The 66302-nt window shown below is 42.6% G+C and overlaps 5 protein-coding genes across 10 annotated transcripts; 4 read left to right on the top strand and 1 right to left on the bottom strand.

Annotated features, from left to right (window-relative positions):
• Nucleotides 1-1997: 1997 nt before the first annotated feature.
• On the top strand, nucleotides 1998-35049 carry akt1 (v-akt murine thymoma viral oncogene homolog 1). Of its 3 annotated transcripts, none has more exons than XM_044017394.1 (14): nucleotides 1998-2172; nucleotides 6810-6995; nucleotides 21041-21169; nucleotides 23647-23758; nucleotides 24049-24175; nucleotides 24947-25078; nucleotides 25209-25274; nucleotides 25616-25684; nucleotides 25854-25979; nucleotides 27430-27558; nucleotides 30616-30830; nucleotides 31160-31247; nucleotides 31476-31578; nucleotides 32924-35049. In XM_044017394.1, the coding sequence occupies exons 2-14, from the start codon at nucleotides 6950-6952 to the stop codon at nucleotides 33001-33003; spliced, it is 1422 nt and encodes a 473-aa protein (XP_043873329.1). In that variant the 5' UTR covers nucleotides 1998-2172; nucleotides 6810-6949; the 3' UTR covers nucleotides 33004-35049. The 3 variants fall into 3 exon arrangements, with proteins under 3 accessions (XP_043873329.1, XP_043873328.1, XP_043873327.1); XM_044017393.1 differs by having other exon boundaries at nucleotides 1998-2230; XM_044017392.1 differs by lacking the exons at nucleotides 1998-2172; nucleotides 6810-6995 and adding an exon at nucleotides 19883-20016.
• A 2225-nt stretch (nucleotides 35050-37274) lies between these two features.
• cep170ba (centrosomal protein 170Ba) lies at nucleotides 37275-56521 on the top strand. 3 transcript variants are annotated; one of them, XM_044017388.1, is made up of 19 exons: nucleotides 37275-37492; nucleotides 39536-39673; nucleotides 41038-41127; nucleotides 41905-41983; nucleotides 43008-43066; nucleotides 43686-43842; nucleotides 46118-46246; nucleotides 47235-47726; nucleotides 47819-48747; nucleotides 48909-49028; nucleotides 49905-50043; nucleotides 50164-51756; nucleotides 52568-52709; nucleotides 53185-53317; nucleotides 53851-53985; nucleotides 54074-54162; nucleotides 54291-54384; nucleotides 54484-54535; nucleotides 54607-56521. In XM_044017388.1, exons 2-19 carry the CDS (start codon nucleotides 39569-39571, stop codon nucleotides 54828-54830), a joined length of 4761 nt encoding a protein of 1586 aa, XP_043873323.1. In that variant the 5' UTR covers nucleotides 37275-37492; nucleotides 39536-39568; the 3' UTR covers nucleotides 54831-56521. The 3 variants fall into 3 exon arrangements, with proteins under 3 accessions (XP_043873323.1, XP_043873322.1, XP_043873324.1); XM_044017387.1 differs by having other exon boundaries at nucleotides 52463-52709; XM_044017389.1 differs by lacking the exon at nucleotides 48909-49028 and having other exon boundaries at nucleotides 52463-52709.
• Nucleotides 56522-56531: 10 nt separating this feature from the next.
• Nucleotides 56532-60922, top strand: LOC122762189 (5'-3' exonuclease PLD4). Of its 2 annotated transcripts, none has more exons than XM_044017390.1 (11): nucleotides 56532-56737; nucleotides 56914-56977; nucleotides 57070-57230; nucleotides 57656-57839; nucleotides 57921-58041; nucleotides 58140-58267; nucleotides 58356-58556; nucleotides 59145-59284; nucleotides 59370-59535; nucleotides 59630-59726; nucleotides 60270-60922. In XM_044017390.1, the coding sequence occupies exons 2-11, from the start codon at nucleotides 56927-56929 to the stop codon at nucleotides 60470-60472; spliced, it is 1452 nt and encodes a 483-aa protein (XP_043873325.1). In that variant the 5' UTR covers nucleotides 56532-56737; nucleotides 56914-56926; the 3' UTR covers nucleotides 60473-60922. The 2 variants fall into 2 exon arrangements, with proteins under 2 accessions (XP_043873325.1, XP_043873326.1); XM_044017391.1 differs by having other exon boundaries at nucleotides 56903-56977.
• A 532-nt stretch (nucleotides 60923-61454) lies between these two features.
• Nucleotides 61455-64226, top strand: srp14 (signal recognition particle 14). Its single transcript, XM_044017383.1, has 5 exons — nucleotides 61455-61568; nucleotides 62667-62739; nucleotides 62827-62939; nucleotides 63029-63061; nucleotides 63192-64226. Exons 1-5 carry the CDS (start codon nucleotides 61545-61547, stop codon nucleotides 63279-63281), a joined length of 333 nt encoding a protein of 110 aa, XP_043873318.1. The 5' UTR covers nucleotides 61455-61544; the 3' UTR covers nucleotides 63282-64226.
• On the bottom strand, nucleotides 63783-65653 carry xgb (x globin). The gene is made up of 3 exons (XM_044017384.1): nucleotides 65339-65653; nucleotides 64981-65061; nucleotides 63783-64505 (listed from the first exon to the last, which is right to left on the bottom strand). The coding sequence occupies exons 1-3, from the start codon at nucleotides 65453-65455 to the stop codon at nucleotides 64386-64388; spliced, it is 318 nt and encodes a 105-aa protein (XP_043873319.1). The 5' UTR covers nucleotides 65456-65653; the 3' UTR covers nucleotides 63783-64385.
• Between the last annotated feature and the right edge of the window lie 649 nt (nucleotides 65654-66302).

Here is a 66302-nt window from a genome sequence, read left to right as displayed (position 1 = left end):
AACTCCTACTTCCCTGGCAACGAGTCTTTGTGGTCGGAGACGACTGTTTATCTAAACACAGCCTGGTAAAACAAGCAGGTTCCCTAATCTGATAGAGTCTAATATAAAGTGTAATGCTTTTACTTTATTTCTCTTGTGTTGCTTAAGCAACCCAGTGATGAGTCAGTTGAGAGTAGTTGTAGTGATTTCCTCTGATAGTTACAAAGGTATATTTAGAAAGATTTAGCTTGCATTACAAAGAAACTAATCTTAAGTTTATATGTGTCTTTTATTGGGAATGTAAATGGAAACACAGAGAGAAAGCCTAAATAAAGCACTTGACAAGCAGCACCGTGCCTTTTATTGACATTTTTTAGGTCAATGTTATGCTATATTAATTTTTAAAAGTGCTCTATCTATAAATAAAGTTTATATTGCCTATAGATAAGGCTATGTAGCAACTCAACTGCCACGTCCTGTGTGAACATTGCTAATTTTAGTTTAGCCAAGACTTTTGCACAGTCCTTTTTTCTTTTACATTAAATTGCACTTTTATCTATAAATGACAAACAGTTTGCTGTCACTTCGTTGTCATACAGTCGATTAGTTGATATAAAGTTAATTTTGACAACAATTCAAGTAAATAGTTCTGGTTTCCTTGGTGGCTATTTGTTATTTTGTTTCTATAATACATTTATTATGAAAATCAAAACAAGTTGCAGTGCCATACTAGTGTCAGAATAACATCACCAACTGTCAGCCAAGGCTGCGTGGACACACATCCAATCATCAACTGCACTTTTTAAATGACACTGTGTCATTTTGGTATGTGGTCCTACATTAGATGTACTGTATGTCCAATACATGGATATATTATGTGACATGAGTGAGTATGGTCATATCAGAATCCACACAAACGTTGTGCCTACACATACTGTGCTGTATGTTCTATGAGTGTTGCACCAGCAGTGGCAAAGTCAAACAACACTGGAGGAGAGCAGTGATAGCAGTCAGTGAGAGAGAGAGAGATGTCGAAATCCAAGATTATAAAATACAAATACAAATGTCACATGTATAAAGCTATGAGTGCGCACGTTCATGCCGTTTCAGAGGAGAAACGGTCACTTTATTATTTCACTCATTCACCTTTTTCGTTTATGATAGACTCTGGGCTCTATGTCTTTTCTTTTTCTTCCATCTGCTCAATTTTTGAAACCGATAATAATGAAATATTCACAAATTGGCTTACTTATGGCGCGTCTCGCCAATCGACGTACATGAGACAGGTAATAGACCTGATACACTACAAATACTACAGTATATGAGGCATTTTCTATCCTCCACATTCACATTTAGAATTGAACTCTGACTTTCTGGTTTAAAGACAACTCACTCTACCACCCCCACCCCACATCCAACTAATAATAATAATCATTATTATTATTATTATTTTAGAAATATTACAAAGCCTCCTACACCTCAGATGCTACAGTAATGTAACGTAAAAGTTTTCATATAATAACCACTGTTATTTGGCTGAGGGGCCCATTTCAGATATCAGGGGTGAATAAAACACAAACAAATTGAGGGGCCCTATGAAGACATATCACATCACATAGTCAGTTTTCTTAAATTTGGCTTCAAGGCACCATTCAAATATTAAAATAGTAGCCCCCGGAGCACTTGGGCCCCTGGGCCTGGGGCCCATTCAGTAATCCATCCCTGCTACCACTGAATCACAGCTGCTTTTTTAGTTTTAGTGCCATTGAATGAGTACATCTAATAAATTGGACAATTATTATTATGATTACTTTTATTTTGAAAGAAACAGAACATTGTGATTGCAACTTAATCCAGTTGTGATAGAATGTAGGTAATGTGTGAACACAGAGTTCAACGAGGCCACGTTTTTGTTTTTTTGGGTTTTTTTTTTTTAATGGGACTACGGCTCATATGAAAGAGTGAGACACACACACACACACACATTAACCGGCTAGGCACTAGGACCCGGGAGAGCAGGCTGCCACAGAGGCATTGCAGACTGCGCGTTTGGGAGGTGTAGTGGAAGAAAGGCAAGAGAAACGGAGTAAATGAGAGCACTTTTGTCCAGATTGTTGAAGGACTTATCAACTTAATATACGGCCGAAACTGCTCCTTGTAATGAGACGGACACAGTGTTGAATTCCTGCCCAGGTAAAATGTCCGCGCTTCCTTCGCATGGTTAACTACAAGAGGTCGACAGCTAGACTGGGTAGGTCCCCATTGTACTTACATGGGATGCGGTTATTCTCACCCAAGCTGCCCTGCTAGGCCCCATATCCTTTTTATCGCTAAATGCAAACGTGAAATGAGCTGCTCTGCGCACTCTTCCTCGCGGAGGAAGTTTTCTCTTTAGTCACTGGCGTATAAAAATGTCCTGTAATGAATTACAACGCGCTGCTGTGTGTTTTTCTTCCCTCTTCCTTCAAACAACAGCACGTCTCTCTCTCCCGCTCCCCCTCTCTCTCTCTCTCTCTCTCTCTCTCCCTCTCTGTGTAGATGTTAACCATTCATTTTTTGACAATGACCACTTTTAAGACACAGCCCTGAGGCCAAAATATCTGCAGCCCCGTTCACTTTACACGACGAGAAAGTTGTTTTCGCTTGTACTTCGTGGCTCAGGAGGTGAAATGAAAACAAATGAGCTCAGCGAGGGAGTAGTTCATTCATTGTTGTGACCTACCACTGCGTTTGTTTACTTGTTTGAGTAGGAAATAAATTAGCAGACACTCGTTTTACGCTAGCTTTCCTAGCTTGTTGTTGCTGTGGTGCATTCACTCACACACACACACACACACACAGACATACATACTGTATTTGTTGTTGTTGCTCTCCTAATGGGCTCCTGTGATCATTTTCATGCACAGTTCAGAGATCATAGGATGGTAGTTTCTTCTTTTTCCTCTCCTGTAATCAATGTGGGTCACTGTTTTGCGTCAAGGTTTCACTGTCCTCACTGTTCCCATCCCAACTGCACTGATGTCAGTTGTGCATGTGTGTTCACTAAATCATATTAACTACAGTGGTTCTTCAAAAGTGGCTTCATTTTCCTAGAAATCCTCCATCTGTGACGCAAAGTGCGCTCATGTGGTGGGAGTCCAGATGAGAAAGTTTGTCAGCTGGTCATCTCATCCAGCACCGGGCTTCATGGATGTGCAGGATTTAGTGTCGTCTCCACCAGTGTGAAGCCTTGTTATTGTTTGACTGCTTCCAACTCCCTGAAGTTACATCCACGCGCGTGCACACACACACACGCAGACACGGTATGGAGAGAGAACTTTGTCCCCAGGCATGTTGTACTGGTTCCACCTTTAGTTTCAAAGTGATTGTATTGGTCATAAGACTACATCTGTCCTGTGTGTGTGTGTGTGTAAATAAGCAGGGGGACTTGGCATGTAACCCAGAGAAGACGCAACAAACTGATGTAGTGATGCAGTCAGTGACTGCTTGGCTGTCCCCGCTCTATTTAAAAAAATACCAGCCACCTCCTACCCAATCCACTTGAAGCTCCATTGACGCAAATGTGCCACCAGTTGCATGCAGAATCTGAGGAATGTTTGAAATTTGTACGCAGGCTTATGGCGACTGCCCTCCGTCTATCTGCCAGCCAGTGCCACAGTCGTTTACATATATTGTCCACAAAAAAAGGGGGGGATATAACCTCTGATGACGATGTCAACGTCACGTCGCGGTCCTGCTGTCATGCGCCTCACAAAAGAGAGAAGACGTTCATTCGTCTGAGCTGCTCAACATTTAATAGCCATGTGATGTCATTATAGGCAGTGACTTTAATGTCTTTGTTGTTTTTTTAAAAAGGACAAAACAGTCTTTGTGATGCATCTTCAGCCTTGTTCCCCGGCTGAAAACAAACACATTTACACAAGGATTCATATTCTGGTTGTGCTTCATGCCGCCACAGGATTAAAAGCCGAGCGCTTTCTTGTCTTTCAAGGTTACAATAGCTGCGGTCTTGTGTATTCACGTACCCACTGATGTGTTTTCATAGAACGTGAAAGAGGAACTTGGCACTGTGTGTGTAGTAGAGAGCATAGAAGCATTGGTTCCGTCGTTTCATTAAAAACACAAACTTAAAAGTCACTTTAGGGACTGGTTTCAAGTAACAGGTGAAAGTGTGTTGTTCTGTTTTCTCTTTCTTTTAATATTTGATTGTCATGTTCCAGCTTTGTAGCCACAGCGCAGCTGCTGACTTAGTTGTTTACCCACATGACGGCACAAAATAGAGCAAAAACAGTCTTGTATCTATTGATCTGTGATGAAGGAAGTGCGGGGATGTTGACCTGATTTTCTACTTCCTGCCATAAACTCAACGGGACTGTCTTCTCTGGCCCGGTGACAGGCTCGGTGTGTGGCATCTTTGCTGCATGACACTGATTTGCATTGAATGGTGTGGCCCCTGGAGCAGGAGCCAGAAAGATGAATGATTGAAAGCTGCACTGACAGCAGGGCAGGCAGGCAGGCAGGCGGGCGGGCAGGCAGGCGGTGGCCCAGAGGCCTGAGGACCATGTGACCCGCTGTCAGGGTACTGGGTTCATTCAGTGGCTGCTGGCTGCAGAGCTGGCAGCAGCCCAGCTTTTCCACACAGGCCGCAGTTGCAACAGGTCGCTCCCATTAAAAACAGCAGCGCTCTGTTGTGGCTCCAGAGCTGGTCTTGTGCATGTGTTGCTTTTTTTCGCTGTGGTGTGCGCGCTTAGGTTTGTTTGTGTGATGTATACTGATGTGTATATAAAGCGTGCATGCCTGTGTCGCAGAGTACACACCAAGATGCCAAACGGATCCAACGGTTTGTGTGATCCCGACTTTGAATTGCACTCTGTGTTTTTTTTTTTCAAACCCTTCTTTCCAAGATCCTTCCAGCAGAAACTGTGTGACACAAGCACCACAACCCCAGTGCAATAAACAAAAACACTGAGCAAAAATAAACTCCACTTTTGCTCATTGATGCCAGAGAGGCAGTAAAATACACGTTGATTCATATTCATGGGCCGTTGTGCTAAAGCCTGGAGCCGCGCTGATATGACTCGCAGTCTTGTCAATAATAGTCACATGCACTTCCTGTCCCCATCAGTAAGCTGGATGGGGTCACTCAAACAGAGCTCTCTTTTGATGACTTAACTCTGACGGCACAGCAGCAGGCAAATTGATTTCCGTCAATGGTCAGCGATTGCCTGCTGCAGTATGTGACATTTATGTGAACAAGCGTGGTAATTGATCATTCTTTTGCCTCTTGCCCCTGCATCCAGAGCTGTATTTATATCGTAAAGAAGAAGTACGGAATTAATGAAAAGGTTGTGTTTTGGTTAGGACAGCCTGCAGGTTTGTGCTGCTTCTGCTGCTGGTTTATCAGTTGCCTCAGTCCAGTTTTATCTTGTGTGTCAGACTGTTTAAGATGAGTTTGAACAGGTAAGACAATCTCTGATTTGATCTTTTAGTTTTCGAGCAGCACTATCTCAGTGTATCTCTCCGAGGACACTTTCACACATTAACTCTCTGAATGTGTCGGCAGTTGTTTTCGAGCTTTTTGTTGCTGTACGTTAGGAGAGCTTTCAGAGTTGTTCTTCTGGACAAACATCTCTGTACCACTTCCACTTTGGGTCAGGTGTGAACACAAACAGCCACACTTGCAATTGCAGCGCGCAAAGAAGGGGAAGAGGAAGAGTAAACAAGAGCCTTTTCTTCACAACTGTTTTATTTTTGGACACACAAATCTCACATTAAGCCTAATTTAGTTTCTGCTATGCTTTTCATCCTATCATGTGCTTGTCATCAGCAGATGAAGTTTTTCCCCCCACTGTCATTGAAATGCCAGTGTATATTTCCTCAGGTGATAAATAAACACTATTATTTGTGGTTGTATGCACTTTTTTTTTTTTACTGCACCATAGAAATCAGGTTTAGTGACCAAATAAGAAACAAATTATTACAGAAGTGAAGTCCATGTCTTTACTACACTTAGTCTCAGAAGCATGGGACCAAACATGGATGGATTTGTATGCTTAAGATTGAAAATGGTCTTCAAAGTAGATATAAGGATAGTTATAAATGTTTGCTGGTTAAATACTCAGGGTCATGTTGTTTTCAGGCCGTCTAAGTTTACATACTTGCCAAACCAAAAATCTGTGGGATACTGATCCCTTCAGCCTCCTCAGAAAGTAATTTACCTAGCACAGACATCACATTCATCAAACCTTTCCCAATCCCTCACATTTCAAACTTATCTTGCCACCTACTTACAGGATAAACAGGATAAAAACACAGCCAAAAAGGATTCAGTTACAGACTCCATGTGATTTAGTATTTTTTCAAATATCAATTTAAATAGGATCCAAAACAAATCTGTGGCCAAACCATAAGCAGTGCAACTGCAAATAAGTTAGAACCTATCATTTAGGTATTGTGTTTGAGAATTATTTTCTTTCTCACTGCTGTTCCCATCATGAAAAAAGGGTCTATGAGGAATGTTTGTGACGTGTGTGAACAGCATGGAATTTTTCAAATATGCACTTTATTTGAAAAACACTTATAACACTTTATTATAAATGCTAAAAGAAACGTTGCTGTACACAGCTTATTTCAACATTGCGTTAGTGCATGTTCTGCTGCACTGTGTTTTTTTTTTTGCATATTCTCTACTAACTGGGCCATAAAGCACAGGGATCCTCTCTATTCCACCACCTCCGCTCTACTGTGTTGACCTGAGGGTTAATATTCAGACAAGTGGAAAGGAAATCACCGCAATGCGAGGCTAATTTTTACTCCTCTCCAACTAATAGGTAACCACCATTGAGAAGGCAGCTGCAAAGCCCAGGACCTTGTCTCCAGGCTCCTGCACAGGGCTGCGTGAAGGACACTTGGGAAACAAAGCTGCGTCTCCTCCAGTGGGAAACCTGGATCCTCAACCCTGCCCACCAACATGACCAATGTGGTGATCGTCAAGGAGGGATGGCTGCATAAAAGAGGTACGTAGACGCGTTAGCTGCACCGTTTCAGTTTTTGTCTGCAACTGTGTCTCAGTTGCACTTCTGCTTTGCTCTGCTGGCCACTGATAGGTCAGAGTGCCGTCACAGGAAGCGACATCCGACACAAGAATCAAGCCGATCAGTTAAAAAGACTTAACAATCCTAAAAAAAACGTGGGTTAATCTCCGACAATTACCAGGGAAACAGAGGAGTCTGGTGTATTTAGTGACAGCTCTGCTGATCGCGAGCGCCATCACAAACCCTACCGCCGTATTTCAGTCTGAGGAAGTACTGAACAAATATTTTTAATAAACTGATTCTAGGATTAAGTTACACTGAAAACAACTGCTTAACAAGTCACTAGTCACTCGTTTGTGTGTGTGTGTCGCATGTAAAACTAAGTCACGGCAGTTTAATGCAGCCGTGCAGTGATGACTCCGCCCACGTTGAGTAGGTACTATCTTCGTAGTGGAAAACCAACCTAAACTGTAGTGGAAAAGTGCCATTAGAAACCTCAACTCATAAAATCTGCTATGGAACCCAGCTATCACTCAACACAACAAACGCTATGTAACATGTTATTGCTTCAAAGATATTCAGATTCGGTTGTTAATCGAAGCACAGTATAACAAAATCAAATATTTAACCTTCATTGCTGAGGAATTTGGATTAGTTAGCATTTATTATACACATGTACATTAGTGAACCAAATGCCACAGAAATGTTTGTGCCTAGTAACATACAGAATGTCGTAGTTGATAGATCACCAGTTAGTCTTATGCGAACATGCATAGATCTAATGTAAGGAGCCATCCAGCTTCAGAGTCCCCAGTGGGCCCCATTTAGCTGCTCTGTCAGTGCAGTGTGGTGTGGCGTGGCTCTGTGTCGGGCGTGAGTCCTGTTGTTTGGACGAAGAGGCATTCCTCACATACCTGCTGGCTTTGAGCAGCTTTATGTGTTCATACTAACTCTGCCTTCAAACTGCGGCTGTCTCACGGAGCCCACTCCACCACCACCACCACCACCACCATCGGCGGTAAAATAGGATAAGGAATTTCTCCGAAACCACCGAAGGAGCCCAGGCTCAATGCCAGAGAACGAGGCTTTTACTGGAAGAGTCTGGGGGATGAGGTGATGGGAGAAGGTCACCAGGAGAGTTCCTGGGACTTGAAGGGGGAACAGAGTACTGCTGTTGTGTGTTAGCCATCGACCCCCCCTCCCCTCCTCCTCAAGGTCTGGGCTAAGAGTATAACAGACGGCTGTGTTAGAGAATGATCAGCCTGGTTCGGCTCAAGTTGGTTCTATGCAGACACACCCTGGTCATTCCAGTGAGTGTATGATGGATAGAAATTTGGTTTCCATTTGTGACTTATCATCAAACGTTCTTTTATAGACTAGTATGTAAAAATCGCAAGCGTCCAAAAATGATATTTTTGTAGTTAGCTTTTAAAGTTCAGCTGTGATTGGCGCCAGTGCCCCGCGCAACCTTTATGTGGAAATAGTAGATGAGTGAGTGATTGAGTGACTTTTTAAAGTTTGGGTAGTACGATGGAGTATTAGGGCCAAACTGAGAAGAAACAATTTTTTAATCTTTGGAGAATAAAGTCATAATATTATGACAATAAAGTTGTGATATTTAAAAAGTCATAATATTACCAGAATAAAGTTGTAATATTATAAGAATAAAGTCATCATTAAGCAAGCAAAGACGATCACCTGCAACAATATGAGAAATTCAATTTTAAAATTTAATTAAATAATGATACAAAATCTCGTAATGTCACAACTTTATTCTCATGATACTAAGACTTTTTTCTCATAATATCACAACTTTATTCTCATAATACTATGACTTTTTTCTCGTTATATTACGACTTTATTCTCGAAAGATTCCCTTTCATTCCCTTTGTTTTTCCTTTTGAGAAAGAAGAAAATTATATCATTATTTTGATGCGTGTTCTTAACATCTCTGCCACAAAGATGACATGTTTGCCCCCCCCCCCACACACACACACACACACCTTCGGACAGGAACTGAAAGTTGCGATAGAAAGCCTGTGTAAAATGTAACTGTAACAGTAGTCAAAGAGTGACTGATTGAAAAACAATAGGGATGTGTGGTGGAACACACACACACACACACACACACAGTGATACCCTTCTAGTTGTGACAAACACACACATACTAAACAAACAACCCTTCAGGAATAGTGAGTTGGCATGCTGTTGCAGCTCAGCAGCTGTGCCCTGTGAAATGTCACCCAGAGCCTCTCTGTTATGATTGGAGGACGTCCGCCTGCCTCCTTGACAGGAAGACTTTTAGTGTCGCGTCACTGTCACGCAGTCTTTGCCCCAGAGTCGGTGCACAGAAGGTGAACCTGCGGTCCCCTTGTCTCTGTGTCCATCACCTCACCCCTGGCAGCAGCCCCCACTCAAGGGCTATCATCCTATGTTGCACCTTCTAGAGTAGAGTTGTGTATAATGTGTGTGTGTGTGTGTGTGTGTGTGTGTGTGTGGTGGCAGCAGCGGCGCCACCCAAGTGACTCACAGCACCATGTGGGCGTAATAATAAACGGCTTATACCGCTTCCAAGTGTGTTCAGCGTGCTCATTACTCCCATGTGTGCACTCAAAACACTAATTTAGCATTTTAAAAAAGAGCAGCCCTCCATGTTTCCGTGGACATCGACGTCTTGCGTTTTAAACCATGACTTGACAAAAGTGGGTGCAGTTGCCTCATCCTCTTGTGATGCCTACTTAATGGTTTCTTCGTGGCGAGCTGGAGTCGCGGCGCTTTTGCAGCTCTGCACTTTCAGCTGAACTTGCACTCGTTTATGCGATTCCTTGTTGGATTAATAAAGTTCAGCGCAAGAAACCAGAGCAAGCATTGTTGTGCCTGTTGCCCTGTAAGCCCCCGCCCTCCACCCCCCAGTGGAGCTAATCTGTCATTAGAGCTGCAGATTCTTGGCCCCAGTGTGCGCTGTACGTTTGTTCCAGACAGACTACACTCAGTGGGATGATCTCATTGTGAAGGACACACCTTGATATTTTCCTCCTTAAGCCTTGTGCTGCAGTAATGTGTCTGGCGTGTGGACACTGTCTGGGATGTGTGATGTTGTTGTGACTGTTATCTTGGTTATCTGCTCTGGAAGGACAGTTTTGGAATGCAAGACAAAGCAGCTCGCTGGCATGGGAGTTCTGTGTTCTTGTATCTTGGTGAGGACCAAAAGTGAAGATATTTTGTCTGGTCCTCACAACTTTAAAGGGCTGTTTATATGTTAGGGTTAGTTTAGTTGTGATGATGACTATGAATGCTGCATAAAAATGTGTGTGAGTGTGTCTGGATGCGTTGCAAATGTGTGCATGTATTGACGGTGTGAATAATATTTACATATATAAGTACTGCCCTGCACAGACACTGTAGCTTTGCTGCTACTGTCACAACCAGTCGTTATGTATCCCCAAATGATACTTCCCTTTTAGGTCCTTCTCCGTGCACCCACACACTTGAAATGTGCCTACGGCCTCTAGTGGCCGTCGAGACCGAGCAGCATGTCATTGCTTTTTGCAAGTGTGTTTTTCCCAAAGTTTTCCGTCAAAGCCAGAGAGCATCATCAGACATCAAAGAGGCAGATTGTGGGTTCCCTAGTTTCCAGGGAAGCGCTGCAGCCAAGAACCCAGTGAAGCTCAACAGAGCAGCGCTCTCTTGTCCTCCCCTTTTTCCCTGGCCCTTGTTTGTTTGACTCATTTGCGCCCTGACAAGTATAAAGAGCCAGCCCCCTCGTTAGGCTAACGAAGGCCACAACAACTGTTGGATTTGGGTAGCACGCTCAGCTGGCTCTGACTCATGTGAGGAGGGGTAGGGCGGGAGAGGGAGAGAGGGAGGGAGGTCGCGGAGAACACAGCAAAAGAGATAGTGGGGGGAAGATAAAGGGGCAGCCGGAGAGACACAGAAGTTGAGCAGCGGCTTTGTGATGTTCCCAGAACATCGCAGCTCAGTGACCCACTTCGCTGCAGCCCCGAGTAGATGGATGCTGCGTGTGCGACGTGCGACATAAGACCCTCTCGTGGTTTGGTTTGGAGCGCATGAGCTGACTTGCTCCTTCGCTGGTCATGCAACCGAAGGACACCCATGTGCTGCTCCTCCAAGCGAGACCTTGTTGGTGGTCCAGGAAAAGTGCATGAGACACAGAGTGGGACTGAGAGAGAGAGGTGGAGGGGGGGAGGAGGAGGGACCTGTATGGTTTTTGTGGAACACCAGACACCGTAGTCAGGGTAGATGAAACATTTTTTTCATCGTTTGAATATCTGTGCCTTGTGCATCTGGTAAACAGGCCTCCAACATCTCAGCCAGCGCGTCTTCCATGTTTGTATTAGCTTTCTCTCAGGGTGTTTTGTGCTCTTTAAAGAAGCAGACCCACCTGATTAGAAATGTCTCATGATGCGGACGGTCTCAGCACTTTGACTTGATGCTAGCTCTGCTGCCGGGCTTGCCGAGGCTCCTACACATCCCTCATTATGGCAGTCATGGGCCACACACTGCTGCAGCACACAAAGACACACTCTCACATGCTGTAGAACTGGAGCAATAGCTCATCCCCAGTCACTGCAGTGTCTAGCATTTCACAAACAAGTCTCAAGTGCACATAAAATAACTAAATCCACTCACATGAATACCAAAAAAAAAAAACACCACCAAACAACCAAAAGTATGTTGCAGTAATTGGAAACAAACTTATCCAAAATTTGTTTTATATATTTCTTCATTTTTCAAAGTCTTCATAGACGATTCTCTGGACAGTAAAACTTGACAATGCCTCGAGGCAGTTATTCTGGGCTAACAAGAGTCGGCTCCCATCGAAGAAAGAGGAGAAAGCCACAACTGGCTCTGGACTGGACCATGCCTCAAAATAAAGTGTCAGAAAAAACACACTAAACAAACAAAGAAACCTTACAATTGTGTGTGTGTAGGGACATTTACATGACACACTTTTATGTTCAACATTGTTTGACCTCTTCTCTTTTTAAAACGCCGTCGCTGTTGGCGACATTTTCTGTTAAATAACAAGTTCATAATTCTGTCCCATGATACTGTGCTGCTGCAATTACTTTTGTCTTCCTAATCAAATCTAATGTATGGCCAACTTTTTCAAGTAGCAACAATACAAAATATGAAGGTGCACTGAGGTGATAATTCATCATTTTAAGATTATAATATTGGAAGATTTGGATTTATATAATTTAAAAAAAATGTTTAAGAACTGTGTTCTTTTATGTGGATATGCAATGAAACCTGATATTACTACAGTATTGTATATAATATTCATGTAGTTTACAGTCCTGAAAAGACAAAAGCTATAGAAAACACAGGGTGAAAATGTACAAAAGATAAAAGAGGCTTTTGTATTATGCAGTTTGGTGATTACTCGTAATTTAGTAGTTGGGCTGTGATGAACAGATGCATGCACCGACTTTTTGCACATAAGTTTACACCAGATAATCCCAAATTGTCAAACAGCAGTGGAAGTTGCGGTGCCTGACAGACGTGGCGGCGGATTCCCTGTCGGCAGCGTCCAGTAGCAGAGGGTGTCACACCGGGAAGCCAGCGCTCTGGCTGGGCGTCTGGCCGTCAGCGCAGACCCCCTGCTCTGGGTAATGGGAAGCAGTCTTCCTGCTAAATGTGCTGGAGAGAAGTAAATTACTGGGGTGCAGCTGTCGATAGGCAGGCTGGCTTGCAGTGTGGTGGGGACCAGGAGGCTGAGGGAGGTGGCACCTTCACCGCTCGCCTCCTCTCGGAGCAAACCCGCTGCGTGCTTACTTTGCTGTGCAGAGTCCGCCTGTTCGCCACAACTGTGGTGCTCGGCAGCACTCTCCGCCTCTGCTACTTTTTTCTCTTTGTTGTTTCCTTGTCATCTGCACCTCTGCCTCTACTCTCCATTTTTCCTCCTTGTCACTTTGACACCCCCTCTTTCCTTCACCAGCTCACCCTTGCTGGATCCTCCCTCACTTTCAGTGCACACTCCGCACACCCACCACCCTGTTGCTAGGATAATGACCCCGCTGACAACCCAGACCCATGGCGGAAGCGGCAATGGACCAGCGAAAAGCTCCCAGTCTCCGACATCAATCACATCACTGGCACCTCTTGCCAGTTTCGGGGGGGGGGAGACGGAGATGAAGGGGATGCTCAGCTGTCCGCAGACTGAGAGCTGACTGTATCCTCAGATATGCGAATCATCCTCCACGTCTCTGGTACTCAACATTTTTATTCACAGTCCCCGTAGAAAGTCCGATCATGCTTCTAGAACGGAATTGCTCTTGAGAACAGCTGGAGGTCAACTCGCTCTAGTAATTAAGTAAATAAATAGGATCTCTTGAGGGTTTTATCCCCCCTTTGCCTCTTGTAGGGTGTTGGATCTGACACTGGTTGTGAGAGTTTATTGGCACTAATGTGCTCTAAATAATGTGTGTTTATTTGTTTGCCATGCAGTAACCCAGTTTACTAATCCATGGACTGCTTGTTTGCCCAGGGAGAAGGGGCAAATCTCAGCCCTACTGTGGCAGGGGGGAACTTCCCACAGTGTCTCTATGGTAATCAGCAGGTGTCACTCACCACAGAGAAGAAGTGAGGGCTTTCTTATGAGCGTGAGAAAGAGGGGCAGCCTCCGTCGTGCCCCCCATCCCCCTTGCTTCTTTTTTTTTTCCCTGTTGGGGCAGCGGCGAGAACTACGGTGACAGAGAGGAAAAGAGGGATAAGGGCAAGATACAGACAGGGCTGCATTGGAGGCCAGGGTGGCCCTTCCACGCAACCTGTTGATGCTGCTGCCAAAGCCCTGGCGAAGTCTCCCCCATCCAGCTGCATGGCCGAGAGGGGCCAACAAAAAAGAAGGAGGGATTAGGAAGACATAAAGAGAAGAGGGGAAAAAAATAAAGGAGCCCGAAGTCCTGGGCATTTTTCAGATGGCATGTGAGTCTGATGCCGCCTTATATGGTCACAGCCAGATGGGGCAAATGGGTAGATGGTTGCCCCGGATGGCACAGAAAGCCTGGCTCTCAGAGCTCTGCGGCTCAGAGAAGGGGATGAGTGTGAGGCGGAGTTTGCGGTTGCCGGGGATCAGTGGTGACCCCTGCATCAGGGAGCCCCCTCTCCTCTGGAGCGGGTGGACTGCGGCTCATTGAGATGCAGGGCACAGGGTGGCAGGCCACAGCTGCAGCCTACAGGCAGAGCGCGGCAGAAAAGGGCCGATGAGACGGCGGGGGCGGCTGAGGAAAAATCAACAAAAGGCGCAACCCCCTTTCCCCCCTCCTCCCTCGCTTTGGAGTTCAGATTCCCTAATCCTCAACCTCCGTCTGCCCCCCCTTCTCATCCGATTCTCACCACTCAAACACACACATGCACAGTTCATGCAGTTACCACTGGCTCCCTTCCTCTCATCCCCGAGCTGATGAATGGCCAGACGGGGACAAAACCCAACAGCAGCCTCCACAGGAAGTCCAGCCACTGGGTGTGAGCTCTGAGAGCCGCGTTTTGTCTGACCCTCTCACTGTGTGTGTGCGTGTATTCACTCGGCATCTCTCTGTGTATGTGTGAGGTTCACATCCAGCCCGATGACTGAGGTTGAGGTGTCCGTTTCAGAGATTATTGTTGTGAAAGTGCTATTAAAAAAGACAGGGGAGGGCGGGGGGGAGGCAGAGGTGGACGCAAGGCAACAGAGCTGTTATTTGTCTGGGATGCTGCGGCCGCCTCTCTTTTGGGGGCCGCTGTGTGATGAATGCCGGATGATATATGATATTAAAAGCCAACAAACCACAGCAGCTGGGACCTCAACATTCCTGTTGCCGTCACATGGAGACGGACAGAACAGGATGCTCCTCTGAAGCAGCCACTAACCTCTGTCATTCTCCATCTTCTCTCTCTCTCTCTCTCTCTCTCTCTCTCTCTCTCTCTCTCTCTCTCTCTCTCTCTCCCCCCCTCTCCCTAACGTCCAAAGCATTCCACATTTCCCCTTTTATTTCATGATACCTTAATGAGTCTCCCTTGCCAGCTGTCAATGTTAAAAACATCTTAAACCAAGTTGGCTTGCAAATGGCTTCATGCAACTCTTGAGCCATTCAAATGTTGAAGCAGGGACTTTTTTTAATGAATGAAGTGTGTCCACCTCCGTTATACGAGATGGTGACATGTCGCCCTTTCAGCTTCTTAGTATTGGGTGTTTTGCCAGCTTGAGTTACATTGTGAATTTGATGAAGTAGAATTTCAGTCAGACTAAAAGTCCAGTTTTAGTCTGATTTAATTGAATTGTTCTAATTTTTTTAAAGGCCATGAAATCTTCCCTACATTTGTTTTTTCTAACGAAACCTGTGAAAACCTTTATATAAGGCTGGGCAATAACATTATACTGTATATTTTCTTCAATATCAATGTAAAAAAGTGTGTATGTATATATATATATATATACATATACATATGTGTATATGTGTGTGTGTGTGTGTGTGTGTATGTATATATATATATATATATATATATATATATATATATGTATATATGTATATATAATGTTTTTGCACAACGGGTACATAATTGCTTTGAAACCTGATACCTTGTTATACCAACTTTCACTCAGGAGCAAAAATCATTTATCGTGATATATATCAATATTGCCTGAGTTGTAAATGTTGTAATGTGATAAAGTTTTGGACTCCAGTCCCAACCTTTACTTTACTTTATGTTTGTAAAGTTCCCCACCCTCGGCTTCACTTGAATTAACTTTCAAAGAAAGACGTGTGGTTTCCATTTCAAATCTCATCGCCGAAGGCTCACCTGAAATTTGGTCATTATTCGTCCCTCTCTCTCTCTCTCAAACACATACATGCGGAAATGAGATGATTGCTCTGCTGGTGACAGCTGCGGTTGAACCTGTTTTCTCACCCCGTGCTTCTTTGTGTGTAAAGTGTTTAGGGTATAGAGGGCGTGTCTGCACTCGAGCTGTCCACACGCGGGGGCCGTGCAGCAGTTGGCAAATAAAGATGAATTCTGTTGTGTTTGGCAGCGGTTCGACGTTCATTATTTTCCACTTTGCCCAGTGCGCATCCCAGACCTCAGCAGCTGCTTGTCATGTAAAGACACTCTATCAGGCCCTGACAGCTCCTCACACACACACACACACACACACACACACACACATAGCATGCATGGCTCATAGACACTTCACTTGCACTCACACGCGCGCACACACTCGTGGTCCTACATATGTGGGGAACATATGTAGTGATCTGTCTCACTAGCACTCCACTCAGCACAACTCTTTGCACAGTGTGTCGCTTTCTTCTTCTTCTTCATCCTCTCATCTCTCATCTGGCGTCGAGTCGGCCTTCCTGCGCTGCTGTGCTTCGCCTTGTTTGGTTTGAGTCACACGTGCGGTGTCAGACTTTACATTTATTAAAAGGAGCTTGGATTCAGGGACCGCAGGGTCATCATGCCGTGGATCTCCGTCGTAGTCGGTCCTGACACTCGAAACAGGGTTTTTAATCTTATCTAGGCTGTGGTCAGTCTGTCTGTTGGCTGGTTTCCTGTTTTGGAGAACATGTTGACATCAAAAGGATTAGGTCTGCTAGAACACTGTGATGATGAAGTGACTTAAAAGCAGAAGGCTCTTCTGTGTTGTTATGTGGCCCATTGTCCTATGTCAGCAGTCTGTGCTTGTGTTTCTCACTGTACACAGGATGCATTCGGGGTTATATTCTCTCCCTACGTACAGTATAACCGCTGTAATATTATGTGCAGGTCTTCATTTAATGTTTGAAAAGTGCAGAATATGACGCCGCCTGTTTCACTTTCTCTTCCTTCCAATGTTCTTTCCACCATGTGGAAAATAGAACAGTAGAAAAGGAGGAATTGGTATAAATGGGAAGCTGACAAGGGTCATCTTTGTTGCTTACTCTCTGAAGCGTAGACGGTTAGTGGGAGGTTGCACTGCAGGACACACACACACACACACAGAGACAAACACAGACAAGCGGATATAGCTGCTTCCACTCTTGTCATGTGACCCGTTTTGTGGTCACAGACGAGGAAGTCGCAGAGTCCTCCCGTCTAAAAGGAGCATGCCCTAATTAAGGATGTACATCACAGATGTTGGGTAACATCTGTGTGAGACTTTTAATTGCAAAGACGTGTCTCAGTTCAATAAAGCCACATAAACAATGTATCCTTTTCTTTCCAACACAAGTGTGGAAAGTAAGTTTTTGTTGCCGCTACAATATCACATGAGTGCTTCACACACACACACACACAGCAGGAGAGTTTGAAACCCCTGTCACATTCCTTCCTGAGCCTGTCCAACTCTCTTTTTATGTGTCCCTATCTAACAACACGGCCCCCTCTACATAATGTATGAGAATGTTGAGCTGACCGCATCGTCTGCATGACTTCTATGCAACAGAGGCGGTCCAAGATTGATTACTTGCACGGCGCACGTCACACCATGTGCCGCTGCGTCACAATTGACCGCCCGCGCTAATTCTGACGAGAGCGATGCGTCAGCGGAGCCGGCGGGAGAAGCTTGCAGCCACATCCACACTGGATGTTGATTTAATCTGTTTTACACACAAATACCTTTTGTGTGCCTGACTCGGCAAAGCACACACACACACACACACAACACAAGCACATGTATGTGTACACCTGTCTCTGGGAGTCGGGATCTGCCCTGTAATGGTCTTTGCTTCGTCTGGAAGAGATTTTTTGGTCACAAACTTTAACTTAAACTGAAATTCAGACGAGACAGGCACGGTGTCAGGTAGGGGGCTCATTATGCTGTTCCTGCATTGTGCACATACTGTCCTTAGTGTGGCTGGCATGGACTATAGCTGGGGGATATGGGTCAGCCAAAACCTGACCACAGAGCTAGGCACCAGCTGGGGCCCAGCTGAGGAAAACGAGGCTCAGTGTTGAGAGCTCAGGAGACTTTCTGGCTGCACAGTGAAGAATTTGGGCAACCTATGATTGTGTTGAACAAGGTCTCTGTGTAATACCGCTGTCACACAGTCTGCGCGTGCTCTCAAATTAAATGAAACCCCTTTTTTATGCTTTGATCACTTTGAACATGACGGCGAGCGCCGTTGTGCTGAGGTACGGGAGTCTGGTTTTATTGAAAGCCTGTGATAAATAACACTCGGACAGTTGACGAGCACGCGTGGGTGGCTGATGTGGACGTAGATTGGCGAGGCTTGTCGTTTTAAAACGGGTGAACAACTCAGCCCGATAATTATATTACATCGAAACGGGCATGGGAGAGATCCACCAACCGCATACCTGCCCGTGTGTGTGTGTGTGTTTCAATTAGGAGAGCATATCCAGTGCTGCTGGTGTTGTGAGGTGACAAAATTTCACGACTGAGAAAGTTGAGCTACTTGCTAAATGGGCTCCGTTCGGTGTGAAAACACTTGCTCGGCAGAAAACAAGATGACAAATCCCCTTCACTGACATGATGAAAAATGTAATAATATATTGAACATCTGCTGTGCATTGAGGACTCAAGTATAATGTGCTCTGGGAGTGGCGTCGTAGATGTTTCGCAGCACCTCGCCAGCCATGGCAAATCAGGTTTTTATACAGTATATAAATAAATATATAGTTGACAACTTTGCTAGTGCAACTGTGCTGCTCTGTGTCTTCTTTATTAATTAAACGAATCATATGAAGCATTTCATGTTCACGTTGGCTGCTGGTAACACTTCTCTCTCAGAAAATGCAGATAAAACCATAAAATGTACATAACATTGAGGCCAATGGGGAAGTAAGAATATATTGAATAGCCACCAGTGGGCGACTTGGTTTGAATGGAAGTCTATGGTAAGATGAAGACAGTAGCTGACAGTAGCTCAGTGGTAGAGCCGAGTCGTCTTCCACCTCTAATCACGATCACCTCAGCCATCTTTTTCAGCGTTTTGCATTTTAACGTCTTGTATTTAATTCCAACCTCCAACTACTGTGTCAATCTTTCATTTTTTTATTTGTCTGTTTTATTTTATCTTAACGTCTGTGTGTTTTAGATGTTTGATGTTTTAGCTTTTTTCCAGAGAAGTTAATTGTCACTAGTTTCAGGTCTTCTTGAATAGAACACAGTTTGAGTGGAAACCAGTGTGATTGACAGCCGGTATAAACCAATAGGATCCTGGTTGCAGGTGATGTCTGTGAACGTCTGGTTGCAAAAACCTCAACTAGAGCTCAAACAATTACTCGATTAATTGATTATTAATCGGTTTGAAGCTTTTTTTCATGCTCTAAACAAGTTTCAGCTTCTTAAATGTGAAAATTTTCTTCATTTCTTTGCTCCACGTAACAAAGAAATTGTTAAAACTCAATAATTTTGTTTTGAGGACAAAACAAGACATTCAAGAACATCATCATTTCCAGGTTTGACATACACTGACATTTTCTGACATTTTATGGACCAAACGATTATGAGTTTAATCAGATTAATCGATTATGAAAATAATCGCTGCTGCTCTAACCTCAACATGGTGCCGGTCAAGTCAAAAAAGGCAGCAGTTGAGATTCTCATGTCACAAACACTTGCCGGCACTTGGTTATAAAGCAGGAAGGGGAAGTTGATCATTTTGATGCCGTCGTAAATGACAGATCTTGAAAAGGCTCCGCCAGTGTTCTCGAAATGTGTCAAATATTTTATAAGAGCATCCACTAAACAGTGAAAACATGTCCAGCTGTTGTTTTTGGTCTGCTCTGCCTCAAACTGATCTGCTATCACTTTCATCAGTCATAAGTGAGTTTATAAGGAGGGTAACAGAAGCTTGCAGTGACACCTCTCTCTCTCTCTCTCTCTCTCTCTCTCTCTCGCTCTCTCTCACACACTTCTGTGTTGGAGGAAATGGAGCAATTAAGGACAGCTTGCTACAGCGCTGCATGGGGTTAATCTGCAGCACCGTGATTAAAAATAAATTACACTTTTCCTGTATAAATATTCAAGTCCCTCTACGCTGTGTGCCACTGCCTTGTTATGGTATGTATGCTATTTTCTTTTTTTTTTGTCCCCGTCTGCACAACATCTGGCACGATGTTTCCTGAAGCGTCACCGGAATAAATTGAGTTTTGTCTGCCTGTGAGACTTTCATTTGTGTGATGCTTGTGTGTCTGACTGAATGGGATGGACATGCATGGCTTCAGGTTACGGGGTGTTGTCTAGAAAATTGGAATTTTGGAAAGTTTTATTTGGGGGGGAAAAAAAAGTAGTGATTGGTCGGAAACTGAGAAAAGTTGTTGCATTTAATACAACAGCACACAGCATTTACAGTTATAGCATCTCTATTATATATTGATATGACTGTTGTATACATGGGGAAGGTTGTATAAAGCTTTATGCAACACCAGAGGGAGCTGTGTGAAATTTGGCACATTGCCTCAGGTTTTGTTGGATGTCAACAGAACACTACTATGACAAAGTTTGAGAAGAATAATCGTAATAATAGCAAGAAAATACAGTGGATGGGCATTCGGAAATTAGCAAGTTTTCCAGACTTCACTAGTCTGCAACCGCTCTGTGCTTGAGGCGAACAGCTGCAGGCTACAGTCGCTGCTAAAAGAATAACGCACCTCAATAGAAGGTGGATCTGTCGATGATGAGTTGCATTGTGGGTAATGGAGGCAGTGGCGCCGCCACAAAATAATAAGTTGAGTATTTTCTGTCCTTCCCAACTAATTTACCAAGAAACGGCTCAAGAAAGGTGTCGGAGGCGGTTTTATGGACCGTTTTTGAATGTTCCCCGAGAGTCTAATCCCAAGACCGAGAGAGAGCGTGTAACTGCTGCTATGGGAACAGACTGGTCGAGAGTGTCCTGGCTGTCTCCCACTAAAACAACCATTTGTCCTGCAGCTGACCTATACTGAAAGAAAGACAGTGACAAGATGGGAGTGCAGTGAGCGGCACTGGACTAATGAATGCGTAATGTAAACAAAAAAAGGAGAAACACAAGAACATGCATGCTTGCTTCACAAGTAATTATATCTGTGTTCCGATGTCGTTTCAGGAGAATACATCAAGACCTGGAGGCCGAGGTATTTTCTCCTGAAGAGCGATGGTACATTCATTGGCTACAAAGAGCGACCACAAGATGTTGACCAGCTGGAAACTCCTCTAAATAACTTCTCCGTAGCACGTGAGTAGCTGCTTGAAACAGAGTTTTTTTTATACCCTTATTTGTTAGCAAATATGTTACGTACATTTTGTATGAATCTCACCTTTAAAAAAAAGTCATTATCAAGAGGAAAACAACTCTCATCCCAAGTGCCAAATGTTATAAACGTGTGTCTCTAATATTATGACCAATTGTTGTTTGATTTAATTTTAAATGATTGTGAATGGAAATAAAAGTAAATTGGCTGTAACATCATCTCAAAATGATCACTTTTTCTCTTTGTTTATTAGTAAACAAAAAAAGCAGTGCTTTAAAGTGTGTAACGTCTGTCACCAAGACACTGCTTAGCAGCCTAAACAGAAGTATTTTTTTTTAGCTTCTGCAGTGAGTGAAAGAGATGCTGCTGTGATGAAGACATGCCTTCTTCTCTGTGGAATTAGTTTTGTGTCAATATTTTCAACAATTTTCAAAAATATTGTATTTTATAGTTTGAGAATACAATATTTTTGTCAGTGGACCGGAAGTCGTCACAGGCTTGGAGTCGCTGTCCGTCTGGAACTCGTAAGTGTCTAACTTTTGTCAGATTATAAACGTTAGACACTTATTATTATTTATTATTATTATTATTTATTTTCAATTATTTTGTAACTTGATTTAGCTAACAAGTTCCAGACGGACAGCGACTCCAAGCCTGTGGCGACTTCCGGTCCGTTGAGCTGTCGCTTTAAAACTCAGTCGGCAATCAGCAGGTAGCTTCCTAAGGCCTGCCCATAAACAAAAAAACAGCGCAAAGAACAAGTGTATTTTAACAATGAAACACTATATTTTTTGAATGATTAAGTTGATATTTAATGAAAAGTGTTGACAGGAGTCAGGATTAGGAGAAAACTTTTCGTGGCTACTCTTCAGGTGAGCCTGCAGAGCTCTGTGAACGGACGACTCCTGCCGTCTCGTTTCACTAGTATAGCCGCTGTGTGTCCACCCTCCCTCTGTCAGTCGTAAAAAAATGGGAATATCGCCGGGGCGACGCGACAACGGAATTCCGCTCTACTGAGAAACACACATGGAGTCGTTGTGTGAATGTTTCAAATGTAATATTACAATTACAGCGTTTAAGGAAATGCCACCTAGTGCAAGAGCAAGTCTGCCTGAGTGTTCCCTTCCAAATCTCTGTGTCTTTATGTGATAAACGATCATCAGCAGCGGCAGAACTGCCCAGAGCAGCCTGCTCCATGTTCACATCACAGAAAGTTGCTGTGATAAGCTGTGCGAGATGACTGAACACAGCAATTAGACAGCACACTGTTTGTTTAACAAAACGCTTCCTCTCCGACACTCTTGAGTTATCGCGGTTATTAGCCGCCTGAGTTCAAGTGTTTATCTGGGCTGCGCTCCGCGGCGCTGTCTCCATCAGCGGTGGCGTTGGGTCCTCATCACCACTGCGACCCCACTGCAGGGGGGGGGGGACACATGGTGCGTCGCCGCTGATGGAGCTGCTGCAGCTGGATTACATTTTCACCCTGATGGAGCCATGTTGCATCTCAGTGGTGGTCCACTTCCCGGTCCTCCATCGATCAGAACAGAGGCCATTTTGTGTCCCGTTCTGACACATTTGCTGACATGTTTCATTTGGGAACAGATGTTAACACGATGGAGGTGCAGATGGAAATCTCTGCTTTCAAAATTCAGTTATTAAACTGTGTGGTGAATAATTGTTTTAGGAGATGCTTATTTGCAAAGAAAAGTGCAAGGATTGAAGAGAAAATTGTTTTCTTTTCTGTCTTTTTTTTGAATAATACGCCGATAATAAGAAGCAGTTTCATTTGTGGAAAAAATGTTTGGATTCAAGGTGATATTTATGATGTTAGTGCGTCGTTTTTTAATGTAAATACAGTAAATGCAATTTACATCCAAGCCATTGTCAGTTGAGTTCACACAATACTGAATAGGACTATCGGGTCCACGCGGTTGAGATCCTGTTTCACCTGGTGCACTGCACACAGGAAGTGATTTGTTTTCCGTGAGGAGAGACAGAGGTAGCGGCAGCGTTGCACTTGTAAAGTGAGAGGCTGCAAACAGGTTGGAGTATGCAAACACAAAAGAAGCGCTCACAAAACAACTTCTGAAGTCGGAAAAAATCTGTTCAAAATCTAAACACACAAATTTGCTGTTTTCAGACGAACGACACAGCAAACTTACATTATTAGAAGTTCTTGAAGATATCGGTAACAGCAGCAACTGTAGCTTTATCATTCAAATCTTACTGATACCCTTTTAGCAGATGTTTCAAAGGTGATGACTATGTGAGGACCTGAGTTGTTTTCCTCCCGCCAAAGTGCACCTGTTCTTTTTCCAAATTAGCCGACAGTGTCTGTTACGGTGGCGATAAAGACAAATGGCTTTAACTGTGCTTCTGTCTCTCCCCTGTGCTCTCCTGCACACTGGCCCTTCTCTTCCTTCTCCTTTTTTTTCCACCCTCCCTCCATGGCTGTGGTCAGAGTGCCAGCTGATGAAGACAGAACGGCCCAAGTCCAACACATTTATCATCCGCTGCCTGCAGTGGACCACTGTCATCGAGCGCACCTTCCACGTGGAGACCCCTGAGGAGAGGCAAGCAAGGAGCGCACACCTCTCAGCTTTCAGAGCAGCGGAAAAACACAAATCATTTACACGCATTTGCCCCGCCTGTTTAGCAGTTTAAGAGATTCTCTGCTTTTTAAACACGTGCGCAACGTACACATTCAATCATTGTTACGCTCAAGGCCCACTGGCTGTTGGCAGGACTCAAACTTGTAATTACCTTCCTGTTGATAAGAAGACAATTATGCGATTGGGCTGCTGGGCTTACGCGTCGGTTAATGGCTTGATATAATCTTTGCTTGTGCTTGTGTCTCCCTCAGGGAAGAATGGACCAAAGCCATCGAGACGGTGGCAGAAGGTCTGCAGAAACAAGAGGAGGAGATGATGGATTCCTCTCCAGACCCGATGGATATGGAGGTCTACCTTACCAAACCTAGACACAAAGTGGTATGGACCCTTTCACACTGAACTGTGCATGTTCTCTGCCACCCTTTAAAACACTGCTCACCACGTTTCCGTGTACGCAGAGGTGTCCGTTCATTCTCGCGCTCTATTCCGGGTAGTGGTGATTTCTCGCCAGGATTATGTATGTCCGTTATACACGTGTGAATACCGGTGGTCCTGTTTCCATGGTTACCGTCCTCTCTGCGGTCTCCTTTGTCCAAAAAGGACCAACCGGACTTTACGCGAGCACACCTCAAGACACTGACGGACCTCTGTGCAGACACTAATACATCTACAAGGTTTAATTAACATAAAAAAAAAACCTCAGCCACCTTCATTCCTCCTCCTCCTCCTCCCCCGAGTGAGTTGTTTCCGCGATGACCATTAATCTTCTCCTTGACCCTCCTCTACCTCACGTGAACTCTCAGCCCACCGACTATGTTCTACTTTTCCCGCCGTGGGTGGCTTAGCACCAGATAGCATGTCCGCCCAGGTTTTACACCCCCACATGTGTCCATGCCATGAAGCGCTGAGGCCGGTGGATTATATGTCCCCCACACAACCATTTTCAACATTCTCCTCCATGCAAGGGTCAGAGGTTAACTGACGCACAACCACATTTAGTCCAACGGATTAGAGGAGCGGGTGAAATAGTGCCTTAAATGCTTCTTTTGTTGTTCTTCTCTCATGTGTCCTGGCTGGTTTAGTGCGTGAGTTTGTTCATACTGCTGTTTGTAACCTTTTTTTTAATACTCTCTCTCTCTGGCCCTGCAGACTATGCACGACTTTGAATACCTCAAACTCCTGGGAAAGGGCACTTTCGGAAAAGTTATCCTGGTAAAAGAAAAGGCCACAGGACGCTACTACGCCATGAAGATCCTAAAGAAGGAAGTGATCGTAGCAAAAGTGAGTGGATGGCAGTGAGCCAGGGAAAAACACTAGAGGGAAGGGCAGCGGGGCTGTGACTGATAGCTAAATGGTTATTCATTGTGAGAGTTGTACACTTACTCTGGCTTGTTTGTTTTTTTTTATCCAGGATGAAGTGGCGCACACACTCACAGAAAACAGAGTCCTCCAGAATTCAAAGCATCCTTTCTTGACGGTAAGGAAGTCCGTCCGTATACCTAAACCAAGCCTTATTCTCACTCACAGAAATCCTCCAGGGCGTCCTCCATCCAGCCCAGCAGCATGCTTTCAGAAAAAAAGGGGGCATTTTCACCAGGAATGTTGTGAAGGGCTGTTCTTACAAAAGTCTTTTTATAGCAACACTGGTCGCCCCTTTTCTTTACGTGTTGACCGTTTTCTCTACGAGTCTGTATAAACTGTCAAACTTTTTATAATTCTCTTTTCATCAGTTTGGTGTGATGAAATAGTAGCGATGTTTCACGTCGCAGTTTCCTCTTCAGAGTTCTGCTTTGAGCATTGTTGTTTTGCCGCCTGCAGGGACTGAAATACTCCTTCCAAACACACGACCGCCTGTGCTTTGTCATGGAGTACGCCAACGGCGGCGAGGTAAACCACTTTATCCGTTAACTGCCATCAATTCTGCCCTCGTCGGTGTGGGCTAAACAAATCCGAGTACCTTTGAGCCCGTTTGTCGCTGACTGCACTAACCTATCATCTCTTTATCGCTCCCCTGCTCCCACGTTGCCAACATACATCTCCCCACGTTTCTCCTCAGCTTTTCTTCCATCTGTCGAGAGACCGCGTGTTCTCCGAGGAGCGGGCACGGTTCTACGGTGCGGAGATAGTGTCGGCGCTGGACTACCTTCACGCTGAAAGAAATGTGGTCTATCGAGACCTAAAGGTAGGAGTTAAAAGCGCATCTTTGCTCTCTTATATCCTCGCCGTCAGCCACTTTCTCTGCCGCACCCTCCACCTCACCACACACACACTCACACCCTTCATTTCTCCCCAGGCAGGATATAAATAGGGTTTGCCTTCATCCAGAGCAGCAGCAGTGGCCAGAGCTTATTGATCTGCCTCCCCCAGATCAGTCTCTAGACCTCACTGCAGCTGGAAGAGAGGCTCAGTCCATTCAGCTATAGCTGCAGTCGTACAGAAATAAACACCAGTCTCTCTCTTTAAACTCATCACCGTGTGAGTGAATGACATCATATTATAAGCTGGCAGTACAACAGTTAAAGAGAAAATGACATCAACATCTGCCAACCATCTGAGAATAAAAGGAGGTGCAAGTTTTCAGCTGCTTCTTTTTTTTCCTTTCTTTTTTTCAATACAAATCTCTTTATAGTCTCATATAAAGATGAGATCAGAGATGGATGCTGCAGACTGATAGGACATGATTAGGTTTAGGAGGACTATAGGGGGCTATCAGTGTTGCAGTGGCATCTGTGGGCCCACTACTTCCAGCTGATAAAACTATAGCAGCCAGGTCAGCACAGCTTTCTCCCCCTCCCTCTGTCCCTTGGGTTTATGAGGCAGGCTCCCAGTCTGCTAGGGCTCTGCTGAAAATGCCAGGATAGCAGGAAGGGAGGATGTGCTGACTCTGGCCGGGCACTTCTGGCCACGTGTGAGCTACAGCTGCCAGGTGACTTTAACTAAGGGGTAATAAAAGACCAGCTTCAAGTCATGACACTGCATGATGAACATACCCAGCTTATTATCTTGTACATTTGCTCATTAGGTGCAAATACATGTTTAAAAAAAAAGAAAAGTAGGGCAAGCAAGTTTTTATGATTTTATGATTCCATGAGGCACTTTTTCTAATTAAAAATATTTGATCTGATTGTTGTAAAGAAAAATGAAGAATCTGTGTGTCTGTGTTTGCATTTTCTTCTCAATCGCTCATCTGTTTGACTTCAAACCTTGCAGGTGTATTGCTAAAGAACCAAAAAAACTGCAGTATGATGGTGGATGTGTGTTCATTTTTTCTGATTTACTAAAAGGTGGAAGTGCACCACGAGGGGAATTCAGCACCCAGACCATTTACAGTGCACACAAGCTATTGTTTTCAAGCAAGGTTCACCTACCACCCACAATCAACTCTACTAGCACTTTGAACATTTTCATACAGACTCCATTAGAGCACAAAGGGGGGGACACAAGAATGTAGAGCTGCAACTAACGATTAATCTTTCGATTATTTTCTCGATTAATGTCTGTCAACGATACGTCATCCAGTTTATTCTTGCGTCATTAATTCATTCTTTAGCAAAAAAACCTTTATTTTCTAAGTTCACCTTCCAGAATGTCTTTCTCCTTTAACTGACAATCTTTCATTTTCTACTCTTTAGCTGGAAAACCTTATGCTGGACAAAGACGGACACATAAAGATCACCGATTTTGGCTTGTGCAAGGAGGGGATCAAAGACGGCGCCACCATGAAAACGTTCTGCGGGACGCCGGAGTACCTCGCACCTGAGGTAGTTACAGAAGTGATTGTTCTCCTCACATCAAAGCCAGAGTGACAAATTAAAAAGAAAAAAACAACCAAATGCCTCCAAAACAGGCTCAGATCGAGTAAAATACAGCAGATTTTAGGTAAAAAAAAAAAACCTGGTCGGATGGTGGATCCAGATGAGCTGCACTGGAGGCAATGACTCCCACAAAAGTCAGGGTTGAGTCCTAACAAGTGGTTTTAAGGCACATTATCTAAATACAGGCTCTTTCTGCCTTATTTCTGTGGACTGAGCACTTTCATACTTTCATGGTATTCGAGGAGTAGATTCCAAACATAAATGCAGCGTATGTTGCTGCCCTCGGACCACAGTCGATGAGAAGCATGTGGAAGGAAAGGGCAGCTGTCTCAAAATGCCTTCCTAATCTCCATCTGAAGTGGAGTTAATGAGTGTGTGCCGTGTGCACAAGGCAAGGCAGCGCTGCTCTCTTGTTGTGTTTGCTGTACGGGGATGGGTGTGGCTACTCCCTGTTGCGTGCAGGTATGACAAGTGCTCTAGCGAGCTGTGCGTGTAACCCGATATTTCATTGTGAGTGTGGAAGGTGTGTGGGTGTGAGACGGTACGCGAGTGTTTGCCCTAGCCCCTTGCCTGTTGCCATAAAAATGTTTTCCGGAAGATGTTGACACAGTTGCCGTATCGTTGTTTTTAGACTCCATTTGGAATTTTCTGTTTCGTAAGGGAGGAGGAGGAGGAGGAGGAGGAGGAGATGGGGGGCGTTATGGGTTGCCAGTACTTGAGGAAACGTGAGCTTCCACCCCTGGGGGAAATGAAAACATCACACAAACACCGCTTTGGTTACAGCTGTTGTGTTGTGCACCAGGAGAGCCACGGCTTCCACTGCTGACCAGGGAATGCCTCACCTGACCTGGGGGCAGCACCAGAGTCACATGTTTCATAGCTGACTTATAACACATATCTGTCCTGTTCATCAGTCAGCTTTCAGCACCAGGCCATTATGGCACTGGCCAAGTATCTGGCCAGAGATAAAAAAAAAAGTTTATTTCTCCTTTTTTTTAAAAAAGAAAGAAGGAGAAATTCCTGAGAGCTCCACCTGTCCACCCTACGCTTTCACTCACCCACTCTGCTCCTCCACAGAGAAGCACAGAAGTCTATGACACCTCCAGCCTCGGAAGCAGAGCACAGGGAGACATCAGGGGGTGTTACCATAGCAACAGGGTCGCTGGCGAGCCTCACTATGGAGTGCGGGCCAGGCAGTGTTACAGGTTGTTCTGCAGTAAACAATGACCTTGTTGTGTGTGCTGCACAGGAATGCTGTAACGGCTGGGAATATTCCACCCAGAGCAGGGGGAGAGAGAGAGAGAGAGAGGGAGGGAGAGAGAGGGAGGGAGGAGAGACCCAATCTGCAAAAAGCCAGAGCAGTTTGTCTCTGGAGGAAGGAGTGGGACAAATTCACTTTGTCACATTTATTAAGTAGTTACAAGAAGAAAACCATTATTGGCTGAGGGAATTTGCTTTGAGGCAATAAGTACAAAGAAAAATGTGGACAGGTTTAATCTAGCCACTGAAACTGATCTGGATTCACAAGCCTGAAAGATTAATGGCTGTCGGCATTGAGAAAAGAAAGTGCAGTATGTAGAGTGGGGGGGCTCCGGCGCAGCAGCAAGTGTTGGTGCTTTTATCCTCCCCTCGCCTCCCCCCTGTCTGTGCTCCGTTGGGGCAGTGTAATAGTATTTGGGGCTGAGGCCCAAACAGACAGGGAGGCAAGCAGTCCTGGTTACGTATATGAGGGATGAGCTTGGCTCCTGCGCTCCTGGCAGCTTCACAGCTGTGGTGCTCTTCTACATATATGGGGCAGCTGCGGGCCCAGCTGTCGCACGGTGTGAATCACACGACAGCAGCGCTGGAAATAGAGACGGCCCAGTAATCCTAGCCCCACACCGGCTTCACGTTACTCCCACTGCCCTCACAGTCCTCCTCCTTTTGATGCTCACCACAGCGTCAGGCCAAGTACCCACAGACACACGCACAGCTGTGTGCGCACGCACCAACATAGTAGTTTTGTACCTTTAACGGACACGTCCATCTGTTTTCTCTCTCTCTCTCTCTCAGCCTGTTCACTGTTGTGTCCATATCTAATTCTATTAATCCGCCCATGTCTTTTTGCCTAAGCGTCTATTTTTAGATCCAAATTGCCTACTAGCATCACGCTGCTGGAGGTTTAAGAGAACAGGCTGTTCTCCTTGTCTTGATTTCACCTTCAACATCCGCCTCGCAAGGTAGAATCCAGTACATGTCCCCGGAGACCTTGGAACAACTCCGCTCAGCAGCACATTAGTCATGCAACAGGTTGCTCTGCTCAGTGAGCACATTAAAAACGGCCAAGAAAAAAAGTCATCCTATATGGAAATGATTAGACAAAATATTTTCCTGTCGGCGACCGGTTGTGTGCATTTAGTGGTTTTCTTTCCGAGACCCCGGGTTCTGTGTTTGTTGCCACACATTTTGCTTATTTAAGTGACTCGCACCTCTGCTGCTTGTTGATCTGTATATGTTTGTGTATGTGTGGAGAGGCCTGTGGTGATTAAATATGCAGGGCTCCAGGGGAAACTCTATCCCCCCAGCTCCTAATGTGAGATGTGAGTCACTGCTGGCTGTGGCTGCCTCAGAAGCCCAGACCAGTGGTGGGGGTGGGGAGAGAGGCAGGTGATTCTTTGGGGTGGGGTGATGGGGGCAACCCAGTTGCTTTAGGGTTTGTGTATCCAGCCTAAAGGGCTGCTGTCTTCACGGCCTTCTGATGTCCAAACACTGCTTCGAAAACCCTCAGTTTGTTGTGTAAATATGCCGTCACAGCTGCTTTCAAAAGTTAGAATAAGGCTACTTTCAAAAGAACTGTGTCTATCCAAAAACACTCAAAACACACTGTATTTCAAGTGACTGGTGTAAACAGGAAACTGATTCTCTTCTCTGCTGTCAGTTTCTTTAGCTGCGTCATATTGAAGTTCTCAGTTTTTTTGCCTTCTTGTGCTTCAGTAAAACCCCTTCCTTTGTCACCTACTGTAGGTGCTAGAGGACAACGACTACGGCCGCGCTGTGGATTGGTGGGGTCTGGGAGTCGTGATGTACGAGATGATGTGCGGCAGACTCCCGTTCTACAACAAGGACCACGAGAAGCTGTTTGAGCTCATTCTGATGGAGGAAATCCGCTTTCCTCGGACACTTGGGCCCGAAGCTCGCTCACTGCTCTCTGGACTTCTCAAGAAGGAGCCAATGCAGAGGTGAGGACCCGCTGTCAGGTCTATGTGTCTGTGTGTATATATATATGTATATACATAACATTTCATGCTGTTTTCCAGGTTGATAGGATCATTTGTCTACTTGGCACTTCATTTATAACGTCAGTAAACATTTTCCTTTGGCGTTACTGGTGTCAGTTGCTAATTTCAGATCTTCTTTAATAGAGCATGATGTCAGTTTGGTAAATGATGTCCCCCGTTTGGAGATGACACATATGAGTGGACAGCAAAGTTTATTTTGCAGCCTGAAGACTACGTCTCTGATAATCCCAACGATTAAACGAGTTTTAACTTTTGTCCCGATCTTCCAGGTTAGGTGGAGGTCCTGACGACGCCAAGGAAATAATGCAGCACAAGTTCTTTGCGGGAATTGAATGGCAGGATGTTTATGAAAAGAAGGTCAGTCTCTAAAATGTTTATGTTGTTTCCCCCCCCTCCGTTCACCACTTGTGGGACAATAAACCCCAGTCGCTGTCGCCCCCACGAGGCTTCAATAAAGTTCTGTCGCATGAAAAAAAAACACCGCCATCCAGAAATGATACTGATTGTCATCAGAGCGACAACTGTTGCCAAGCTGACGGGCGGCGCAGATGTGCTGATATGTTTGTCTTGTCTCCTTTCCAACAGCTGGTCCCGCCGTTTAAGCCCCAAGTTACCTCGGAGACAGACACGCGATATTTTGACGAGGAGTTCACAGCACAGACCATCACCATTACACCACCTGGACAAGGTAAAACCCAAACACTGGCACATGTAGTGTGACACTTTCTGACACGGTATGTTCTAATTGTCATCACATCTCAAAAACGAGAGCGAGCACATGCGGTGATGACAGCAGACGCTGTAGTTTTATTATTTATAAACTCCTTTAATGTCACCTTTTATATTAAAAACGTCAGGTGTCAGGAAGTTTGGTTATCTTCCTTTGTACAGAATATTTCTTTACCAATAAAGACACCATTCTTACTCCCTTGAGAGCACTCTGCCCTCTTGTGGAGAACCAGATGAATGTCACCAGATAATGTGGAGAAAGCCTATTTGTGGGTGCAGAGTTTACACAAGCTCATCCTAAGGCAATGAAAACAAAAAGGCTTTCTATTTCAAAGCATTTATGCTTAGGAGCGGTATGTTTAGTTTCTGCCAAGTAACCTAAATGTGACAAATTATAACTTTTAAAGGGAGCAACACCAAAGTATGGGAATTCAGACACAACCAGAGGTGGAGAGAGAGAACTGAAATATTCTACTCAAGTGAAAGTACCACCATTTTAAGTACAAGTGAAAGTAACTGGTTTGAGATTTACATACATTTACAGTAAAAGTTACTTAGTTACTTTTTTAACAAGGTTCTATCTTGTGTCGTGCAAAAAGGACAAGGGGACACAAATGTCACATGAATAGTTTTCAATTAAAGGCAAAACTTTACAAATGAAAGTGCTGACAAAATAAAATATGTAAACACATAATGTGTGAGTCAAACTGGGTCAAAGGTCACAGTTGCTTTAACTTTCTCACTCAATCAAGCCCCTTAATTAACACCTGTCCTCATTCAGACTCCAATTCAGGCCAACATTTTTTTACTTGGTAAAATTAAAATAAAGTAAATGACAAATATTACATGTAAAGTAATATTAAAGTACAAGTACACAAAAAAACCTATTTAATAACAGTAATGCAAGTAAATGTAATTCATTACTTTCCACCTCTGGACACTACACTATTGTTTTATGTATACTGTACAGTGGCTTGTGTATCATATAGTCTGGTGTGTCATCTGCTCCTTTATTTAAGAAGATTCATTGGATTAAATATGAAGATGCAGCAGATTATCACCATTTATGACATCAGTGTTTCTTTTAAATATGCACTTTATTCAAGTAAATTGATCTTCATCCTCCTCAGTGTTTCTCTTGCAAACGGAAATTCTTGTTGAGTCATTTTCCTCCTGTAGCTTAATTGTCTCTAAAGATGTCTCAAACTTTTTTTTCATGACATATATTATTATGGCATAATGGACCCATATGCCTTGTTGTAAACGTCGTCTGGAGCTAAGTGGTTTCCTCTTCTGCCCTCTAGATGACAGTATGGAGTCCTTCGACAGTGAGCGGAGACCCCACTTCCCCCAGTTCTCCTACTCTGCCAGTGGGACGGCCTAAAGCGACTCTCAAACCTTCCTCTGGTCTCACTATTCCCCCCACCCCTCCCACCTGACTGCACTCTCAAAAACACATAAAAAAAAAAAAGTGGCCAGGTCTCTCCCAGCGTTTGTCTGCAGACGCCCGTCGATGGATGCAACATTTACAATCTGAAATATTTGAGTCGTTTAACAGGAGGAGGGAGAGAGAGAGGATGAAACAAAGATATCTGTGGTTGTTCTGTGTGGCCTTTAAAGACTGACCACAGAGAGAGAGAGTGAGTTAACACTATACCCTGCATTTCCTGGTTGTTATGTTGTATACAGAGCAGGCATCCATACACCATAATGAGTGGGGAAATGTAGCTATGCTGTGCACAAATTAGGCCTCTGCTATTCTTTTTTTTTTTTTCGAAAAGGGCCATTTTTGTATTGAACATATACAATTAAAAACAGTTTTAAATAGAAATGGGCATACTGTGGACCAAAAACATCATGTGAGCAGAGTGTGTGTGTGTATGTGTGTGTATGTGTGTGCGCGTGTGAGAGAGAACCATATTTTCCTCCATTTGATTTCTGAACAATTCAAACACCATCAAGACCAACGACATTTCTGACTTCGAACCTGAACGTGAATGTACCGTGTGTTAAATAAATTTTTTTTCTTCTGCACACTTTGCGTGTGTGTGAAACATGGCTGACCCCCCCTCACCCAGACTGAAATGCCATCTTCCTTCAGAGGATGTTTATCACTCTTCTTCTTCTTCTTCTTCTTCACTCTGCTGACTAACACTTCCACCGGTCGCTCTGTCGGCGTCGCCGTGCCGCACCTCGATGGGTTTTCATAAATCAATTGTGCAATACAGACGGAATTGAGGAATGACAGACATGCATAGAGCGCAGAGTGATTAATCATTAAGGTTAAAAAAAACAAAACATGGATTCCTTTTATTACAGTTTGCACATTGGAGTCTCTGCCCAGTTTCCTGTTCAGGAACATAACTCGACCCCCACAGTCCTCCTTGAAGAAAGTGCTTATAGTTCCCGATGCCTTTATTCCTCCATATTCTGCTGCAGCCACCACCTGGTTTTCCCTCTGATCGGGGTCATGCAGTGCTGACCCATCAGAAACTCTTCTCTCCTCTGGGTTTTTTTCCTCCTTGTACAGTACAGTATTGGGTGTTTTCCACCTAGTGCATTCACTGCAGCCTCAGTGAGGTCACGTAAACATACTACACTTCTTTCTTCTTCTTTTTTTTTTTTTTTTAGGAATACTTTGCAAACTGGGCTTTTGGATAAAACACACACACACAGAGTCATCTTTAAGTTACTTCTTTTGGGGGAGAATTGATGTCCCCCCCCTTCAAGAGCTTCATGAGTTATTTATATGAGACCAGCAATGACTAAAATGAGTTTTACTGTGCCAATGATATGCACTTTGCTGCCCCAAAATGATTGTATTTGAACTCTTATTTGTGCTTTATGGTTGGTTAAAGACTAAATTAGCTTCTTTTTTTTATAATGTAAATTGAAATGTGGATACAAATAAAACAAGAACTTTGTTTTGTTTGAATGAATTTTCTCCCCTTTTTATAGATTACGGCCGAGGCTAAACTGAGACAACTGAGAAAGTTTTTGTTTGTTTGTTTTTTTTTTTCTTTTTTCTCTTCAAAGTGTTCAGAAAAGTTTCCAAATGTGCTTCAGTATTTTTAAGAAGACGGATAATCATTATTTTTTTTCAAAAGTGCATCGTGCGTTATTGAATGTATTGGTTTTTACGATTTATGTGTTCACTTCAATCATTTTGCAAACATCCTCTGTTTTTTTTGTTTCTTTCTTCAATCTGATTGTTACTTATTCCTATGCACACTTACCTTTTTGCTGTCACATTTTGAAAATAGGGAAAAAATGCATTTTATACTTTTTAATTTCAACTTTTTTTTTGTACCTGCCCTTCCATTTTCCTGAGACTGAGGACACCAGCTTTAGTAAACAAATAATATAAACTTTGTACACTGTTTTTACTTGTCTTGTTCAAAAATGATGAAATAAAAGGTCTTAACATTAAGCTGTGTACCTGTACATTTCCATGTTTCTGGTCGGAACGAGGGCCTTTCTGCGTGGAGTTCCGCATGTGTGCGTGCGTAAGTATCAAAAGTTGTTTTTTTGATATAAAGTCTAGTTAAGTTTTAGAAGTAAAAGAGTTGTGGGTTCAAATGTTGTGGGTTGTGGGTTCAATTCCTGGCTCTGCTAAATCTATATGTGTCCTTGAGCAAAGACACTTAACCCCATGTTGCAGCGTGTGAATGGATGAAAACTGTTGTGTAAAGCAGCTCATCAAAACTAGAAAAGTGCTCTATAAATACAGACCATAATACCAACTCTTCTTCTGATTTTATTTGGGAGTATTGAGTAACAAAGATAGTTAAGATATGTGACTTTTGTACTTACTTTGTACAGTAACAAAGTATTTGTACTTTGTTACATTTACAACACTGATCTAAACCTGACTGTGGTGACAACCTACACACACAAAGCATGTGTTCCAGGACTCGGTTCAGACTCTGGCGGTGTCAGGGCCATCTTGGCCCCGTTCTCCGCCTCTGCAGGACGACTCAGGTCCACGTCTGGGGCTCTGCAGCTGGTCTGAGACAGGGAGAGATGTCTCCCCCGGGCCCCTCGGGCAGATGGTACAGTCTCTGGAGCAGATGTTGACAGCCACAGCTTACAGTCTGTCTCTGGGCAGGGGCTGTAAATGTGCAGCGCCACACAGCGGGACAGAGGGTTTGGCTTCTGTGTGCTGCCCAACTGACAACCATCCCTCACCTGAGTCCAGCTGCACTGCCCAACACACACACACACACACACACAGAGCTGGAGCTGCTGCAGCTCTGCCACTGGCTTCCCGAGGGTGATGTAGTGTTGTGCTGTGTGGAGGAACTGTCACTCACACATTTACAGCAGTATGCAAGGCAAGAGGTTTTTTTTGCACTGGATGCACAAATGTGTCCTTATAACAGTTTTACAACAAAATAATAATAGTATACAGTTCTGGAGAAAACTTAGAGACATCATTCGTTTTTTCATCCTCTTCATCATTTTAATTTTGTTCTGTAAACCACTGACAGCATTTCACTCCCAAAAATAAATTGAAATATTGTCATTTAGGAGAGGATTTCTTTACAAGAAAATGAAAACTGGTCAAACCATTGAAAGACACAATGAGTTCAGACATCATGAATGCAAAGTAAACAGTTCTCTAACTATAATAACTATTATTATTACTATTATTATCATTACTTCTTATGTTTAATCACAGCTTTAATCTGTCTTGGTATATATATGTATATATATATATATATATATATATATATATATATATATATATATATTCTTATGAAATATAAGAAGCACTATAACTGTGATTATTATTATTAGAAGTTATCATTCAGAAAAAAGTAAAAAAGACACTTAATCTGAAAACATCCATATAAAATAAATACATTAAAGATCGAAATACAAAAAACATTATGTGTAATGAATGGGTTGATGTGTGGTGTCATTTTAGCTGTCCGGAATATGCCTTTACCTTTTTTAATGTAACTTGAAGCTGAAAATCAAAACGTTCTGAATTTGAACTAGAGCGCCATCCAGTGTTCAGGATTGAGTTAAGAAAGTTTTCCAGTGGTATTTACTGATAATTATAAAAATGCCATATCCGGATATCCACATATATATGCATGTGCACATAAGGGTCAGAGCTTTGGTTTGATGACACATGAAAGCAAATGTGCATTTAATTCACATTATAATATTTCCCTTGAGTATATTTGTTGATGTTATGACGATAAAGTCTCCATTATTTCAAGTAGAGACTTTTCCTCACAGACGTACTGGTTTTAATTTAGAATATGGCAGATTATGTTGCTCACAGGTGGCGAACAAGGAGTGGAATTCAGGAAAAACAAAGTCCAGGTCGTCAATGATGCCATAGATCGTCTATGAACACGAGGACCCACCTAATAGCGCTAAACAAGTTGTAGTTTTTTCCTCCTCTTTTAAATGATACAATTTACTGACCATTTTGTTGTTTTTCAAAAAGAAATCCTTTTTAATTTGAGCTCTCCATTATATTAATGCCATTGTTTTGTACATGTGTCACATTAAAATGTATGATAAATTACTTTTTCACAGTAGAATTCCTCAGAGAGTGAGAGCTCTTCTCCTGCCTCTCCTCCACAGTCTCTCTCTGCGCATGCTCGTCATAGGGATTTGTCAGTCTACGTCACCGCCGTGTCGCGAGGACGAGACAGACTGCTGGAGCAGAGTTTTTTTTCACCGCGCGCTCAGGTTGTCATTCCTACAGGAAGAAGAGGGTGTGACCGACATTTACCTGTCCACTGCTGCGGCTGTTTGCTGCTCTCCTTTCTGTTGTCTCTCGTTGGATTTAACCTTTTGCTGGACGTTAAACACTGGCTTCACTCAAAAGCAAAGCGGAGAAAGCGCTGAAGGTAAACGTCGCTGTTTGTTTGGCAGCAAATCACAGGGAAAGAAAAGAAATCGGCTTGTTTCGGGCTAAAACAGAGGCTTGGTGACGTTAGCTAACAACGAGGCTGTCACTGTCAGACTGCCTTGACATTACAACAACTGTCTGACTTTACTGGCCTGTATACAGGTCATAGCTTAAGCTATGACAGCGCTTTTGTGGGTAGACATTTAATGTAATTATAGGGTTTAATAAACCAAGTTTACAGGAAGTAACAACGTGAGCGCTGGAAGTTTGATTACGACAGTGAAACGCGTCACTGTGCAGCAGGTGAATCTAAACATTTTTGACTGTTGTCTTCTCAGCTATTGTGTATTTCTATGTATTTTATTGATTTATCCCTATTATTTGAAAAGCTGGGGGACATCATAATTTGACATTTTATTTATGCGTTGTTGTAATATGTATATAAATATGTTGTGGTTTAATTCACATTTCTTTTAATATGTTGTATAGTTTATCATATGTGTGACACTGTGCTGCTGTAACACAAGAAGTCCTATCTATATATTAATCTATCTATCTATGATAATGATCTGATACAGTGCTACCAGGAGGCTGTGCTACTCTATGTTGCAGAAACAAACATTGATTTTTTGTGTCAATTATTTACACTTGAAAAACACCATTTGGGAGGGCATTGTTTTGAAATGTATTGAAATGTTAATTGCATGCACACTCTTTCCATTGAATTACAGCTAAATGTGTATGTTATTTATAAAAGAAGGTACAATTTAAAGTGCCAATGTCTAAATTCTTCAAGAATCAAAGACATTTGGTGAAAAAAGGGGCGAAGAATCAAATTTAACTAACAGTCTGATAACAGTGTGATTGACTAAGAAATCTGCATTTTCGAGTTCTCCCTCTTCTGACTTAGTATACAAACCTGTCTCTCCCTAACCTTTTCTGACTCACCATAACAAACAAAAAAGGTTCAGGGCGCCAGATTAATTACATTACTGTGACTGAATTGTTTGGATAAACGGGTCTAACTGTGGTGACACGATGACTTCCCCTGTTTAACCTTTAATCTCGCCACTGTTGCAAGAACAAAACCCACAGTGAGGCCTCCTTTCATTCTCTTAGTCCTGGGAATAAAAACCTGAGGGCAGCAGAGTATTGATATTTTCAAAAGCAAATGCAAGGCCTATCTTTTTAAACTTGCATTTAACTGTGCTCTGTTTACTTATCAATTATTTGAACCTTTTACATTTTATCTGTTATTAGTCTGCTAATAATTGAATGTATTTATTTGTCATGATTTTCAGCCCAATTTTATTCACACTTACATTTGAGTCTGTTACTTTTACTCTGTACTTTCTACGTTGACTAACAACTGTAATGTGTAACTTATAAATACAGCAAGTCGGTTAGATTCAAACCATTGTCAAATGAGTGCACACAATGCTGATTGAGTCTATCAGCTGCACATGACTCTCACTGTGTTTCTCAGTAAAGTGGTGTTTAGACAAACGTAAACACCGGCAACATTGCCCCACTGATGTGAGACGGCTGCAAACTGGTCAGAGTATGACTGAAAAAACACAAAGACATCCAGTTTCACAAGTGAATTCTTCAACACAAACGTTTCCTCAGTCATGTCTGATTTTCAGATGAAGGATGCTGCATACAAATTTATTAATTTGTATACATGTAAAAACAGAGGCAGAGTAACAACAATAATTCACCGAAAATTACACACTGCTGCCTTAACTGGTCTTTTTACCCATATGTCTTGATATATCCTCTTACTGGTTTAATTTATTCACTGTTTGACGATTATTACTTAGTTTTCTTTTCTTGATATCCTGCAGATTTTTCTTCTCTCGTTTCTGATTGTTTACGATGTAATGTGTGTTGTAGGGAGTGATGGATGTTTTGTTTTAATACTGCAAAGCTCTTTGTTTTGCATTCATTTATATGAACACTGCTGTGTATATATATATAGTCTGATTGATTACAAATCGTTATTATAATCAAAATAATTTTTGCTGTTATCTTTTTGCAGGATGCTAAGAAGATCCTGACTCGTGGCCCCAACATGAGTGTGACATCATGGTTCCTGGTCAGCAGCTCTGGCACACGCCACAGGTTGCCACGGGAGATGATCTTTGTTGGCCGGGATGATTGTGAGCTAATGCTGCAGGTGTGTGTTAAAGAGACGGCATGTGAAAGTTGTTTATACAGCAAACAGTGGCTGAGTGTCATGAGTCCTTTACTGATCTTCACTGTGATGTGTGAATGGCGGCTTGGGATACGTTGCATTGCTCCGCACTGATGTCAGACAGGAAAGCCAGTTTCTTATGTGGAAACACCAGTGGGAGGCTTGATGCATGCTTCATGCGTGCGTTTCGAAGTGCGTAACCTAGTGACAGTGTCTTCACACAGAGTTGCCCTGACTGCAGTGATTAAAACACAGCTACATTTTTGTTGCACTGTGTTGTGTTTCCATCTGTTGTCTGTTTCTTTGTGGTCTTTTTTATAACAGTCAGTCTCATTTTCTCCTCGCAGACCAGTCACAGAAAAATGTTGCCTCAGAAAAGTTGTTTATACTTTCCTGAGTCAGTGTGTTATGTTCAGAAAAGCTCTGCCAACCACAGCGGTCTGTTAGATTGAAAAGTTGCTCATGTCCACATTTAGGCGTCGCCAGATTCAGGAGAAACTTCAGCTCCCAGTCTGAAAATGGTGCATACTTGATTTCTGTTGCTTAGGACTGCTTTCTGACTTGGCATGCAATCAGTTTCTGCTCCAGATTTCCTTTTAGATTTATTTGCCTATAGCGCTGTGCATTTTTGTCTATTCAAACCACTGTTAAATTATCTGTAATAGGAGAAGCCAGTTTGGCTTAAAAAGCAGAGATTGAGAGTAAGTAAAGTCAGATGAAGTATCATAGCTAAAGACCTCGAATTGAATGTTAGGACTTTCCATGACAACTGGAGTCTGAACATCAGTGTCTCTATCTCTACCACTAATATATATATCTTCTTTATTACTAGCGACTGCATTCAATCTGTAGCTCAGTGATGCATTTATTGTTTCCCACAGTGGCAGAGCTTACATTTGTGGGAAAAAGTAGCAATGTGTAGTTTTTAAAACCTCTACACAGTCATTGAGATAACCTAATCATGTGGATAAACTGATAAAATCACTGCTTTAGGCAGTGCAATAAAAATCCCCTGTGTTGATGTACAGTGCACGAAAAATGGAAAGATGATGGAGATTTTGTAAAAGAGTTTGGAAATCTCTACAATCTCTAATCTCTAAATCTCTATTTATATATTTTTTGATGAGGAGCCCGAAGGTGACTCGTGAGCAAGGCAGTGCACACTCCCTTGGCAAATTTAAAAAAATAATAATCTAACGATAAATCACTCGATTTACTGATTCAAGAAAAAAAGTCTCATGCAGTTCTTAAAACCCAAGCTGACTTTACCTCTTAAGATTGGATTAATTTGTGTCCATTGACTTACTACTCAAACTCTAACGGCTGGTGTTTTACTCCTGTGGCAGTCTCGCAGTGTCGACAAACAGCACGCTGTGATCAACTTTGACCAAAACACGGATGAGCACATGGTGAAGGACCTTGGCAGTTTGAATGGGGTGAGTGAGTTCAACTTCCCTCAACCTAGAATGATAAAAAGCCACCGGGCTCCCTGAAGGCTCCAGTGTCCAGTCCCCAAAGACAGCAACGGTTGGTCAAACACTTCTACAGTATACTGGATTAACCTGTCGGCCTGGATTTTTTTTTTTACCTTAACATACCTATTTCACTTTGTAGCCCCCACTCTCTCCCTTCACTACTCTGTTACCACCTCATTGCATCATTTATCCCAGTTAAATTCAGAGTTGAGCAGTGGGATAAAACGATTCATTGTTCTCAGCGAGTGTTTCTTTTGGCCTTGGTTACTGCAGCCAAACTAATCAGAGCAGAACAGTGCACGGACCTGTAACTGAAATCCAACATGGCTGTGTTTTCCTCCCCAATTATCTTCATTTTGTCTGGATAAGAGACCTCTGTTCTTTTACTCTCTGCATCCTTTACATTTAATGACTTGAGCAGAGGCACAGGATCCTGTGTGTTAAAAAGTTATTTGTGTGGCCAGGAGTTCAGCGTTGCATGTCTATTTTCTCCTAAAGCTTTAGGCATTCTACAAAAGCAGAGAAAGACATTGCATAACAACATAAAGTCGTCAGAGTTTTAATGTGCTCCCGGATTAACTTTCAATGGGGAAAGGGCCGGTTACAAAGCACCTTACAGTATCTGGGTGTGTGCCACAAGGAATTAGAGATAGGCTGTCACCTGTAAGTAAACACATCTACTTTTTTAGCAAACAGTGAAAATGATTTCAGCTTCATGTCATTTTGTTTATTTTGCAGACATTTGTGAACGACCTAAGAATCCCAGACCAGACATACATCACCCTGAAGCTCTCAGATGTCATCCGATTTGGATATGATATCCTTTTTTTTTATTATTTTAAGTTAGATATGGCTCATATTAGAGTGCCGTAAACTAAGAGGAACAACGGAGGACATCAAGTGTTTTGTGTTCTTTCTTCTTGGCACATGGCTGTTTCTCACACGAAGGCAATTAGCTTTGCTTGAGAGAAGGCTGTAGGGTGCCGGAAAAATGCAACCGTTTTACGTTTTAATTACAGTAAGTGATATTTATCTTTTGACAAATCAGTGTCTTGTTCCGCCCTGTAGGAGCCAGACCACTGGGCTTGGTACTCGAGTGGAAGGTGCCAAAAGCTTGGATGATATGAACCTGTTACTCTTTCTGACATATGACAAATGCAAATAATTGCATACCTTACTGTACTAAAGTGAACTGGGCCGCGTGGTGGAAATGGGGCTAAATACACTTTGAGCTTAGGTTGGGCCAGTTTAAGTAGGTGATTAGCAGCCCACACTGAAATGAGCCAGTGGTCAGTGACTATTACACTCAGATTTTTTGCATTTTCTTTCCCCTCTGTGGTCTTTCATTCCATCGGCATGTTAATCCCCTGTGGGTTTTCAGTCAGGGGTTTCAGATTATAGTCCATTGTGGACAGAAAGCCTTTGACCCCCACAGAGGAAAAAAAATTAATGGTGGAATGATAACTTGGGGGGGGCTGTTCAAGTAGTTTAGGATTGTTTGCGATCAGAACTGAACACACTCACACCCAGTGTGTTGTGACACGTGATGCTGCACATGTCAACCAGTGAGTGACTCGCTGAAGATAATGAGCTTGTGTGAATTGGAGCAGGGCTGTTACTGCTTATCTTTTTTTCTTTCTTCTCAGGAAAAGGAACTATTGACCTCCTTTATTAGAAAAAAACATAAACATTAACTCATTTGTAGTGAGTAAATACTGACTTATTGTGTTGTTCTTTAAGTCCCTGTGCCAAAAGCATCGTCTTTGAGCCATAAATTGGCATATTAACACTTCGTTTTACAGCCCATTATACATTATTATATTCTTTGACTCCTCGTGTACATGCTCATGTATATATTCTGGAGAGGAGTCAACACCAGGTCCCAGAGGAAGCTCTTAAAGTAAGTAACACTGATGGTCTGTTCCCTGTCTGGCAGTATAAGTATATGCTATACATGGATCTCTGTTAAATGATAAATTGCAGTGCACTTTTGAATATCAGTTCATTTAATTTTTTTTAATGTCATTATTTGCCATAATTGACTGTAGGTGTGAGTGGTTGTTTGTGGATCATAAAGTTGCAGACAGTGAGTGAGACTGAGTGAAAGATTTGTGAAGTGACCATTTAAGCCATAATATACTTATAGTTCTATACCAGGTTTCAAATGAACAGTAAACAGAAAAGCAAAATGTGAGATTTCAAAAGCCAGTTTTGTTTAATGGTTTTAGGCTTTTACACTAATTTAAAACACAAACATTTGTTTATTTCACCGGTGTTGCAATAATATTCATTGGACAGAAAAATGTCCTTCTCATTGTGTTAATCAAAGGTTAACGATGCCTGTAGACTATTATCTGGATGAAAGCCTACAGGCTGAAACATCATCTAAATAAAAAGTGAAGTCTCTGGTAGACGCTCTTTATTATACTGTGTAATGTAAGTTTAAGGACAGTTGTATCTGTACTGATTGTCGTCAGAAGTTGTCTCACATCCTGCTTCCCTCCTGTCTCTGTGTGCAGCATGAGAAATACACCAGCCAGTTGCAGCTCGGTGTAAAATCCCTGGAGGCCAAGACAAAAGAAAAACAGCAGCTCCAGAGCTCAGAGAAGAGCAAAGAATCTCTTGCCAGCATCAAACTGCAGGACAGGGCTGAGCGAAGAGCCCGCTCACTCACAGGTAAACAACTCCTCCAGTTCACGCACATACTCAATCGTAGCAGATATTAGCAGAAAAGGCGGATGTCAGTTGCTGTTGTAGCCTGAGAGGAATTGATTTAACTAAAGTAGATTTGAATAGACTGTTCACACACAAGGAGGAGGAAGTCTTTGAGTTGACATGTCCTGCATGACTTTGACTGTAGATCCCTTGATAACCATGGGCTCTTTAATCAAGAGCTTCCCTGGTGTGACATTAATATGCCACGTGAGCTGAGAGGCTGAAGTCGAAAGCCTACAAAGTCGGTTTACGAAATAGATCTTGACATCTCACACTTGGCAGACTGAGTACACAAAAGTAAGGACTTGTCGGGCAAGCTGAGGGGCGAGAAGTTAGTCAAGTAGTAGTCTTATCTCCTCACGTGTGTAAGAAATAGCTTGTGGATTTGTTGCCGCTTATATTTCCAGTCGATCTCATACTTTCTCTGAACAGTCAGAGAATTGTTACTCTGAAAGAAGCACTTTGTGAATGAAGCTTATAACGTATTCCAGCTGTTGTTGATTTAGCCCTTTATATGTTTTCGTCTTCATAATCGCCCCTGTGAGGCTAAAGGGAAAACTACAGCTGGTGCTAAAAATAGGACATTTTTCCTCAGTGTGCCTCACAAATGTTTCATTGACTTGCAGAAAAGAAATTGCCGGACCTTAATGTCGTGAAACATGTCCCATTAGGATACTAGTCTGGTCTCCTGCAGCTCGGAGCTAACCACAGTAAACCTTTGGCTGCAGACTCTTTGCTGAACATGCTGACTTTGTCCTGTGTTACTGTGACCCAGTCCACCACTGAGGTGAGGGCTGTTCACTGTACATAAGATGAGCTACTTGCTACAAGTTTAATGTGCAGATAACTAAACACAACAATAGGCTTTGTTGTCCACATATCGTATTGCAAAGGGATTCTCTTCAGCAGGATTAGTTTGACTTCCTGCTTTGATAGGAGCATACTCCATATCTCTTGTATGTTTGCATTTTCATATCAAAGTTTTTTTCATTAGCTCAATCTCAAAGTTTTCTATTTCACCTATACGCTGCCCTGTAAAATGTTCATGAAAGGAATGACTCTGATATTGGCAGCATATTTGCCCTATATTCACAAACTCTTGTTTGCTGAGAGAGAGCCGTGTTTATCTCATTCTGTGTGCTCTTACTTGCAGCTGTACAGGATGTGGATTGTGTCCACTCCTCCAGCTGTCAGCAGGGCAGGACACTTCACTTACAGTGACTCAGTCAGTCCGTTGTATTTCACCCCACCTGGACCTGAGGCTATTCAGTATTTATTTAAGGGACACTGAATTAACGTACAGTACCAAGTGGTTTTAAAATGTCCTAAATTATGAATCCATTTAACTAGTACAAAGCTAAAAGAGGTCCTTTTACCTAGCACTCACTTTGGTGACATGTTATCTTTTGATCATTAACAAAACAGTAAATTCAACATAACTGAGTGCTGTCCTCAGTCTTCTTTAGTTGTGTCACTCACCCACGTTTTCTTCTGCTAAAAGCAGATGATTGAGTAAGGGGAAAGGAATTGTTAACATGTCCCTTGGCTTGCTCCGTCTCTGTGTTGACGTCTTATTGTGTGTGTCCAAGGCAACAGTGGTGAAGAGCTGTTGATGCATAGGATTGTGAGGCCTCCCTATTAAACTCCACAGATCTTGTTTAAGATAGCTATCGGCCTGACAAGCAGCATCTAGATGATCTGATAAGAGTCGTAAAGGCTCTCTGGCATATGGCAAGTGACAAACCAGTGGCTAAATACCATTTTAGAAACAGTATCAGGGGAAATAAGCTATCATTCCCCAGGATGAACCTGTACAGGACGTACAATATACACCAAGACCAAGGTCAGTGTGCAACAGTTTTTTATATGCACTGGTTATCCTCTATCCTGTTTTGTATTTTTTTCCTTCAAAGATTAGGATTAGCTTCATCCTAACTCGCACAAGGAGGATTAATGTTTTGGTGGTTTGCGTGATAACTTTGGTTTTCCCATTTAACCTTCACTTCTCCCTCAGTGTCATGGGAATAAGTCGGAAATATTAAATGCCCAAATGTGGTTTGTTAGTGTAACACCGTCCTTTTGGGTTCCAATGTTGAGAGATGAGACAACATGTGATTTGCACACGAGATAGCTGTATTCACCTCTCTAACTGACTCTTCATTTCTTTCTCACCTCCGTCCATTTGCCTAATGCTGTATGTATGTAATGTTTATGTTTGTGTGTTTTGGTCTGTTAGCTACCACAGATTCTCCAATATCCAAGCCCACTCCTTTGTACGGCCAACCCTCGTGGTGGGGGGAGGATGAGGACCCAGCCAACAAAAAGCTCAACAAAGGTGGAAGATCACCAGGACAAGAGTCTCCAGGTCGGAAAATAGATCTGATCATCTTACAGCACTGCACACAAGCCCCTGCTTTAATAATGCCTATATATATTTAAGTCTGGTAATGTCCTGCATATTTGTTTGTGCTATAATTGCATTGGTTATTACCACATCCATGAATTGGATCCTAATTTGTTATGACATGTGTTTCTATGGCTCTGCTATCTGATGCCCTTTGTGGCTCACTGTGAGATGGATGGCGTTAAGCCCATGGCAGGTTTCTGGCTGCCAGTATTGAGTTGTTTGCCAGACCATACCATGCCAAGGCAGTGGACAGTGCCTGCCCGCCTCATGATGGATTACGATCCTCTAAGCTGCAGTGTGCATTTTTGTGTGCGTGTATGTGCCTCATGTTGCCTGATTGGAACAGATTATTCCCGCTCAACTACCCTCCATTGAACTCTGAGCTCCCTAAAGTGTTATTTGGCCGTATCCAAATGGCACCCAAACAGCAACTGGTTGATTTGTTTTCTCAGTCCAACAGCTGTAAACTTTGTATTACTTGTGTTTCCCAGTTTCAAGGATTGTTAGATAGTGTTGTCCCTGTTGAGCCTTAAACAAGCGACAATTAGAGCTGAATGATTTCTTGTTTTTAAATCAAAATCATAATTTGAAACAACGTAATTAGCAAATCACGAAGTCTGCCATTGGCAATCATTGTTCTGTGTTGTTCTTTGCCAATTTAAACACATATCTTTAAAAACAATCATGTCTTAAATTGTATAGGACGGCAATATTGAATACTGCTGCTTGGATTTAAAAATTATATCACAAATCAAATCGTAATCACAGTATCTGTCAGGAAAGATGAATTTACATATTTTCCCTTAATCGTTCAGCCATAGTGGTGATGTAGAAATTTCCTTTATCGCTCTGTGTTGTTATGTGTGCTTGCAGATCTCAAAAACAAATAGCATTCACCAGTTGTATATCTGCAATTTTTGATGCTAATCTCTTTTCTCGTCAACAGAATATGGTAAAGATACGTCCAGCTATGAGGTCAATGGATCTCTGTCCGACAGTCAAGCCAAGTCCATCTTCTCCTACCGCCGGGAACCCAGTTACTTTGAGATCCCAACAAAGGAGTTTCAGCAGCGTTCTCCTAAAAAGCCAGATTCACATGTCCATGAGGTTCCCACAAAGGATACCTCTGATCCCACTGACTGTATTCCCTCCACTCCCACACCTCCGGTGGTCCAGAGTCATGCCTCCTTCACCATAGAGTTTGATGAATGCACACCAGGTAAAATGAAGATCAAGGATCATGTGACCAAGTTCTCTTTTCGCCAGCAGCGAAAGCTGCCCTCCACGGACTTGGTCACCGCACCCACAGAGGTGATGTCAGCAGAAAGCAAAGTTGCTGATTGGCTGGTCCACAGCAATGCTAGCATGATGAGGAGGAAATCACAGACTGATGACATGTACAGCACAAACAGTGACCCATCATTTTTGAAATCCAAGGGTAAGTCACTTAGATTGTTACTCTTTATCCTCACCAAGTCATCCTTTAATTTTCCAACTGGCAAACTGACCTATTCTTTTTTCCATTATCAGCAAACCACTGTGACGATGGCACCCACAGTGACTCAGGAGACCCAGAAATCAATGGAAAAGATTTTTTTCAGTCAGAACTTCAGATCCATTCCCGGGTTTCTCCACAATCACAGAGAAGCCCTACCTCACAACGGTTAGCCTCCCCCGACTCTGTGGAGCCTTTGTCCAACTCGCCTGCAGAGTCACAGTCTCTCTCTAGTCTTGGCAAGACTGAGCCAAAGCAGGCCTTTGTCATCGAATTTTTTGACGATAACCCCAGGAAGAAGCAGCCTCAGTCCCTCACCAACAACACGACCCCACCTGAGCCCTCAAGCCTCAGGGTTCAGCTAGAGAGGGCAAAGAAGAGCACAAGCCCAACTAACGAAAGGCGAGTCCATTCTGCAGCCTCCACTCCCCCCCCAACACAAAGATACACTGTCCCACTGAAGGATTCTGCTTCTACAAGTCTACAAAGAGCTGGCTCATTACGAAGAGAGAAGACAGAGGACCAAATCAGCACCAACTTTTCGTCCCGTTCTTCATCTTCTGTCTCTGTAAAGCCCTTTAGTAGTGTGGGCCGGAGATCCAAACTCGCTCAAGAATTTACTGCTGAATTTCTCAGACAGAAAGAGGAGGCATCTTCTTCCATCAGTCAGAAAAATGCGTCTAGTTCTCCCAGAGCAGTGAAAACTGAGGAAGTGTTGAGAGCACGGTCAAGTCCTCCTCCATCTAGAGCTCCCTGCCACCCTCAGACTTCCTCTCCCATCCACAAGCCAGTCCCCCTCAAGACTCCCGTGTTGCCCCCGGCGTCTTACGACAGTGAAGTCAAGAGCCCCCTTTCCAGCCCAAGGAATGAAGAGGAGGACACTCTGAGTGATGCGGGCACCTACACGATAGAAGCAGACATCCAAGACAAAGAGCTGGAAGAGGCACGAACCAAAATTGACCAGGTAAGTAGTTCATTCTTAAACCACATCTTTCTGAGGTTAACAATCACAGCGTGTTCCTTTTTCTGGCACCACATCTCACCACTGTTCCACGGAGAAAGTCCCACTCAGTTTGACACTTGCATTCATACACTTATCTGCTTGTGATGCTTTTTTCCTGACAGGTCTTTGGTGTTGTTGAGCACCCACAGCGAACCAGCCAGAGTGAAGCAGAAACTTCATCAGCATTTAAGCCTGTAATTGTTGAGGGCAGGGAGCAGCATAGGCAGAGTAACAGTGGGCAGGTGAGGCCAGCTCCAGAACAGGGACAGAGTTCGGTGAAGGTAAACCTTCCTGCTCTCAGTGGGATCAATAATTGGATGTTATAATTCATAGTATTAATGCTCTCAAGACAACAAGTTGTATTTTGGTCACTAAATTATTATTGTTTCAATACACAAATCAGCTAGCACTACTGTCTTGATTTGTCTTCTTTGATTTCTTGATTGACTGTATCTATTCTTCACAGTTTCTGGGTGCTGTTTGTCTCTCTAACCAAATATTAGGGAAATAACTTATTTTTTTTAAATAGCAGTTACATAGTAAACTCACTAATTAAAGAGATTGATTTGTGGTGTCTTCTTCTGTTAGTCGTTGTATCATCCTTGACTACTCAGAAAATGATTTGTTAAAATTGTAGTGCGTAACTTTTAAATCCAAATTAAAACATTGCCAGATGGGTTCACATAATGCTGACGAAGCCTATCAGTTCTGTAAGACTTTTTCTATTTTTCATTGTATTGGTTGTTTAGATCTTGTGTTGCCCGGCAACATCCCCACAACATTGCATTGCTGATAAAACTGATCAAACAGACATGGAGAGATACTTTTCATTTCTGCCCATCCCTGTGGTGCCGGCATATACATACATACAAACGCTCCCTCAGTCAGGTCTGATAGTATTGCTTGCCAGAACCCGTTGTTTTATTGTTTCAATTCACAAAGACCAAACAAAGGCAGCGTTATAACGTCAACAAAAAAAAATCAGCAAAAGTTACGCACTGCAGCTTTAAGCTTTCCTCAAAATGTTTCATCTTCTGTTTTTTTTTTCCTTAGTGTTTGTGTGAAAAACAAAAAAATAATAAAAAATGTTTGAATAAGTTGAATGTCTTCTCCTGCAGGTTCAGGCAGCAGCTGCAGTGTTACAGGGGGCCCCTAAGTGGATGTCTTGCTGGGCCAGCTTGGCAGACGGCTACACAGACTCTGGCCCTTCATCTGGACTCTCTGACAATTCTTCCAAAATGGAGCTGTCAGGAGTGGGTATGTCACCTGGAAAGATATGATTCTATTTGATATAATAATGAAGAACACTGATAAATATCAATGATATACTGTTTCTGTGTGTGTAGTTAATATTCATTAAAAACTGTTTCATTTCAGCACGAGATTCAGTCATCAACAAGGTCATGCTCAGCCGAAGTAGTGACAGTACGGACTCAAGGGCACGGCGCATCCTGCCCCAGGTACCAGTGGTGGACAAGAGTGACATTTCAACCCCCAGCATTCATGTTCATTCCGACCCCCATTCAACATTTGATGTACAGGAGAAAAGCATGGTGGCTTGCACGTCTGAGGATGGCATTCACAGGCTGTCAGTGCAGGATGACGTAGAGCCTGACAGCTTGAGTGATGCCAGCAAGTCAGATGATGGGTCTATCATAGAGCAGAGGAGGAAACCACCGTCTGATACTGAAGAGAAGAGAAAAGAAGAGAAGCACAGACTCGTAACCAAGCCGACATCTTTTTATATTGAGTCAGACGAGGCTCCGGCTAAAACAGAGGGTGGAGATTTTAAACCAGAGAGAAAACAGCCAAACAAAATTTTCTCAACAGCTACCCTGACCAAACAGAAAGGTAATCATGACTTTGGAAAAATCAATCCCAGTGCGTCTGCTCCTATCCTGGGCCAGAGGACAGAGAGTCCAGAATTCAAAGACGCTCCAGTATCTACATTAATCAGACAAGAGAGCTTCACCAAGGAGCGGCCTAGCAATGCCAGATTGCCCAACATCTCTAGCCAGCCTTCCAAGAAGGATCCAGACCTGGATTTATCCTCCAGTCAGGACACTCACTCTTACCTGAAGGAGACTGAGGATGTTTTGGCTGTTCTCGAGGCCAAACTCCAAGCAGGAAAATCAGCAACCACTCCATCTCCGATAATGGACTCTCTCTCAGCAGAGTCTGATGTGGATACCTCCAGCTCGGTCAGCCAACATAGTAGTAAGACCAAGCCTAACACACTAACAAAAAAGCCCTCTGTTACTGGCCTCCATAGGGAAATGTCTTCAGCTAGTATAACTAGTCAGGACTCAAATCATCAGCCCATGCTGTCAGAAAAGCGTCGTACTCAGGGAGTGGACAGTGGCAATAAGACTGAGTCTGTCAGGAGGCCAGTTGGACTGAGACGTAGTGTTGGAAAATGTGGTTCCACAGACCTAAGTGATGACCCTCACAGTTTACCTTACTCTGATCAGGAGTCTAATACCTACCAAACCCGCAGGAAATACACAGTGCCCCTTCAGAAGGAGGACAACAAGGCTTCCAGCGTGTCGCAGGCTTTGAATCGTGCCAACAGTTTGTCAGCTCCGAGACCCACCAGGACGTCCATGCTACGCCGCGCTCGTCTGGGAGACGCCTCAGACAATGAGGGAACAGAGACTGACCGGCTGTCACATGAGGCAACCAACGTCCCAGCTAAACAACAGGAATCCAAGAAACTGTCCAGGCTGGATATGCTGGCGATGCCTCGTAAGAGGGCAAGCTCGTTTAACACACCCAGTGACACCGAGTCCTCGTCCACCCCTCAATGCAGGAGCACAGGATTCTCCAGCTTAGAGTCCAGCGGCAGCTCTGCTCGAAGGGGCACTGCCGCAGGAACGAAACCGGTAGAAAGGCCACAGAAAGCAGCGCTCAGCAAGACGCCAGTCACCCGTGGACGTTCAAGCAGTGCAAAATACACCAGCAGCACAGCAAGTGAGTATAATACACACCTACACATACACATGTTCATTAAATCAATATTTTTATTTTATTTAAATATTGTGACTGCCATAAACATTGACTTGTGTCTAGTAAAACCAGCATCTTGGAAAAGAGACCACTGTTTGCCTGGACTGGGAGCAGAACAAGCTCTGTCACACAGTCACAGTGGTGAAATGGTTACACCCTTCTAAGGATTTCTCATGAAATCAACCATTTTTAAAAGAACTAATCCTGGGCTAACATCAATTATACTAACATTCATAAATCTCCTCCGTGTTCTCATACAGTTTATGTTTGAACTTTATTGCTAAAGGCTTGCAATGGGGACACTGTGGATATTATGAAAACTAAATCACTGGTTCTGTAAAATAATGTTTAATCATTTGCTGCTACTACTTTAACTGCTTCAGGGCACTAAATTGTACTATGGTCTGTTTGGTACTCAGCTGCTATACTGTTGATGTCTCACATCAGTTTGTAAATTATTTTAAAACATAAAAGTACATCAAACGAGTTAGAATAATTGTTTCCTGGGTGGGCTATTGGTGATAACATCTTAAATACCTAGTGGTGTTTTCTTGCCTGTATTCTTTGATGGTATCTCTCTCTCTCTCTCCCTCTCTCTCTTTTTTTGCCTGTCCTCTTCTTTCTTATCTCTCCTCCATCCTCTAACTCAAACTAATTCACGGACGGCAAGGCTCCAGGAGGCGACAGAAAGGCTCCGACTATGCCTCTACCTCAGACGAAGAGTACGACTTAAACCAGAGCACACCTAAACACAAACGCTCCCAACCTTCCTCAGCTTCCCAAGGCGCACGCAATTCTCCCAGGCCCCAGCCGATGGTTGCACAGCATCCAAAGCCCCGCGGCAGAGATTCAGAAGAGGAGAACCACGAGGAAGGAGCCTTCCAAAACTGGTCCACTCACAGTGCTGAGATTGCACGGTATGATCTAAGAAAAAAAAAAAAAAGGTTACTGATATAAATGGTATATAGGAATATTTCAGTTACTGTACCAATTTGTCTTGGTCATGAAAGAGATTTTTGCCGAACTGATGCTGCAAATTGAATACAATTTGAATAACCAACCTGGTGCATCATTGGAAACAATGATGTTCAAAAAATGAACCATTACATCAATCAACATGAATGCAGTTTTTATTTAAAACTCCATAGATGGTAATAAAAAAATCTTCAGACTCGGATGTTAGCTCCTGGTCACATGAGACTATCACAGTCAAGTCTCATGTGATTTCAATAGTTCAGCAAGATTTTGGCATCAGAAACATGAAATGGTGTATATTAAGGATTTAATGACTCAATATTAGATCTTCCAAATAAAAAAAAACAAAACAGCCCTAATGAGAACAACTTTTTTCTCCGTCAGCCATCTTTCTAACACACTTTATCCTCCTGCTAGGTTGAGTCAAGACCTGGCTAAAGACCTGGCAATCCTGGCCAGAGAGATTCATGACGTGGCAGGTGATGGCGATCCACAGAATCCTGGTGTGGAGAGCAGCACACCAGTCCCCACAGTGACCACTCATGAACAGGTGCTTCAAAGCAGATATCACATGACGGGCGCAGTTACTGCTTAGTTGAAAAGTATCTCGTATCCACTTATCAGCCATAACAGTAAAACAAGTGACTGGTTTAATGTTTTTGACTTAGTCATGTCAGGAACTCGTGGACAAGTTTTAAAGGCTCAAAATAAGTTTTGAATGACATTACAGATTGTTAAGAATTCAATGGGGCGTTGGCGTTGACACTGCTCCACCACAACATTTGAATCAAGTGGCAGTTAGTGGCAGCTGGCAACTGGCCCCTGACCGGTGCCATGTTGAGGTTTTTGCAACCAGAAATTTGCAGAAGTCGTGCACTCGTATGTGCCTTTCCTCTAAATAGGAACAGGATTTTCAAAACAAAAAATGTTTACTGGCATTGTGAATCATTTGCATAAACTTCCATCCAAACTATTCATACATTCTTACTACCAGAAAACTACTTTTCATATATACACAGTCTTTAATTTTAAGTTGTGTCTCTTTTGTCTTTTATCATACGCCCATTTCTTATCGTGCCCCAGCTTGTTCAGCGAATCCCAGAGGCTGGATTAAACTTCCAGAGAGTCCCACCAAGTTCTGCATCCAGGAGAGAACCCGAACAGAGCTCAAATGACCAGGAACTGATCGGCAGGCAGCGAGCGCAAAGCAGAGATGAGGTCTGAGAAAATCCACTGCTCTGGCGTCAAGTGATCGTTTGCGAGCTCTGAAGGATCATTCTAAAGTATTTCATTTGATTGTGTGCAGGTCGTTGTGGATAATCTCATGCTGAATCCAGTGAGTCAGATCATCGGGGCCATCAGAGAAAACACGGAGCAACTTGCTGACAAAATTAAGTAAGATGTGAAGTTAATAGTATTTTTAAAATCTGTATCTGAAGCATATTGGACACTAAATTAAATCTAAATTAAAGTGCCCTATCAACCTTCTAACTGTACTCTGTGTTACACACACACACACACAGGGTGCTGTTCCAGGGCAAGGTGGATATTTGGGAAAAAATGGAGGCAATAATTAATTCTGATAATGACATCCCTGTGATCAAAACTGGCAACAAGGTCAGTGAATTTGTTTTGTGCATTTAATTTTCAAGCTAAATTCATGTTTTATTAAAAATTTAAGAAAAAAGTGTGCTAAGTCAGACGTTTTTATTTCAGGAAATCACGTCTATCTTAAAAGAACTCAGGAGAGTTCAACGACAACTTGAAGGTATGTCGCATCATTTATAGTCAATTCATAGCAAGTGCTTCTCTAAAGTGGCGTTTATTTTCTCTGTCCAGTTATCAACACAGTCATAGAGCCGAGTGGTCAGTCGGAAACACCCAAGGCCTCTGCGTCTACCGTCCTCTCCTCGTCTGGAGTTCGCCCCTCCAGGGCTCCGTCCTCGCGAGACTGGAGAACGGCCCACTCTGCTTCCAGGCGCGGCGGCGGACCAAGGCCGGGCGAGGGTGTCAGGAGAGCAGCGATGACACAAGGCGACCGCAGAGAAGGATATTTAGTCTGAGGTCTGTTTCCAACTCACTGCGTGGATAAACTTCCGCCGCAATCGTGCTCACACAGGTGTCGGACTCCTGTGTGCAAACTGAAACCAAGCGGGAGGAAGTGAGACTGGATTAAAAAGAACTGCACCTTCATACACACAATACTACTGCACTGTGAGCACTACACACGTACAGCGATGCCTGTGCTATTGTTTTCATGTGCAGGTCTAAACATGAGTTGATGATTTGAGGAAGTGTCACACTACCCCCTTCTCCTCTGAAAGGCCTCAAACCAGTACTTGATTCTCTGTTAGAGATTGTCTACAAATGAAATGGGAGATATTATTACCGATTTTTAAAGCTCATTGTGATTCCTCTGTTGCATTACAAACTAGCCTGACGGGGGCATTTATTTAGAAATTAGATCTTTGTGTTCCGTGACATTCAAGGGATTATTAGTTTGTTGATTGTATTAAGCCCAAATGGACAGAAACACTTTACAGATAATGTAGTTTGTTTCTCTTTGTTTCCCTCATTTTGTTTCTTTATGGACCAGATTTATGGTTGAATGTAAAAAGTATTTATTAGGACAATCTCTTGTGAGACACTTTTGTTTTGTTTTGTAACCAAGACAACATAACTTTGGGAGGGAGTTCAGCTTGAGAGCCAGTCCAGCTCATCTCCCATTACACGTTTTGCTAGCAGCCAGTCTATTGTACAGTATATGTATTCTCTTATATCACAGATCTTCGGCTCATTGACGGGTGTCTCGTTTGTTGAGCTGCAGGTGAAAATCTCTCAGGAATGTGTGTCCAAGTTGAAGTCGTGACTGAGCCTGGCGGTTTAGTAACCTGGCAACCGCAAATCCGAGAGGCTGTAAAACATCGGTAGCCACTGCAACGTGAGTTTTTGTGTTGTCTTTAATGCCTGAGGAGCACATTTAACAACTGAGGGTCTGACATTCATTTAGTGGCCGACGGAAACCAATCAATTTCACCCCTCAGATTGCACCTAAACCTCAGTGTGTTGGTGTTATACACCAAGAGCTTTCACATCACCGCGAGAAGATGAGATATTTCCTCAGTGTCGACTGGAGGAGTCATGCAACTTAAGCATAGAAGGTGGAACTTTAAATCTGTCTGTGGCATCCTGTAAATGTATATATGTAAAAGCTACCTATGTGTTCTTCAAATTACCTCTCAGTCTTGTGTTTTGCACTGCTGTAGTACGACATTATTCCTTCAGCCTGATATGCTGCCAAGCTGAAATCTTCGCCTCTCCTGTGAGAGTTTGTGAGCATTCGACGCCGTTAAAAGGTTTGAGCGGGGGAGACGTGCGACTCTTCTCAGTCCAGCCTGTACATGTGAATGTCATTGGGAAGTTTCTATAAAGTGCCACGGAGCTGTGTGCGCGGATAAATGTAGTGGTTGTTTACAAACCAGCGAAACTGAATGTTTTGAGTAGTGCTGCTCTTTACCCACTGTGGAATATATTTCTTCTTTTGTTTCACTTTGTGTAAGCCACAAAGTATAAATTTCTCTCCTGATTTTGATATTCACTTTCTGTTTCCCTCCTCCTCCTCCTCCTCCTCCTCCTCTCCCTCCCCCTGAATGTGTAATCAGCTGGTATTTATGTTTGGTTATTTATGTCATTTCTTAGATGGTGATTCCAGGTTTGTTTTTGTTTTGTCAAATAAATTTGAATAGCAAAGCTGTTTTATCTCTTTTTTAACTTTTTTTTTATCACATATTCTCTGCTCTGTTATTTTTTTATGCCTGGGTAATATGAGTCACAAAGCCAGAAATGAAAGTAAAAATGGGAACTGAGATGGAGTGTATTGTAAAGGAGAGCTATCACTTCTGCTCAGTTTAGAGTGAGCACTGAAGAGGGAGAGAGCAGTTTCTGAGGAAAGCATCTCCATCATCTTTGTGTAAGTTGTGTTTTCTTCTTCTTCTTTTAATTTATATACTTGAAAAACCAACCTTTCTAAGAGTTAAACCAACAGCCTGATAATGAGGTCAGTGATTACTGCGATTTGAATTGTCAAATCTCAGATGTGTTTATTATCTTAAACAATAGTTTTTTTCTGATTTAGATTTTTAACAGTGAGGGAAAGAAAATGTCTTCTACGTACAGAAGCCTTCATGATGACTATGATTCCAGCAGCAGGGTGAGGCTGCGACAAATAATGCTTAGCAAAATACTCACTCTTTCATATGACACTTTTCTCACTCTCTGATTATTCTTTCTGTGGCTTGTTAGAGGTCGACCAGCTGTGTGGTGTTAGTTGTGCTCGTGGTCTTTCTAACTGTCCTGGGGATTTTGCTCGCCATCGCTGTTCTAGAGAGACCACCGACACCGGAAGAACACGATACGCTTCCTCGGGACGACAGAGGGTGCAATGTCACTGCAGACCAGTGCAGGTAACAGACCATTTTAATACTGTTCAGTGGCTGTAAACATGGGTGTGCACTAAAAATAGCAATCAGGAACTGATGCACGCTGATGGATTTAAGTCAAGACAACGTTTGATCTCATTTTACTGACGTGCCAACTGAGTGTTTCATACTTGATGAATAGATTAATAGTTAAAATTGTTTGTATTTCATGTGGCTTTATAATTACACTGCCTAAATAATATAAAAGAGGAAATAAAACTGAAATGCAAGACTAAAATATGCAGTGAAATACTGGATTTCTATTAAACATCCAATGCAGCATACTGGATAGAACAACTCTTTCTTGAGGCTCTTCAGCTATACAGGATTGTAGTAGAGGTATATTCCAGTGTTCAGGGCTACTATGAACACCTGAAGACTTCACACTTTTGTCCTCCTCTCATCCTCAGCATATCCCTGGTGGAGAGCATTCCCCTGTATATGAAATATAAACCCAATGCAACGCGTGGGATTCCTCTGGAGCAAGTCTGGAAAGATCTTCTCTCCATGGCAACGGAGGAAGTGGACGTGGTCTCTTTCTACTGGACGTTGACCGGCGAAGACGTCAACGTTAACTCGTCCACGGACGCACCAGTGAGGAAATATAAATAAGAAAGTTACAAAGTTTGTGAGAAATCTGTTTTTAATAAGGTTAGTCTGTCCTTTATTCGTCAGGGTAAAGACATCCTGAGAAGACTTGAGGAGTTGCCCTCCAGGAACGTGTCTGTCCGAGTGGTAGTCAGTGAGCCCACATTCAAGACAAACTCCACAGATTTAAAGATTCTAAAGGAAAAAGGTTGGAACATACTCTCACACGTGAAATCCACCCATGTTAGGTGTTCACATACAGTTTGTTGACTCACTTCCTCACTGAACTTCTCTCTCTGTCTACAGGAGTTCAGGTGCAGAAGGTGAACTTTGGCCGCCTGACGAAAGGTGTCCTCCACAGCAAGTTCTGGATTGTTGATAAGAAACACGTGTTCATTGGAAGTGCCAACATGGACTGGAGGGCTCTCACTCAGGTCGAGCTAAAATCCTCCAGTCGGTATCCATGACGACGACGACAACAAGGTTGAAACATTTCCCTGAATACTGCGTTTCATTAAACAGGTGAAGGAACTTGGTGTGGTCATCTACAACTGCTCCACTATAGCACAGGACCTCACTAAGATCTTTAAGTCCTACTGGGTGATGGGACAAGCCAACAGCTCCCTGCCAAGGCCCTGGCCCTCACAGTATGACACTGACATCAACAAACAGCACCCCCTGCTGGTGGAATCTGAAAATGTCTCCAGTAGTATTTACCTCTCAGTGAGTTTCACTTCCTTTTCACCATTTATTCCCCTCATGAGGTCATGCAGAAATAAGTGCTTATCTTAAACACCATCGTGACAACTTTAGGGAAATACCTAGTTATTAAAGGTCCAGTGTGTGATATTTAATATACTACATTTTCAAAATGTAAAATTGTACTTATCCTGTACTTGCTATCCTACATGCCGATGTGTCCTTGGGCAAGACAATTACCCCTAACCCTAAACACTTTGAATCTTAACCCCGCGTTGCTCCTGACAGCATGTGAATGAGTGTGACATAGTGTGAGTGAATGGCAAAACTGTAGTGTAAAGCAGCTTTGAGGGGTCATCAAGACTAGAACTGCGCTATATAAATACAGAGCAGGATAAAAGCAAGTATAGTAAGATTAAACATCAAATCAATAGCTCAACAATATGTTTCATAAGTGGTGTTTACTCACATTCAAGGCAGCAGGTAACTTTCATGTGTGGTTAGTGACATAATACAGCATGAGAAGATAGTGACAGATTCAGGCAGGGACCGTTGACTACATGAATAAGACATATTTTACTTATTTTTTATTCCATATTTTATTTACCCCAGGTATCTCCACCATCATTCTGTCCTTCATCGAGGACTCAGGACCTGCAGGCTATTCTGTCCATCATCTCAGAGGCTCAGCACTATGTTGATGTTGCTGTCATGGAGTACATCCCTGCCACATGCTTTCACAATCCTAAGAGGTAAACCTGGTACACAGAGGGGGAAAAATTTTTTTTTATTTCCATCAGTGATCTTTGTGACATTGGATGCTTTAACTGAACACAGATACTGGCCGTTCATTGACGATGCCATCCGGATGGCTGCGTTTGAGAGCAAGGTCAGGGTCCGGATGCTGATCAGCTGCGGGCGAGACTCTGACCCGACCATGCTGCCATTCCTTCAGTCTCTGGCCTCGATGGACAGCCCCCACCATGACATCAACATCCAAGTAGTAAGAAACGGCATGAAATAAATGTCTGTTTTGAAGGGGAAGATCTTTTTTTTTCTTTTTTTTTAACTTTGAAATATCTCTTTTTTTCCTTCAGAAATTGTACATTGTGCCTGTAGGAAACCAGTCTGATATTCCACACGCCAGAGTCAACCACAATAAATACATGGTGACGGATAAAGTCGCTTACATTGGTGAGTAGAATGAGTTCTGTTTTTTAACACATTTAAAATGATTGTTGTTTGGTCTTTCTGAACAGAAGGTTCAGAAGGCTGGTAGCTCAGCGGTAGATTCCCGGAGTGTGAATGGGTGAATGGCAAATCAGCGGTCAACAAGACTAGAAAAGTGCCTTATATATCTATATATACAAACCATTTACCATTCAATCATTCAAAATGGACTCTGCCAAGCCATACCACCAGATCTAACTTAGGGAGCGTTTGTGTGTATGTACCAGCAGTGCAGGGCCGGGTGGGGGCAAGAAGAATTGACAACATAATTTACAGTCAATTTACAATCAAGCCAGATTTATTACAAATTTGCTACCAATCCAGTTGCCCCCTGGTGGCTATTATTATCATAATATATTGTCACTTCTATGTCCACTATGTTTTTATATGGTCTGTGGTCATACTCCAGTGTAGACACTTGAATGAACTCATTTGACAATGGTTTGAATGTAATAGACATTTGTTTATATTAGTTAACTGACCTGAGAACACTGTGTTGTTACCCAGGTACCTCCAACTGGTCTGGGGACTACTTTTTGAACACAGCTGGAGTGGGCGTTGTGGTTTCCCAGCATGCTCCTCGGCCCGTGTGGAAGACCAAGGCCCTGCAGGGGCAGCTGCGCGCCGTGTTTGACAGAGACTGGAACTCTGAGTTTGCTGTGAATCTCGCTGACCTTGGAAAACACCCAGACTGTGCACTGTCAACGTGACTTCAGTTCTGCAGGAACAAAAAAAATACATATTGGTACTGATGTTGTATTAGTGAAAAAGTTGCGATTTTTTTGCTGTTGTCTATATTGTATTATCTGTGTGTAGTATTATATGTCCAAATCATCAGTTTACTTGAAGATTCATGTTTATTTTAATACATTTTAAACATACTGTTTAAAGGGTAATGTGTGCACCTAAAGGTCACATCAAGTCATTTTCAGAGTCAGAATACTTTTATTATCCTGAAGGAAATTGTTTAATTTTAATTAATTCATTAATAATCTTGTTACTGCAAATAATGTTTATTGGCTGAGCACTGTTTCTTTGTGGTTTTTACATGTTGACTGATTTTCCTATGTATGATTTATACTGTATTATTATGCTTTTTTATTATTGAACATGTTAATATTTATGAACAACTGAAGCATAAATAAAGCTCAGTATAAGCAGTTTTGAGGCTCCTCCATGTTTGACTCAGGCTAATGAATGTGTGTGTTTGGAGCAGTATCGTTTTGCCAGAATGTTGCCTCAAAAGAAAGAAGAGAATTTTAATTCAAATTCATGAGATATTTCATCGTTTTTTTTGTTTTGTTTTTTCAACCTGTCTGTATTGGTTGAGGAATAATAAAAGGGCATTAAAACTCCCTCCAAACCACCTTAAGCCAAAAGCCATTTGTCAGGTTTATCTTTTGCTGGAACTTTCAAGAAACAAGGGAGATTTGATTTCAGCTTTAAGATTTGTTCACGCATTAAAAAACGGACTCTTCATTTTCATAGCGCTAGCACAAGGTTGTGCAACATGATAGCTTACTGGTATATAATCACCAATAAACAGAACATATAACATAAAAATATGAAATGTGAATAATTTGAATATATTTTACTGGTGGACTCATCTGGAGTTTGGTGCTGTCTTTCCTCTCCCAGGCTTTAGGTGGCGCTGTGATCTAAACTGCACACCTCCATGGTGCTCGCGCAGGGCGGAGCTCTGCGTTGAGTAGTACGTGTGCTTCCCAGCAGTTAGCTTGCGGGCTAGTGAGCTTCTTCCACAGCTGAACACAAGTCAGAAACATGGTACTTCTCGAAAACGACTCGGTAAGAATCGCAAAATACTAATCTGTTGTGTTGTCCTTTTCTGATTATGAAATAGAAATAAAGACGACCCTGTTGTCGCTTTAACTGTCCAACCATCGGCGAGTCAAATTCTGTCAGAGTCGTCAGACTGACTCATTAGCCAGCTTTAGGCTTAGCCTAAGCTAACATCGGGTTTAGAACCAGGCTGCTTTATTAAACCTTACACACGATAATACATTATCGTGTTCTTACACATGTGTATGTAATGTGACGCTTTGTCGAAATGATGACGTGTTTATGACGTTTTTGTCCAGAGAGACTAGTTAAGTCAGAGACAGATGTTTTCAATTTCATCTACACATTTAAATACAACTACCAAGCTTACCCTGTTTTATAATTCAAATCGTTTTCATATTCATTTACTTATCATTTGGCCTTTCATTATTTGGAAAAATGACACACTTGATAAGTAAAATAACTGAATTATTTCAGATTACCAAACATTAATGAAAATAAATGTACTAATAATTGTATGCTTCAGCTTTTTTCTTGAAAATATACGCTCGAACCTATCATGTAAACTACATTAATGGGGGCATAAGTGGCATAATTCACTTACAAAATGTAGCTTTCTAATGAAGTTGATTTATTTAATATGGGTTTCCCACATTTATAACTCAATAAATATAAACAAATAAATGACCAATACTTGTTGGCAAACTGCTGCTTAAGCATTTTGAGTCAGGAAAGTGATGAAAATCAACGCAGATTAAATTGTGTTGCCCTGGTAACCTGTGTTAAGATCAACCAGTGTGAGCCAGTCAGCAGACACATTCAAAATGCCTCCCGAGAAATGTACGCTTAGTTTCTCACTTTCTTGCGTAACTGAGCATAATGGTTGGTTTCAGCTAAAGCAAAACTCAAGTCACTACTTCCTGAATAGTGTTTGAACAGGATAGAATATTGTTATTTTAATGAAGGAAAATGTATTTTATTGCAGCATGTCTTTGCAAAGATATGTCCTCTCTGAACGTAAAATGATCAATTATCTATATTTTGGATGTGACCGCTGTAATGTATGACTTGAGATGCTGACATCCTTTACTCTCTGGTCCTCAGTTCCTCACAGAACTCACGCGGCTCTTTCAGAAGTGCAGAACATCTGGCAGTGTTGTCATCACACTAAAGAAGTGTAAGTAGCTTCCTCCTGCTCCACGTCGACCATGATCATTTTTGTTGATCAGCTGCATATTGATTGTGTGATAATGTCAATATTCAGATGATGGAAGGACCAAGCCAGTACCCAGAAAGGGCCACTCGGAGTCATTTGAACCAGCAGACAACAAATGTCTGATCAGAGCGTCTGAAGGCAAGAAGAAAATTAGCACAGTGGTGAGCATTTAAGGGTTTCTAAAGTCTGATCTTCTGTCTTTTAATGCTTTCCAGAAGCTGATGTTTGTTTGTTTTCCTTGTGATTTCAGATCAGCTCCAAAGAAGTAATCAAGTTTCAAATGGTAGGTCAAGCTGGTTTCATGTTGTAATTGTTTAAATGCGATTACCTCTGATCGCTGTTCTCTTGATGTTATTGTAAAAGATCAATCATCTTTTGTCACTTGTGACTTAATCCTAATCTCCTCTGTGCAGGCGTACTCCAACCTCCTTAGAGCTCACATGGACGGACTTAAGAAGAAAGACAAGAAAAGTAAAAGCAAAAAAACTAAAGCCACCCAATGAGCAACAGACTCTCAAACGTAACCTTGGTTACCTACACTGGCCTGAACGATCAGTGGGAAAAACATGGGGAAGACCTCTGTCGCCACACCAGGCTTTAGTTTCTACCCATTCACCCGAGGCCTCAGACTCACCGCTCATCCACCTGGCGACTGCTTTGATATTATGCCATTGTTTGCATGGTAATGTCTCATCCCTGGCTGTTCAGTGCCATCGGTGATTTGGAGCCGGACACCCAGCGGTGTCTCCAAACTCATACGAGATGAAGCAGGTCAACTGCGCTGAATCGCCACTGCAGGTCATTCACAGCCATGTCACATCTGGAGCCAAATCCATCGAGGCGAATGATTAACTGCCTTTCATTTTATTTAATTGTCCTTGATTATTTATGTTATGTTATCAGTGGCTCCACCTTTTTAAGCCGAGTTGGCCTGTGTCCATTTTCTTTCTTTGAATTATAAAACTTTTCGCTCGGGTGCTCAGAAATACAAAAACCAAATGTCATCAGGTCTTCTGTTTTTTATTTTGTCAAATTTCACGGTGTTTGACATAGCTTGGTGTTTGGAGATGAAACTGTATTTTAAGTTTTTACTTTTTAATTTGTTTCTTGTACAATTATGTGCCCTCTTCTTTTTGAATCACATCCCCATGCCAAGCTTTTAAACTGGACGTCTTAATTTGTATAACACCAATACAATGTACAGTATAGATTCAGTTAATGTTGTTATTTCAACGATTGTTATGATTGAGTTAAATAGCACAAGAAATATTAGATTTTTTTGAGTTAAAGAGACAGATTTGGCTGTAATTATATGATTCATTTCTGTTGATAACAAATACAAGGCAGGTTTATCCACAGCTGCTACATGTTATCAGTCAATTGTCCTGTCTCATCATCACATCTGCAGCAGAATTTAAGTTCACAAATAAAGTGCATCGTTTAAAGTCTGCGGTGTCTTTGTCTGTCCTTGATTTAGATCACAAATGACTGTCATAAACATGAGCAATGTAGAAAACAAGACGCTAAAATACATTATATACAGGGACACATTTCTGTGCTGTTCTGGTGGAAACAGTCTTGAGTGGTGAAGTTAGAGAAGAAGCGTCTCATAGCGCTGTGTTGCTCTTCTCTGGTCTGTCCTTCGGGGACAGCGTGAGGTGCCGCTGCCGGCTGCTCTCCTCGTGGTATCCCTGCTTCATCAGACTGGTGACGTACTGGAACATGGTCTGGATCAGTGAACGACATCAGGGGAAAAAGGTTTAACTGAGTGTGTGTTCAAGACACTAGATTGAGAAGAAATCTGTCTGACTTAAAATTGAAGTGCAAGGACTGTATCTAATAAGTCTGTATTAGTAACACAGGAAACCTTGGCGTGACGTGATGTGACAGTTTGCTCATTTATGGTTCAGTGAGATGTAAACGTTTACATCAGTCAAACTTGTGCTGCACTGGTTTTCCTCTTTGACATGTTTCACAGGGCATTTCATTAAATATATATATATAAAAAAAAAGAGACACACATACACGTCTGACGCTAATTTCAGACACGCCGCCACTCATCGTTCATGCACTGGTTGCACATATCAAGCCTCATTCATGAAGTATTTTCCCAGAATAGTTAGAATAGCTCAACGACCACATTTTTATACACACACAGACTTTATATACAAACATACACTTTACATACACACACACACTTACCTTCCAAGCCTCCTCGAGCTCAGCTGTCCACCTCTCCTTCAGGATGGGCTGCACTGCACAGATGAATTCTGCTCCAACATACTGGAAAACAATTACGGGAGACACTTGATGACATGTTTGTGTCATGGTAACCAGGGAAGTTAGTGAGTCACCCCACTGCTATTATTTATTTATTAGTATTATCATTATTATTTGAAAGAGTGGGTGTGTTTGCGTGTAGCTGCTGTGGTCGTAGGGTCTCGGTATAACGGTAGCTCTATCACAAAGAGCGACAGTGTGCAGTGAAATGATGTCTCCTCTTTAAATCAGTGAACAGACAGTGTTTAGCCACAGCTGTGTGGGGTTATCAGGGTCTTACACTGAAGTATTTGGGTGGAGCATTGTAGTGATAATGGCTTTTTCCCAGCTCCAGAGCAAGAGCCTCCAGTCTCTCCAGCTGGTCCAGGCGAGCCACGCTTTTCTCGATAAAGGACATCACTCTGAAAGACAAGAAGGAAGAGCAGAAAAGAGGAAGAAGTATTTTTTAAACATTTATGACTAAGTGCATGATGGTATAATAGTAATACTGAACAAAGAAGAACCAAAACTTTTCACTGGAATGTTTTTTTTTGTTGTATGCACTCTTTGTCACAAGATCTGACAAATTATTTGAATATCTGCCATTAAAAGATAGATAGATACTTTATTCATCTCACAGAGAAATTCACAACGCAAACACAGAGGAAACATTGTCAGCATCGAATAAACCACGCTTACGAACTGTATCATACACTGTTGTGAGCAGGTCTGTGTCTCGTAGCACAGTGCTGTTTGTGTGAGCTGCTGCCTGCTCCGTCTACGACGATGACAAAAGTGTGGTTTTTATATCAAGATATGCACTAGACCTATCCTTCCCAGCTAAGCTAACACTGTCCAGTCCCTTAAATGGGACACAGTTGTATTTAGTATTGTTAAGTATATCATCCAAAATTTGACAAAAAAGTCATACTTTAGTAAATCTAAAGTATAACATACTATACTATACTATACTATACTATCGATTTTGGACGGCATACTATACTATGACTTTTTTGACCGATTTTCGACGATATACTATACTATGACTTTTTTGACCGATTTTGGACGACATACTATACTATGACTTTTTTGAGATTTTGGACGACATACTATACTATGACTTTTTTGTCTAATTTTGGATGACATACTGTACTGACGTTTTTGAGCAATACTTTTTTGACAGATTTTGGACGACATACTTTACCATGACTTTTTTGACCGATTTTGAACGAAATACTATACTATGACTTTTTTGGGTTATTATA

This window comes from Solea senegalensis, unplaced genomic scaffold (assembly GCF_019176455.1).
Source record: "Solea senegalensis isolate Sse05_10M unplaced genomic scaffold, IFAPA_SoseM_1 scf7180000015355, whole genome shotgun sequence".
NCBI lineage: Eukaryota > Metazoa > Chordata > Actinopteri > Pleuronectiformes > Soleidae > Solea > Solea senegalensis.
This window is presented reverse-complemented; position numbering and strand designations above follow the sequence as displayed.

Excerpts from the sequence above, each read along its gene's own strand:
- akt1 (XM_044017392.1), top strand. The coding sequence starts at position 19,920 with ATGGGGTTAATCTGCAGCACCGTGATTAAAAATAAATTACACTTTTCC. Across the intron at positions 24,176-24,946 it reads CCAAACCTAGACACAAAGTG|ACTATGCACGACTTTGAATA; the intron begins GTATGGACCCTT and ends CTGGCCCTGCAG. Across the intron at positions 25,275-25,615 it reads CAAAGCATCCTTTCTTGACG|GGACTGAAATACTCCTTCCA; the intron begins GTAAGGAAGTCC and ends TGCCGCCTGCAG.
- cep170ba (XM_044017387.1), top strand. The coding sequence starts at position 39,569 with ATGAGTGTGACATCATGGTTCCTGGTCAGCAGCTCTGGCACACGCCAC. Across the intron at positions 43,843-46,117 it reads AAGAGCCCGCTCACTCACAG|CTACCACAGATTCTCCAATA; the intron begins GTAAACAACTCC and ends TTGGTCTGTTAG. Across the intron at positions 51,757-52,462 it reads ATACACCAGCAGCACAGCAA|GCTCCAGGAGGCGACAGAAA; the intron begins GTGAGTATAATA and ends ACGGACGGCAAG.
- LOC122762189 (XM_044017390.1), top strand. The coding sequence starts at position 56,927 with ATGTCTTCTACGTACAGAAGCCTTCATGATGACTATGATTCCAGCAGC. Across the intron at positions 58,042-58,139 it reads AAAGATTCTAAAGGAAAAAG|GAGTTCAGGTGCAGAAGGTG; the intron begins GTTGGAACATAC and ends CTCTGTCTACAG. Across the intron at positions 58,557-59,144 it reads CCAGTAGTATTTACCTCTCA|GTATCTCCACCATCATTCTG; the intron begins GTGAGTTTCACT and ends TATTTACCCCAG.
- srp14 (XM_044017383.1), top strand. The coding sequence starts at position 61,545 with ATGGTACTTCTCGAAAACGACTCG. Across the intron at positions 62,940-63,028 it reads AGAAGAAAATTAGCACAGTG|ATCAGCTCCAAAGAAGTAAT; the intron begins GTGAGCATTTAA and ends TTGTGATTTCAG. Across the intron at positions 63,062-63,191 it reads AAGTAATCAAGTTTCAAATG|GCGTACTCCAACCTCCTTAG; the intron begins GTAGGTCAAGCT and ends TCCTCTGTGCAG.
- xgb (XM_044017384.1), bottom strand. The coding sequence starts at position 65,455 with ATGTCCTTTATCGAGAAAAGCGTGGCTCGCCTGGACCAGCTGGAGAGA. Across the intron at positions 65,062-65,338 it reads CTCCACCCAAATACTTCAGT|TATGTTGGAGCAGAATTCAT; the intron begins GTAAGACCCTGA and ends ATTGTTTTCCAG. Across the intron at positions 64,506-64,980 it reads AGCTCGAGGAGGCTTGGAAG|ACCATGTTCCAGTACGTCAC; the intron begins GTAAGTGTGTGT and ends TCACTGATCCAG.